The 66,287-nt window shown below is 33.2% G+C and overlaps 2 protein-coding genes across 2 annotated transcripts; one reads left to right on the plus strand and one right to left on the minus strand.

The window, feature by feature from the left end:
* Window positions 1–14,430: 14,430 nt before the first annotated feature.
* Window positions 14,431–39,136, minus strand: LOC127737234 (ubiquitin-associated domain-containing protein 2-like). The gene is made up of 10 exons (XM_052247772.1): window positions 38,995–39,136; window positions 38,251–38,378; window positions 37,000–37,119; window positions 35,820–35,923; window positions 31,225–31,345; window positions 28,726–28,773; window positions 23,499–23,756; window positions 18,492–18,588; window positions 17,454–17,497; window positions 14,431–14,588 (listed from the first exon to the last, which is right to left on the minus strand). The coding sequence occupies exons 1-10, from the start codon at window positions 39,023–39,025 to the stop codon at window positions 14,478–14,480; spliced, it is 1,062 nt and encodes a 353-aa protein (XP_052103732.1). The 5' UTR covers window positions 39,026–39,136; the 3' UTR covers window positions 14,431–14,477.
* An 18,984-nt stretch (window positions 39,137–58,120) lies between these two features.
* LOC127737236 (uncharacterized) lies at window positions 58,121–60,501 on the plus strand. The gene is made up of 2 exons (XM_052247782.1): window positions 58,121–58,904; window positions 59,474–60,501. Exons 1-2 carry the CDS (start codon window positions 58,820–58,822, stop codon window positions 59,986–59,988), a joined length of 600 nt encoding a protein of 199 aa, XP_052103742.1. The 5' UTR covers window positions 58,121–58,819; the 3' UTR covers window positions 59,989–60,501.
* The last annotated feature ends 5,786 nt before the right edge of the window (window positions 60,502–66,287 follow it).

Below are 66,287 nucleotides of genomic sequence, written 5' to 3' on the forward strand. Positions count from 1 at the left end.
ATGTTATCATTTATCATCATCAGATACATATAATTATATGTCTCTGTCATCATGTTAATATAAATACTTTTATTTTTTTTATATTATCAATACAATTAACACGTAAAGATAAAAGAGATACTTACTGCATGAGCATGGATTATTTTGTTTAAGTTGTGTGTGGTGTTTTTTTTTTTAGTTTTTTTGTTGTTGCTTTTTTTGTAGAATCATAAAAAAAAAATTTGAATTGTTGTCACTGTGTCTTCATCTTTCTACCTTTAAAAATGCTATACGCCCCAACCCCCAACCCCCATAAAAAATTTAAACTGCTGTAGGCAAATAGTTTTTAAACCTTTGACTGCTTTGGATTTCTCGCTTCTTTTTGGATCGTAATGACGAAATAATATAGATTTCATTTCTCGCCAAAATATTTAAAGAATTAGATCGTCATAAAAGTTTAAATGGAAATTGTGAACCATTAATTTTCTAGATGGAAACTTGCATATCAAATAATTAATATTAATGTGACAGTGTCACGAAATAGAAGTTCCTTCATAATATTAGTTCCAAATGAAAAAAAAATATTCTGGAATATTATTTCCACTGGAATAAATATTACAGTTTATGTTCCTAACGGAATAAATGGTATAGAATATTTGTTCCAACAGGAACAGATTTATTGCTGATATCATGATATTGTTTATAACAAAGTTTCCAGTGGAACTTCTGTTAGGCGGAACATATATACGTTGACACAGGAATATGGTTTCATTTCTTATTGCATTATTGTCAAATTTTAACGCACTAAGCAAATAAGAGAATGAGTTTTAAAAATATGTGTTACTTTTTTTTATTTTAAATAAAAGTTAGTAAATATACAATTATTGTAATGGTCGAAGAGTGCCATTATAATATTGATGGTCAGATTCTCTTAATTACTACTACTGCATTGACCCATAGAGCATTGCAAGCCACTGATTTCTCAAACAGTTTTCAACAAAGTGATCTGAAGTTATTTTTTTCTTGTAGAATATATATAGTTGTTTAAAGTGCAAAATTTCACATAATAAGCAGAGATATATGTATTATATGTCTCTGTAATAAGTAACAAGAAATAATATTTCATGTCAACATTATGGTTTGAATCAAAATATGACATTAAAACTGCTCATGCTTTACGTTTTTAATCCATTATAAAATTGGTTAACTTTACCTTTCCTGTACCCCTTTTAGCCCATGCTTCTTTTTATCTTTCAAGTTCTTAACTGGAAACAATTTTGATTTTCATTGACCAATCAAATCTTTGTATAAAGTAAAAAGACTGTTATACTCCGCCTACCCATTGAATTTAGGTGTCCATCTTAATTACAATGTCTGAGCAAACAACTAAACAAAGTTTGCAAGCAAGACATTTTTAAAAACTCTTGATCTGCATGCTATATTATCTTAACTGTAACAGTTGATTCACGATGTTAATCGATAACGTTTGAATTACATATGCTAAATCTGCATTTCATATGAAATGAAAAATACTTTTCAATGAATTCGTGACAATATAAATATTTCCCGCCATGTGTCACGAAATGACGCTATCCCACGATGCATCGTTCTAACATCCAATTGACGTAAGCATGTCGTTGTATTCCGCCTGGCTCTATTCTTGAGCAGTGAGCCAGGATCCAAGGCTATGTTTTTTTCCTACTTTTTGTCGCACCAACTTTGTGATTAAGTTTTACGAAAAAAAGAGGCGAAAGACACCCAATTTTCATTTGCTCATTTGGTAGATTAATGTCAATAGTTTCAGAAAAGGTATCGCATTGAAAGGGATTAAAATTCTAGTTTGAACCAAATTTTGGGGGAATATGTGCCATTTTCATCCCCCTTTTTGCAATATTTTATGGTAAATAAATGCAGAATGTTGCCATTGATACACAACAAATTAATTACATTTCACCATTTTAACTTTTGAAAATCAAATCTATGGAAGATACTGATCACATACAAATGCACATGTATGACACAAACAGTTGGCCTAATGTATTAGAAAGCCAGGAATAGAAGATGATTAAGGTTCATGTGGACCCTTTGGCTAAAATGAATGCATTTTCATCTCAAAATTTACTCTGAGTACAGACAAACCTGTGTATCTGGAAAAGTTTTAAGGCATAGCATGCCCTAGATAAATAAAATTCAAATACATTCTGTGTTTTAGAAAATTAAAAAATTAACAGGATTTTGCAGTGCACTTTTTTTCATTTCTCCAGAAGGTGCCAAAATAAACTTAGTTGGGAAAGAGGTTTGAGAACTTCCCCTCAGGTAATAATTGAAGTGAACTGTATTGATTGCCATGGGCAATAGATGGACAATACATACGTGACAATAATTGGTGATTTAAACTGTGTACCTGAGTGGACCATATCAAGTGAAACTCCACTGTTTGTTATTTTTATCATCTTCTGCAAGGACGAAAAAAAGTGCACTGCAAAATCCAGTTAAGTTTTAAATTTTCTAACACATACAATGCATTTGAATTTTATTAATCTAGGGCATGCTATGCCTTAAAACTTTCCCAGATGCACAGGTTTGTCTGTAGTCAGAGTAAATTTTGAGGAGAAAACGAAGCCATTTTAGCCAATGGGTCCACATGAACCTTAAACATTTTGTGGTTCAATTTTAATTTTATTTTCTAACCGTGGAGTGCTACCTTACACATGCCAGTGAAATTACGTCCGATTTCTCCGGTAATTTATTCATTTGAGTTTGTGGATTCACAGGTGTGCCATTAAGTGACCTACCTAATTAGACTTATAACCGGGTTTGTACTAACATGAGCAACACGACGGGTGCCACATGTGAAGCAGGATCTACTTACCCTGCCGGAGCACTTGAGATTACCCCTAGTTTTTGGTGGGGTTCGTGTTGCCCAGTCTTTAGCTTTCTATGCTGTGTTTTGTGCATGTACTGTTGTTTGTTTGTCTTTTTCTTTTTTTTTTGCCATGGCGTTGTCAGTTTATTTTCTACTTTTGAGTTTGAATGTTCCTTTGGTATTTTTCGCCTCTCTTTTATTGCCCTCCGATCACCAGGTAAAGTTCATCAAAGTGAGTAGTACACCTCATGTAAGATTTCTATCCCTTCAATACACAACCAACAAAGTAAGCGGTATCCTCTATATAAGATTTCTATCCCTTCAATACACAATCAACAAAGTAAGCTGTATACCTCATGTAAGATTTCTATCCTTTCAATACACAATAATCAAAGTAAGCAGTATACCGTATGTAAGATTTCTATCCCTTCAATACACAACCAACAAAGTAAGCTGTATCCTCTATATAAGATTTCTATCCCTTCAATACACAATCATCAAAGTAAGTAGTATACCTCATGTAAGATTTCTATCCTTTCAATACACAATCATCAAAGTAAGCAGTATACCGTATGTAAGATTTCTATCCCTTCAATACACAATCAACAAAGTAAGTAGTATACCTCATGTAAGATTTCTATCCCTTCAAAACACAATCATCACAGTAAGCAGTATACCGTATGTAAGATTTCTATCCCTTCAATACACAATCAACAAAGTAAGTAGTATACCTCATGTAAGATTTCTATCCCTTCAATACACAATCATCAATTGAAAGTAAGTTGTATCCTCTATGTAAGATTCCTATCATGATACGGGTTATGTTCTTCTCGTATATTTTATGATGGTATGCTACTAAGCGCCTAACGGAAGGGATTGTGCTTGATTTCATATGACGAAGACATAATCTTTCTATCATTTTAATTGAGGTCTGGAGCTGGCATGTCAGTAACTGCCAGTAGTCCTTTGTTATTTTATGTTTATCATTGTCATTTTGCTTAGTTTCTTCTATTACCTATTCTAACATCGGACTCGGACTTCTTTCAAACTGAGTTTTACTGTGCGTATTGCTGTGTGTTTGTTTATTCTACATTGGCTAGAGGTATAGGGGGAGGGTTGAGATCTCACAAAACATGATTAACTCCGCCGCAATTTTGCGCCTGTCCCAAGTCAGGAACCTCTGGACTTTGTTAGTCTTCTATCCCTTCAATACACAATCATCAAAGTAAGTAGTATACCCCATGTAAGATTTCTATCCCTTCAATACACAATCAACAAAGTAAGCAGTATCCTCTATGTAAGATTTCTATCCCTTCAATACACAATCATCAAAGTAAGCAGTATCCGCCATATAAGATTTCTATCCCTTCAATACACAATCAACAAAGTAAGCAGTATACCCTAATTAAGATTTCTATCCCTTCAATACACAATCAACAAAAATAGTCATAGACTTTTCAAACCAGTTCGCATTGGAAAAGATGAAAAGGAGAAAAGATCCTTTCTTAAACTTTCCTTTGCCAACAAAGGTCTCGATGCCATCAACTTGGGCAATATCCTTCATCATAAATCAGTTCAATCGAAAATACTTCCCTATTTTAAAGATCAGTCTGTACCTATCATTTCTTATACCTATACCAAACCAATTGCAACTGAAATTTTCAATTACAAACACGTGTTGCAGGATCTCAATATTGACGACTTCAAGTCTAAACCTCCTGATTGCACCTGTGCTAGTTCCCCATTCATATATAATCCGGCTGGCCACGTTATTACCGGTGACCTAAACATTGTCAATAACACTCTGCGAAATGTGTTACCCAAAGGCACGAAATATTTCGAGCCTAAATCCATCAATTGGAAACACAAATTCAAAATTCTGATGTATTCAGTCGAGGATTATGCCAGGCAATGGGTTAAACTCGAGAAAGAAGACGTAGATACTCTTTACAAATGGATTAAGGCTGTTAGGTCGTTGATACAAATCAGAATTAAGAAACAGTGGGTCTATTAATACCCATGCTACATCAATCTTTAAAGACCCAAATGTTGCAAAACACTTGTCCTACCTCCATGACAAATATGTTTTTGTCTCCGCAGATAAAGCCCCAAACAACATCGTTTTTGTGTGTAAATCACATTACATAAACTGCTTGATAAATAAATTAGGTATTGACATTTCACTTGAAAATTCAACATATACCCCCACGACACTTACTAAAGAGGAAATTCTGGATAATCATAGGTCTGTTCTATGTTCCTTTGGAATTTCAAGCAAAGATGAATAACTGGATCTTCCATCAATATATTGGATACCTAAACTACATAAGTGTCCTTACAAACAACATTATATTGCTGGATCTTCTAAGTGCTCCACGAAACCTCTTTTTAAATTATTAACATCAATTTTATCAGCAATCAAAGCCGGGCTTCAAACTTATTGTGAAACTACCTATTCTAGAGGTGGCGTGAATCAGATGTGGATACCAAAAAATTCCACAGATCTTTTAGAGTACATACAATCTAAGACTCTTTCATCTTGCAATAGTATTAAAGCATTTGACTTTTCTACACTTTACACAAGTATTCCCTATTCCAAACTAAAAGACATTGAAATAGTTGGCCCTGCTTATTTTCATAAAAAAGAATGGCCACCGTAGATATACAAGTATCTTGTCTTAGGGAGGGATAAATCCTACTTTGTTTGTCTGAGGGAGGGATAAATCCTACTTTCTAAAAAAATCACTCCGATTCCAACAAAAAATTCTCTGAAACTGACATTATCAAGATGCTTGATTTCTTGATTGACAACATATTTATTACGTTTGAAGGACGTATTTTTCAACAAATAATCGGCATTCCCGTGGGAACAAACTGTGCCCCTCTTCTTGCCGACTTGTTCCTTTATTCATATGAGGCTGACTCCATACAGGAACTTCTTAGGTAGAAAGAAAAGAAGATATCAGTATCCTTTAACTTTACTTTCCGCTATATAGATGATGTTCTCTCACTAAATAATTCAAAATTTGGTGACTATTTTGAACGCATCTTTCCCATCGAACTTGAGATAAAGGATACAACAGATACAGTTAATTCTGCCTCATATCTTGACTTACATCTAGAAATTGACAATGAGGGTCGGTTAAAAACAAAACTTTACGACAAAAGAGATGATTTTAGCTTCCCAATCGTGAACTTTCCATTTCTATGTAGCAACATTATAGCAGCACCTGCATACGGAGTATATATCTCCCAGTTGCTACGTTATTCCAGGGCTTGTATTTCCTATCATGATTTCCTTGATAGAGAGTTGCTGCTCACAAGGAAGCTATTAAACCAAGAGTTCCAAGTGGTTAAGTTGAAATCATCACTTCGTAAATTTTACGTACGCCATCACGGATTGGTTGACCGTTATGGAATATAAGTTTCACAGATGATTGCGGATATGTTCCTAATGTCGTAACTACAATCCCGTTCCTCTTTTCCCGAATTACCCGGTTTGTACTAACATAAGCAACACGACGGGTGCCACATTTTTCTTTTTTAGCCATGGCGTTGTCAGTTTATTTTCGACTTATGAGTTTGAACGTTCATTTGGTATCTTTCGCCTCTCTTGTATTGCCCTCCGATCACCTGGTAAAGTTCATCAAAGTAAGTAGGATTCCTCATGTAAGATTTCTATTTTTCAATACACAATCATCAAAGTAAGCAGTATACCTCATGTAAGATTTCTATCCCTTCAATACACAATCATCAAAGTAAATAGTATACCTCATGTAAGATTTCTATCCCTTCAATACACAATCATCAAAGTAAGCAGTATTATCTATGTAAAATTTCTATCCCTTCAATATACAGTCATCAAAGTAAGAAGTAATCTTTATGTAAGATTTCAATCCCTTCAATACACAATCATCAAAGTAAGCAGTATACCTCATGTAAGATTTCTATCCCTTCAGTACACAATCATCAAAGTAAGCAGTATACCTCATGTAAGATTTCTATCCCTTCAATACACAATCCTCAAAGTAAGCAGTATACCCTAATTAAGATTTCTATACCTTCAATACACAATCATCAAAGTAAGTAGAAGATTTCTATCCCTTCAGTACACAATCATCAAAGTAAGCAGTATACCTCATGTAAGATTTCTATCCCTTCAATACACAATCATCAAAGTAAGTAGTATACCTCATGCAAAATTTCTATCCCTTCAGTACACAATCTTCAAAGTAAGCAGTATACCTCCTGTAAGATTTCTATCCGTTCAATACACAATCAAAAAATTAAGCAGTATACCTCATGTAAGATTTCTATCCCTTCAATACACAATCATCAAAGTAAGTGGTATACCTCCTGTAAGATTTCTATCCCTTCAATACACAATCATCAAAGTAAGCAGTATACCTCATGTAAGATTTCTATCCCTTCAATACACAATCAACAAATTAAGCAGTATCATCTATGTAGGATTTCTATCCCTTCAATACACAATCATCAAAGTAAGTAGTATACCTCATGTAAGATTTCTATCCCTTCAATACACAATCATCAATGTAAGTAGTGTCCTCTATGTAAGATTTCTATCCCTTCAAAACACAATCAACAAAGTAAGTAGTATACCTCATGTAAGATTTCTATCCCTTCAAAACACAATCAACAAAGTAAGTAGTATACCCCATGTAAGATTTCTATCCCTTCAATACACAATCAACGAAGTAAGTAGTATACCTCAAGTAAGATTTCTATCCCTTCAAAACACAATCATCAAAGTAAGCAGTATACCTCATGTAAGATTTCTATCCCATCAATACGCAATCATCAAAGTAAGTAGTATACCCCATGCAAGATTTCTATCCCTTCAATACACCGTCAACAAAGTAAGCAGTATTCTCTATGTAAAATTCTATCCCTTCAATACACAATCATCAATATAAGCAGTATACCCTATGTAAGATTTCTATCCCTTCAATACACAATCAAAAAATTAACCACTATCTTCTATGTAAGATTTCTATCCCTTCGATACACAATCATCAATGTAAGTAGTGTCCTCTATGTAAAATTCTATCCCTTCAGTACATAATCATCAAAGTAAGCAGTATACATCATGTAAAATTTCTATTCCTTTAATACACAATCATCAAAGTAAGCAGTATACCTCCTGTAAGATATCTATCCCTTCAATACACAATCATCAAAGTAAGCAGTATACCTCATGTAAGATTTCTATCCCTTCAATACACAATCATCAAAGTAAGCAGTATACCTCATGTAAGATTTCTATCCCTTCAAAACACAATCATCAAAGTAAGCAGTATACCCCATGTAAGATTTCTATCCCTTCAAAACACAATCAACAAATTAAGCAGTATACCCCATGTAAGATTTCTATCCCTTCAAAACACAATCAACAAATTAAGCAGTATACCCCATGTAAGATTTCTATCCCTTCAATACACAATCAACAAATTAAGCAGTATACCTCGTGTAAGATTTCTATCCTTTTAATACACAATCATCAAAGTAAGCAGTATACCTCATGTAAGATTTCTATCCTTTTAATACACAATCATCAAAGTAAGCAGTATACCTCATGTAAGATTTCTATCCCTTCAAAACACAATCAACAAATTAAGCAGTATACCTCATGTAAGATTTCTATCCGTTCAATACACAATCAACAAAGTAAGCAGTATACCTCGTGTAAGATTTCTATCCCGTCAAAACACAATCAACAAATTAAGCAGTATCATCTATGTGAGATTTCTATCCCTTCAATACACAATCATAAAAGAAAGTACTATACCTCATGTAAGATTTCTATACCTTCAAAACACAATCAACAAAGTAAGTAGTATACCCCATGTAAGATTTCTATCCCTTCAATACACAATCAACAAAGTAAGCAGTATACCCTATGTAAGATTCTATCCCTTCAATACACAATCATCAAAGTAAGCAGTATACCTCATGTAAGATTTCTATCCCTTCAATACACAATCATCAAAGTAAGCAGTATACCTCATGTAAGATTTCTATCCCTTCAATACACAATCATCAAAGTAAGCAGTATACCTCATGTAAGATTTCTATCCCTTCAAAACACAATCATCACAGTAAGCAGTATACCCCATGTAAGATTTCTATCCCTTCAAAACACAATCAACAAAGTAAGCAGTATCATCTATGTAAGATTTCTATCCCTTCAATACACAATCATAAAAGAAAGTACTATACCTCATGTAAGATTTCTATCCCTTCAAAACACAATCAACAAAGTAAGTAGTATACCCCATGTAAGATTTCTATCCCTTCAATACACAATCAACAAAGTAAGCAGTATACCCTATGTAAGATTCTATCCCTTAAAAACACAATCATCAAAGTAAGTAGTATACCTCATGTAAGATTTCTATCCCTTCAAAACACAATCAACAAATTAAGCAGTATACCTCATGTAAGATTTCTATCCTTTTAATACACAATCATCAAAGTAAGCAGTAGACCTCATGTAAGATTTCTATCCCTTCAAAACACAATCAACAAAGTAAGCGGTATACCCCATGTAAGATTTCTATCCCTTCAAAACACAATCATCAAAGTAAGCAGTATACCTCATGTAAGATTTCTATCCCTTCAATGCACAATCATCAAAGTAAGCAGTATACCTCATGTAAGATTTCTATCCGTTCAATACACAATCAACAAAGTAAGCAGTATACCTCATGTAAGATGTCTATCCCTTCAATACACAATCATCAAAGTAAGTAGTATACCTCATGTAAGATTTCTATCCCTTCAATACACAATCAACAAAGTAAGCAGTATACCTCGTGTAAGATTTCTATCCCTTCAATACACAATCATCAAAGTAAGTAGTATACCTCATGTAAAATTTCTATTCCAAATGATTTTCTGGTAAGATATTAACTAAGCTGTATAAATTATAAACCCACAGTCAATTAACCACAAAATATTGTATATTATAATATCCATTTAAGTTAGTTTGGTAAGGGCCATAAAAGGCCAAAAATAGAGATTTTTGAGATATATTGACATAATTGTTCTGATTTCAAGCAAATTAAGGCCTAGGTAACATAGAGCTCAGGCATCTACAAACTTAATATTTAAGTCAGATGTGTAAAATGTCATATAACAAACATTATGTTAAAAGATCCTTTTTTTGTCGACAGATGCATTCTATGTTTGCTGATTAAAAAAACAAAATTTACCTGTTTTCATTGAATTTTCTTGGAAAATCAAAATGAGTGCTATTAGTGACTTCATGAATAGAATTCAAGTACGTAAATTTTCATCAAAAAGACATATTTCCTATCTAGTTATTGTATCAGCTTTGGTTTGTTGTGATATTGGTCAATAAATCCTAATTTGAAAGTGTAGCTAGAAAAAGGGCCACTTTAGGGCCTTATCAAACTTCTCCTTTGCAGTTTAGTCTATCTAATTATCTGAATAACCAGCACAGTAGTATATCATGCATAATCAAATCAGTAACTAGCAAAGCATTTGACTAATGGGAGAAACAAGCATACTGTTGATATTAACTAAGCTGTATAAATTATAAACCCACAGTCAATTAACAACAAAATATTATATATTATAATATCCATTTAAGTAAGTTTGGTAAGGGCCATAAAAGGCCAAAAATAGAGATTTTTGAGATATATTGACATAATTGTTCTGATTTCAAGCAAATTAAGGCTTTAAGAAGTTTAAAAAAGGGCCACTTTGCAGTTTAGTCTATCTAATCATCTGAATAACCAGCACAGTAGTATATCATGCATAATCAAATCAGTAACTAGCAAAGCATTTGACTAATGGGAGAAACAAGCAAACTGTTGACCTATCAAACATACTGTTGACCTATCAAGCATACTGTTGACCTATCAAGCATACTGTTGACCTATAGTTGCTTACATCCACATCATTTGATGGACAGTTGTCTCAACATCTCCTTATTTTTATATAGCTTCCCATATATTACTCATTGGCAATCATACCACATCTCCTTATCTTTATATAGCTTCCCATATATTACTCATTGGCAATCATACCACATCTCCTTATCTTTATATAGCTTCCCATATATTACTCATTGGCAATCATACCACATCTCCTTATTTTTATATAGCTTCCCATATATTACTCATTGGCAATCATACCACATCTCCTTATTTTTATATAGCTTCCCATATATTACTCATTGGCAATCATACCACATCTCCTTATTTTTATATAGCTTCCCATATATTACTCATTGGCAATCATACCACATCTCCTTATTTTTATATAGCTTCCCATATATTACTTATTGGCAATCATACCACATCTCCTTATCTTTATATAGCTTCCCATATATTACTCATTGGCAATCATACCACATCTCCTTATTTTTATATAGCTTCCCATATATTACTCATTGGCAATCATACCACATCTCCTTATTTTTATATAGCTTCCCATATATTACTCATTGGCAATCATACCACATCTCCTTATTTTTATATAGCTTCCCATATATTACTCATTGGCAATCATACCACATCTCCTTATTTTTATATAGCTTCCCATATATTACTCATTGGCAATCATACCACATCTCCTTATTTTTATATAGCTTCCCATATATTACTCATTGGCAATCATACCACATCTCCTTATCTTTATATAGCTTCCCATATATTACTCATTGGCAATCATACCACATCTCCTTATTTTTATATAGCTTCCCATATATTACTCATTGGCAATCATACCACATCTCCTTATTTTTATATAGCTTCCCATATATTACTCATCGGCAATCATACCACATCTCCTTATTTTTATATAGCTTCCCATATATTACTCATCGGCAATCATACCACATCTCCTTATTTTTATATAGCTTCCCATATATTACTCATCGGCAATCATACCACATCTCCTTATTTTTATATAGCTTCCCATATATTACTCATTGGCAATCATACCACATCTCCTTATCTTTACATAGCTTCCCATATATTACTCATTGGCAATCATACCACATCTCCTTATCTTTATATAGCTTCCCATATATTACTCATTGGCAATCATACCACATCTCCTTATTTTTATATAGCTTCCCATATATTACTCATTGGCAATCATACCACATCTCCTTATCTTTATATAGCTTCCCATATATTACTCATTGGCAATCATACCACATCTCCTTATCTTTATATAGCTTCCCATATATTACTCATTGGCAATCATACCACATCTCCTTATTTTTATATAGCTTCCCATATATTACTCATTGGCAATCATACCACATCTCCTTATTTTTATATAGCTTCCCATATATTACTCATTGGCAATCATACCACATCTCCTTATTTTTATATAGCTTCCCATATATTACTCATTGGCAATCATACCACATCTCCTTATTTTTATATAGCTTCCCATATATTACTCATTGGCAATCATACCACATCTCCTTATTTTTATATAGCTTCCCATATATTACTCATTGGCAATCATACCACATCTCCTTATTTTTATATAGCTTCCCATATATTACTCATTGGCAATCATACCACATCTCCTTATCTTTACATAGCTTCCCATATATTACTCATTGGCAATCATACCACATCTCCTTATCTTTACATAGCTTCCCATATATTACTCATTGGCAATCATACCACATCTCCTTATCTTTACATAGCTTCCCATATATTACTCATTGGCAATCATACCACATCTCCTTATCTTTACATAGCTTCCCATATATTACTCATTGGCAATCATACCACATCTCCTTATCTTTACATAGCTTCCCATATATTACTCATTGGCAATCATACCACATCTCCTTATTTTTATATAGCTTCCCATATATTACTCATTGGCAATATTACTCATTGGCAATCATACCACATCTCCTTATTTTTATATAGCTTCCCATATATTACTCATTGGCAATCATACCACATCTCCTTATTTTTATATAGCTTCCCATATATTACTCATTGGCAATCATACCACATCTCCTTATCTTTACATAGCTTCCCATATATTACTCATTGGCAATCATACCACATCTCCTTATTTTTATATAGCTTCCCATATATTACTCATTGGCAATCATACCACATCTCCTTATCTTTACATAGCTTCCCATATATTACTCATTGGCAATCAAACCACATCTCCTTATCTTTATATAGCTTCCCATATATTACTCATTGGCAATCATACCACATCTCCTTATCTTTACATAGCTTCCCATATATTACTCATTGGCAATCATACCACATCTCCTTATCTTTACATAGCTTCCCATATATTACTCATTGGCAATCATACCACATCTCCTTATCTTTATATAGCTTCCCATATATTACTCATTGACAATCATACCACATCTCCTTATCTTTATATAGCTTCCCATATATTACTCATTGGCAATCATACCACATCTCCTTATCTTTATATAGCTTCCCATATATTACTGGTTAGTCATGATAACTGTTTGGGAACTGACCCAATACTGAAAGTATCACATAAACTGAACAGGTTTAAAGATCCATGAAAATGAGGTCATGGTCAAATGAAACATGCCAGACTGACATGTACCCCTTGTAATCATTCCATACACCAAATATAGTTGACCTACTGCTTATAGTATCAGAGAAAAGGACCTAATCATGTAACTTTAACCTTGATTACTGATCCATTAAATGAGGTCGAGGTCAGGTGAACCTGTCTGAGGAACATTTAGACATTGCAAGGAACACATACACTAAATATTGTTATCCTAATACTCATAAAAGAGAAATGAAATGGCTTTTCCTTGGGATTTCCTTCAAATGTTTATATTCCATAAATATAGACAAACAACGTCAAGGACTTCAATCATTTATAGGTCTTTTAAATCTTTGAAAAAAGGTAAGACAAGTAACTATCTAATTATGAACGATCAATCATTGCCATAAATAAAATCTATTTCAATGAAGTTACAAATGTCATTCAGAACTTGCTGAATCAGACTATTGCACTCAACCTACTCTATTCTTTATATGCAACAAGGCATTTCTTTAGAACTAACATATGCTGAATCATACTATTGCACTCAACCTACTCTATTCTTTATATGTAACAAGGCATTTCTTTAGAACTAACAACCTAATCTATTCTTTATATGTAACAAGGCATTTCTTTAGAACTAACAACCTACTCTATTCTTTATATGTAACAAGGCATTTCTTTAGAACTAACAACCTACTCTATTCTTTATATGCAACAAGGCATTTTCTAGAACTAACATATGCTAAGTGAACAGGTTATAGTTGAAAGTTCGGAGTAAAATCAACAAAATGTGACGAAACATGATCAGACATCAAGTTTTGTCACTCAGAGATTCCTGAAATTTGTTATACCATGTTATAACATTTCCACTATTAAAAATTTAAGGAATGTGTGATCACTAAATATAAACAGTTAGCTGACTCTCAACATATAGGCGATGATGTCTCCATTTTGGAAACAGTTAAAATTCAAATAAATTTTTTGGGACAAATCATAACACAACCTTCAAAATATTATTTTATATAAAATGTGTTAAAATAAGTTTATTATGTCAAGATTCTTGTAAAAGCACTGAAGTTGCTGTAGAAATGTCATTATTTGAAATCTGGAGTGCATTTCTCACACGGTCCTCATTGAAGCCCATGTCTAATAAGTGCTGTACCTACAAAATAATTAAAGAAATCATTATACTATTGATCAAGTAGGATACAAATTACAAAACATACTATAAACAAGATATAAAAAGTTCAGTAGTCTACCTATTATGTGGATATCTTGTACAGTTTATCTGCATTATTTTGAGGTCTATTACAACAAAATCAGTGTCATAGTTATTTTAAACATGAAAATGGAAAAAGAGGTATGTTAAACAGGACACCACATGAAAATGGCTTAAACAACATTGGAGAGTAACAGTTCTCCTTTCTTTCTTTTATATGGCTTAAACAACACTGGAGAATAACAGTTCCCCTCTCTTTCTTTTAAATGGCTTAGACAACATTGGAGAATAACGGTTCTCTTTCTTTCTTTCTTTTAAATGGCTTAAACAACAATGGAGAATAACAGTTCCCCTTTCTTTCTTTTAAATGGCTTAAAGAACATTGGAGAATAACGGTTCCCCTTTCTTTCTTTCTTTTAAATAGCTTAAACAACATTGGAGAATAACAGTTCCCCTTTCTTTCTTTCTTTCTTTTAAATGGCTTAAACAACATTGGAGAATAACAGTTCCCCTTTCTTTCTTTCTTTTAAATGGCTTAAACAACATTGGAGAATAACAGTTCCCCTTTCTTTCTTTCTTTTAAATGGCTTACACAACATTGGAGAATAACAGTTCCCCTTTCTTTCTTTTAAATGGATTAAACAACATTGAAGAGTAACAATTCTCCTTTCTTTCTTTTAAATGGCTTAAACAACATTGAAGAGTAACAATTCTCCTTTCTTTCTTTTAAATGGCTTAAACAACATTGAAGAGTAACAATTCTCCTTTCTTTCTTTTAAATGGCTAAAACAACATTAGAGAGCAATGTGTAAGCAGATCCTGCTCAACATGTGGCACCTGTTGTTTTGCTCATGTAACTACAAACCCAGTGATTAGACTAATTTGGTAGGTCACAATGGGGAAAAGGGGACAAAATTGTGGTTACAACAATTGGAACATATCCGTCCTCATCAGTGAAATATAAAACAGATAATCCATAACGGTCAACCAACTGGTGATGGCCTCCGTAAAATTTAGGAAGGGGTGATTTTAACTTCATTACTTGGAAACTTTTGGTTTAGTAGCTTCCTTGTGACCAGCAACACTTTATCAAGGAAATCATGATAGGAAATGCAAGCCATGAAATATTTTATCAACTGGGAGATATATACTCCATATGCAGGCGCTGCTGGAATGTTGCTATCTAGAAATGGAAAGTTCCAGATTGGGAAGCTGAAATCATCTCTTTTGTCATAAAGTTTTGTTTTCAACCGACCCTCATTGTCAATGATTCTAGATGTAAGTCAAGATATGAGGCAGACTGTAGCTGTTTTAATTTGCTTTTTATGTGTTTTTTGCTGTGCATGTAATGATTTTGACTTATTGGATGGATACCCATATCCTTTGTTTTCCCATTAACTGTAGCTGTTGTTTCCTTTATCTCAAGTTTGATAGGATAGATGCATTCAACATAGTTACCAAACCTTGAATTATTAGTGAGAGGACATCATCTATATAGCAGAAAGTGAAGTTAAAGGATTATGCTAACTCCTTTTCTTTCTTCCTAAGGGATCAATTGACGAATTCGGTCCCTAAACTTATTGGTAGATCTTACTTTGCTGAACATTTTTGCTGTTTAAAATTTCAGTTTATCTATAATAGTATTCAAGATTTTAACCAAAAACTGAGAAATTTCATAAAAATAATTATTTCAGGGGCAATAACTCCAAAATTGGTTTTCCGCCTGCTGATCATTTTTACCTCTTCAGTTTTGCTCTAACTGCTTAAGTTTTTGAGATATAAGCCAAAAACTGCTTTTGTTCCCTATGTTCTTAGCCCTGGTTGCCTTGTTTGTTGGCATACTGGGGAAAAAAACACAAACATTATACTAGATACCATTAAGATCATTCACCACAAGTTGGTTGAAATTGGTACAGTGGTTTCAGAGGATAAGATTGAAAAAGTTTACGACGACAACCAAGTTATGAAAAAGAAAAGAATGTCAACATTGAAAAGTGAAACAAGGCAAACGAGCCAAAAGAAAGAATCATCTTCTAACCTAAAACTGCCCACAAAAATTCATTCTTATACAGGTATAACAAGTGAAACTGCGAGCTACTGCTCACTTATGATACCCCCAGCCCAAATATGCATTTGTTGTTGAGCGATGAATCTGAAAACGCATCACACAGTATAGCTGACTGATATATATGAATTTTTCGTTTCCGTTCTCTAACTTAAGTTAGCCTCAACCAAATGTTATGAAACTTATACACTATGCTTATTACAACAAAATACAGATCAAGTTTGAATTTTGGTGGTGTCACTTTTACTGTTCTAGAGTTATGCCCCTTTACAAATGGAAAAATTGCTGAATTTTTCGTTTCCATTCTCTAACTTAAGTTTGCCTCAACCAAATGCTATGAAACTTATACACAATACTTATTACCACCAAACTTAGATCAAGTACAAATTTGGGTAGCGTCCCTTTACCGTTCTTCAGTTATGTCCCTTTATAATGTTATATGATGTGCAAGTGGGGGCATCACCTGTGTCCCATGGACACATTCCCCATTTATTTGTTCTACAATGTGAAATTAAACAGACCTAGAAAAATCGTCATTATACCATTGCACATGCTTGTCTGTCTATTTATATTTATGTTTAAAATATGACCAAAGGTCATTGATAATTATGTCCAATCTTAGTAAATTTTCATTTAAAAAAAATTCTTGACCTAAATCCTAATTACATCTTGGTTAAGGACCTTTTAAAATCGGTCATGACTGGAAAATATGACTGTTTCTGGACCCTTGTACTGGTACATACCTGATCTTCTGAAACTTCTACTGGATTATCATCATGGTTGTTTCCTGTGAAAATAACAATACATACATAGAATTTGTGTTATATCTCGTCTCACTATTTTTAATAAATACCATATTTCCATACTCCATGTACTCCTTACAACAAAATTATTTTTATTTACCTGTGTAAGTTATTTTATTAAACGGCATTTTGTCCAAGGTTATAGTTGTCTTTCTAATATTGTTTTACACCTCAGCCCCCTTTTTTATTAATTTTGTATTTACATTGTGTCATAGATCAAATTTATTCGTTCAGTGTATGTTCACTTGTTTTTGTTAATTATCTTTTGATTGAGTTAAGCCATTTCAATTGATATTTTATAGTGTGTCTTTCTATGTTGTGATGTTACACTATTATTTCAGGTTAGGGTGAGGTTGGCGCCTGTTAAAACGTTTAAGCCCCCTGCATTTGTTTGCACCTGTCCTAAGTCAGGAACCTGTTGTTCAGTGGTTGTCGTTTGATGATGTGGTTCATAAGTGTTTCTCGTCTCTTGTTTTTTATATAGATTAGACCGTTAGTTTTCCTGTTTGAATGGTTTTACACAAGTCATTTTTGGGGCCCTTTATACCTTGCTGTTTGGTGTGAGCCAAGGCTCCGTGTTGAAGGCCGTACTTTGACCTATAATGGTTTACTTTTACAAATTGTGACTTGGATGAAGAGTTGTCTCATTGGCACTCATACCACATCTTCTTATATCTATAGAATAAATGTTTACATGTATGCCTTTCATGTCCCAAGTCTTAAATGTGCTGTACTTTACTTTTTGTTCATATACAAAAGTTATTGGATTATTTACCTAGATTTTATATCCTACGTTAGTTAAATCAATTAATTTATGTTATTAGATACCACAGACAGTTACTCTATATCTGTAAATTTATGTTATTAGATACCACAGACAATTACTCAATATACTCTTTTTTTTGTTGTTCATTAGAACATTTTGTACTGTTTTTTCTAAAATATAAGTGCACAAAAATAAAGAAACAATTGACTTACTTCTGTGCCTTACTCCAAACAGTTCTTGACCTTCATCAGGTTCATTATCAAATAAATCATTATTTAAACCATTGCCAAATATTCCTGGACCATTATTCTGGAAACAAAATGTATTACTATTATCAACATACTATTATCAACCAGAAACATTTTTTTTTATAGCAAAACATAATTAAAAATCAATTTCCTGTATAAAATGTGATTTTCCAAAAATATCTATAAACTAGAGGCTTTAAAGAGCCTGTGTCGCTCACCTAGGTCTATGTGCATCTTAAACAATGGACACTCTACAACATTGTAGACTAGAATAGAATTAATGACAAAAAACTCTTTTTTGTTGATCTTGTATTGCTTAGTATTTTTTCTGTTTACAGTTCTCTCTATCTTCATTAGTTTTGCCCAAAACAAACTAATAAGGGTAAAAAAGTCATCATTTAAGGGCAATCACTACTATAAATAGTCTACTAACTATTTTGGCAAAATTTGACTTGTTTGTAGATCTTGTCTCGCTGATTGTTAAAGTTTTTATCTATCTCTTATAGTTTTCAAGATAATGGGCAAAAAAGCCAAAATTTGTAAAAATTCGTAAGGGTTCCGCGGAACCCAGTGTCTCGCCTACTTTTTCTGTTAACCGCAGGCTCTACAAAAATGAGGAAGTAAATCAATAAAAAATATTCCACTTGATACTATCTTTTGATTGTAAGAAGCTTCAGTCCAAGTTTGGTAAAAATCCAGGATAGTTTATGAATCTAATAAATGTTTAAAAACTTTAACTGCAGACTGAATGTAATTTTATCTGGAAGAAAACAAAATTTCCTTCTAGATACTAGCATTTGATCTTAAACAAGCTTCTGTCCAAGTTTGATACAAATCCAAAATAGTATTTAAAAACTTTAACCACAGAGTGAATGTGTTGTTTCCTGGCAGAAAATCTAAGTCCATTTAAAAGTAAAATACGGAAAAAATAGATTTATTTTTTTACAAAATTTCCTTCTAGATACTAGCTTTTGATCATAAACAAGCTTCTGTCCAAGTTTGGTTCAAATCCAAAATAGTATAAGAAAGTTATTAAAATTTAAAAAACTTTAACCACAGAGTGAATGTGTTGTTTCCTGGCAGAAAATCTAAGTCCATTTAAAAGTAAAATAAGGAAAAAATGGATTTATTTTTTTACAAAATTTATTTCTGAATAATATCTTATGATCATAAACAAGCTTCTGTCCAAGTTTGGTACAAACCCAGGATAGTTTAAGAAAGTTATTAAAATTTTAAAAACTTTAACCACAGAGTGAATGTAATATTTCCCGTCAGAAAAACTAAGTCCATTTATAAGTAAAATACGGAAAAAATGGAATTTTATTTTTACAATATTTACTTCTGGATACTATCTTATGATCATAAACAAGCTTCTGTCCAAGTTTGGTAGAAATCCAGGATAGTTTAAGAAAGTTATTAAAATTTCAAAAACCTTAACCACAGAGTGAATATTTGTGGACGCCGCCGACGACAACGACGACGACGCCGACGGAATGTAGGATCGCTATGTCTCGCTTTTTCGACTAAAGTCGAAGGCTCGACAAAAATCATCATTAAAGAGCAAGACCTCCAAGACTCAATAATCAGTCGACTAACAATTTTAACCATGTTTGACCTAGTAGTAGTTCTTATCTTGCTGATCATTTTTGCTATTTATTACTTTCGAAGTGTCTATCAATCTATTATAGTTTTCAAGATAATAGGCAAAAACACTCAAAATTTGGATAATTTTGTCCTGGGGAAAACATGATAGCCTAACAAATATTGAGCGACAGATGCAAAGTGATGACTTGAGGCCTCGTAAGACATGTAAGCACATTGTAGACGACAAATGACAAGTGACGCCCTAACATATTCCGTATGATTTTGGGTACGACTGGTGCTTGTGATGACCTCTAGACCTTTAATTAACTTTGGAGGTCCTTTTATGTGATAGTGTCTATCATAGCTAGTGTTGTCTCCTCAATCATGGAACGACTGGTGCCAAATGATAGCTCAAAATATACACAATCATGTGCTTATTTCAAGCTATTGAACCTCCAACACTACAAGTCTCTCAGTTGTGTCTATAAGATGAAGAACCACAATTATTGACCTTATGAAAAACCAGAATCAGATAAACTGACTCGACCTGACTTCAAATTAATATCCTTAACAATTTGATAAGGCTGTTGATAACAAATAGATATAAGAAGATGTGGAATGAGTGCTAATGAGACAACTCTCCATCCAAGTCACAATTTGTACAAGTAAACCATTATAGGTCAAAGTACGGACTTCAACACGGATCCTTAGCTCACACCGAACAGCAAGCTATAAAGGGCCCCAAAAATGACTAGTGTTAAACCATTCAAACAGGAAAACCAACGGTCTAATCTATATAGAAAACAAGAAATCCCATTTGTTGAAAAACTGAAGCTTTAAAAAATCATACGATTTAAAGTCAACAGATGTGAGCATAGAGCTTAAAACAAACCAAGAATCTTTATCAGGTTTTTTTCATCATAGTTAAAAAAAACAAATTGCACACATTTTGACGGCAAAAGGCTAACAATTCTGAAAGTTGAGCACTTATGAATCACATCAACAAACGACAACCACTGAACATAAGGTTCCTGACTTAGGACAGGTGCAAACAAATGCAGCGGGTTTAAACGTTTTAATAGGCGCCAACCTTCACCCTACCTGAAACGATAGTCTAACATCACAACATAGAAAGACTACTATAAAATATCAATTGAAATGGCTTAACTCAATCAAAAGACATATTAACAAAAACAAGTGAACATACACTGAACGAATAAATTTGATCTATGACACAATGTAAAAGGCTGGATAAAATTTAACTTTTATTATATTATATAAGTTTGCCCTTTGGGAGTCAGAATCTCAGCTGGGAAAATCTTGCTCCAGGCCCTGTCGACGACATTTGGTACAGTGGGTAGCCAAGCCCCGTGGACATGGACATGCCGCCAAACAATTGGAATGCAGAGGGTTCCAAAAGGGGATGAAGCGATGCTTCATCTCATAGCAGGGTGCTACGAAAAGGGGTTGAATTGACGGTGGAGAGATGAAAAGTAGTTAATTACTTGGGGATAAGAAGAGAAATTAACCAGTGGTGAATTTCGTAATGGTCATCAATTTAAACAACACTGGGTTGCTGAGAACTGCTCCCACATTCAATGAAATATTGAAGGTGGTAGATTGGGATGGAAGGTGGGTGAAATTGAAAACTTATTCCTGTAGAGTAAACATCCTTTGTATTCAACAGCCAAATCAAAACTGAGAAGCCGGCAGCTTGCACTTGTAATCTGAGAACCTAATCCCTGATCACTAGGCTGACCAAATTAAGCTTGACCTTTGACCTTATAATGGAATTGACTGTCCCATCTCATGGAAGAAACCATTCCTCCTGTATAAACAACACTTATACTCTGTATAAGTAACAAATTAAGAACAAGAAGTCCAATAATGAGTCTACTGACAATTTCAGCCCTGTTAACTTATTTGTAGATCTTGTCTTACTGATAATATTTGCTATTTAAAATGTTTATCTATCTATTATAGTTATAAAGATAATAGGCAAAAACACTAAAACTTGGTAATAATCAGCATTAAAGAGCTATAACTCTAATAACAAATAGACTGAAGAACTCGGCCATTACAAATATATGTAGATCTTGTCTTACTGATCATTTCTTATCATTAAAGTTTCTCTCTATCTATTATAGATTTCAAGATAATATGCAAAATTGGTAAAATTCCTCATTTAAGGGCAATAACTGCTATAAAAAACAGTTTTGACATAAATAGACAATAGGAAGTGCGTCGTTTTAAAAATAATAGACAAAACTCTTTGGTCGGGTTGTTGTCTCTTTGACATATTCCCCATTTCCATTCTCAATTTTATGCATTTTACTCTTATGTTCTAATTTTTTGCCAAATAAGCCATCTTGGTTGGCAGGAGGGGTCAGCGCACACATTTTTTAAACTACATACCCCAATGATGATTTAAAGTTTCGTTAAATTTGGCCCAGTAGTTGCAGAGGAGAAGATTTTTGTAAAAGTTAATGGGCGACGACGGACGACGGAAAACCGACAACAGACGCTGGATGCCAAGTGATGAGAAAAGCTCACTTGGCCCTTTGGTAAAAAAAACTAATACATGGAATCCTCTTTAAGTCAAATATGTGCTAACCATAGAATAATCTATCAAAATATGAAGAAGTATACTACATACTGCTGTTATCTTCAGACATCATCTTTTTACTTCATTTGTAAAAAACTCCATTTCATTTGATGAGATTAAGATAGGGATAAGCTGAATTTTCTGTACATTAAATGCATCATTGAAGGTGAACTTAAATTATCTAACCTTGCTCTGGAATAAACAACTTCTTTCAAAAGAAATAAAAAATATTTTCAAATATTTTAAAATTAACGTCTCTTACAGTCGTGACAGTGTATGTTGTTGATTTCAAGTGACATTAAGTTCACATTCAGAGCAGGTAGAACTTCAAAATCAAAGGTCAGAATGGCGAAGCATTTGGTTCAATTGAGGTACCTTCTTCTATTCAAGCACAAAAGCAAAATATAACATTAATGTCCTATATTATATATCCTCCTAAAACAAAAGACTTTTAATTCAAATATTTCCTTTAGTCTGAAAAGTTTCATCATCTGTAAGGGTAGTTAGTTGTTGGATTGTCATTATCATCAGATATGTATAATCATAATTCTAATAATACTAACCTACAATAATAATTATTGATTAGAGATGGTTTTTCAAACGAGAGGGTGTTTCTCAGTTACAATCTCATCAAAGGGCGACCATTGATAATTTGTCAAGATCAATAGGGCAGACAGCTGTGGTGCTTAAAATATCTGTCAAAACTCACCAGGCTTCCTTTTAAATCATACCAGCCATGCAATTATTTCATATCTACCAAAAGACAAACTTATCAAACTGACCTGGTCTCTGTTTAAATTAAACCATCCATTTTGTTGAGGTTGTTGCTGAAATGTCTGCCATAATAATTGTTGTTCCATCTGTTCCATATGTTCTTGTCTCTGTATTTCCCTGGTGGCACCAATGGGTTTCTGTAGATCTTTTGGTGGATTACTTTCAAACAACTTTTGTATAGTGCATCCAAATAGTTTGGCAATAAATGTTGGTATCCTAAAACTCTGTGCTTTAAAGAAATTGGCTTTCCACAGTAATCCTGAGAGCTGAAAAAGGGTATTAAACAATGACTTCTTCATTAATGAAAATTTGACACTAACTCTAAACACCAATGCACATCATGTTAACCCTATAAATCACAACAAAATAATATTGTGTTAGAAGTTTGAAGTTAACAGTAAAAGTGGCATGTTTTCCTGTTATCTATTCTCAATATGAAGAATGGTAACTCCAAAATAAAATAAATAAATTGCTTCGCCAAGCGCAGCTGGATACGACTGCAGAGGTCCAACCTTGTACAGTTGGGGCAAAAATGGACACAATATTCGCGCTTGATATAGGTCTGAATTTGGATTGTAATTAAATATTTGACACATAATAGGTTTCTGACACAGAATAACTGTAGTCAAAGAACTTAGAATTGGTTATATGATTTGAATTTATATTCGATTTTTTGCTTTTGTGCAATACACTATGCTGTTGCGAATTGACCCCCCACCCCCCCAAAAAGAAATGTGGATAGTGTCCACACGTGGACACAGATTATGACCCCGCTTGCATAGCATATAGTTATAAAGGGACATAACTGAAGAACAGTAAAAGTGACGCTACCCAAATTTGAACTTGATATGAGTTTTGTGGTAATAAGCATTGTGTGTAAGTCTCATAACATTTGGTTGAGGCTAACTTAAGTAGAGAACAGAAACTAAAAATTCAGCATTTTTTCTATTTGTAAACACGCATAACTCTAGAATGGTTGTGTATAAGTTTTATAACATTTGGTTGAGACAAACTAAAGTTAGAGAACGGAAACAAAAAATTCAGCAATGTTTATGTTTATAAAGGGACATAACTCAAGAATGGTAAAAGTGTTCTCACCAAATTTCGTAATTAATCTGTATTATGTATAGTGTAGTAATAAGCATTGTGTATAAGTTTCATAACATTTGGTTGAGGCAAACTAAAGTTAGAAAACTGAAAAAAAAAAATTGTATTTGATCTTAGTTTTGTGGTAATGAATATTGTGTATAGGTTTCATAATGTTTGGTTGGGGCAAACTTAAGTTACAGAATGGAAACTAAAAATTTTGCAATCTTTCGATTTATAAAGGGGCATAACTCAATAATGGTTAAAGTGACACTACCCAAATTCAACTTGATCTGTGTTTTATCAGTGGAAGTCAAAATTAAACATTGCATTGTATAAAGCATTGATTGTAGTTGATTCAACTATTATTATGGACAAAGGAAGATAACTCCAATTTTAAAAATTACTTGATATTTAGAAGAAACTAAAAATTTTGCAGTTTTTCCATTTATAAAGGGGCATAACTCTAGAATGATTTAAGTGATGCCACCAAAATTCAAACTTGATCTGTGTTTTGTGGTAATTAGCATTGTGTATAAGTTTCATAACATTTGGTTGAGGCAAACTTTAGTTAGAGAAAGGAAACTAAACATTTTGCAATTTTTCCATTTATAAAGGGGCATAACTCTAGAACAGTTAAAGTGACGCCACCCAAATTCAAACTTGATCTGTGTTTTGTGGTAATAAGCATTGTGAATAAGTTTCATAACATTTGGTTGAGGCAAACTCAAGTTAGAGAACGGAAACCAATTTTGGGAAGTATGTATGTACAGACGGACAAGGGTAAAACTTTATGCCCCCACCGCTACGGCGGGGGCATAAAAAAAAAAAAAAATACCCCCCTTTTTTTTGCTTTTTTATTCAATACACTATGCTGTTGCAAATTTACCCCCCCCCCCCTGTTTGGCAAAAAAAAAAATTGAAGAAATTTTCTTTTTAATTTCTGAAATCTGAAATGAGAAAAAATTGTACCCCCGCCCCAATTTTTTTTTCACCTCCCCCCCCTTTTTCCAAAAAAAAAAATTCTTTCCCTCAAGATATGGTCATAATCTCAATTCAAATTTCCAATGGAGTTTGCAACCATAATTACCCATTTAAATACATCATAAAAGTCTTAAAATAGTTAACTGTTAACACAGAGATATGTCTCGCCTATTTGTTATTTTGATAATGCAAATGTTGAAATTAAAATAGCAATACTTTAACATGTAAGTTATGCAAATATTCAAAGTCAATGAACCATGACTGAAGGTACAGGGCTAAACAATCTCCATGGAAATGAGATGTGCCAATGCTAATACAACTGCAAACCAAATACCATTGACTTTTCATAAGTCATTCCCTTTAAACAAACCTAAACACAAACATTAACTTGTAAACTATGTAAAAGATTCAAAGTCAATGAACCATAATTAAGGGGTGGGGTTATATAATCTACATGGAAATGAAACTTGCAAATGCCAATACATTTGCATACCGAATATCATTGACTTAACATTAGTGGTTCATCTTAAACTGACCTAATCACAAACTAATACATATAAACTAAGCAAAAGTTTCAAAGTCAATAGACCATGAATGAGGGGTAAAGACCAAATATTCTCCATGGAAATGAGATGTGCCAATGCTTATACAACTGCATACCAATTATCATTGACCTACCACTAACAGTTCCCCTTAAACTGACCTAATCACAAACTAATACATGAAAACTAAGCAAAAGTTTCTAAGTCAATAGACCATGAATGAGGGAGCGGGGCCAAATAATCTCCCTGGAAATGAGATATGCCAATGCCTATACAACTGCATATCAAATATCTACCCAACAGTGTACACCACATCACATTAATGCCTCTACACAGCAGTATACACCACATCACAGTAATGCCTCTACCCAACAGTATACACCACATCACATCACTGCCTCTACCAAGCAGTATACACTACATCATATTAATGCCTCTACCAAACAGTATACACCACATCACATTAATGCCTCTACCCAACAGTATACCGTACACTACATCACATTAATGCCTCTACCAAGCAGTATACACCACATCACATTAATGCCTCTACCCAGCAGTATACACCACATCACAGTAATGCCTCTACCCAGCAGTATACACCACATTACATTAATGCCTCTACCAAGCAGTATACACTACATCATATTAATGCCTCTACCAAACAGTATACACTACATCACGTTAATGCCTCTACCCAACAGTATACACCACATCACATAAATGCCTCTACCTTGCAGTATACACTACATCACATTAATGCCTCTACCAAGCAGTATACACCATAAAATTGAGAATGTAAATGGGGAATGTGTCAAAGAGACAACAACCCGACCATAGAACAGACAACAGCAGAAGGTCACCAACAGGTCTTCAATGCAGCGAGAAATTCCCGCACCCGGAGGCGTCCTTCAGCTGGCCCCTAAACAAATATTTATACTAGTTCAGTGATAATGAACGCCATACTAAACTCCAAATTGTACACAAGAAACTAAAATTAAAAATAATACAAGACTAACAAAGGCTAGAGGCTCCTGACTTGGGACAGGCGCAAAAATGCGGCGGGGTTAAACAGGTTTATGAGATCTCAACCCTCCCCCTATACCTCTAGCCAATGTAGAAAAGTAAACGCATAATAATACCACATTACATTAATGCCTCTACCAAGCAGTATACACTACATCACATTAATGCCTCTACCAAACAGTATACACCACATCACAGTAATGCCTCTACCCAGCAGTATACACTACATCACATTAATGCCTCTACCCAGCAGTATACACCACATCACATTAATGCCTCTACCCAACAGTATACACTACATCACATTAATGCCTCTACCCAACAGTATACACCACATCACAGTAATGCCTCTACCCAGCAGTATACCGTACACTACATCACAGTAATGCCTCTACCCAGCAGTATACACCACATCACATTAATGCCTCTACCAAACAGTATACACCACATCACATTAATGCCTCTACCCAGCAGTATACACCACATCACATTAATGCCTCTACCCAACAGTATACACCACATCACATTAATGCCTCTACCAAACAGTATACACCACATCACATTAATGCCTCTACCCAGCAGTATACACCACATCACATTAATGCCTCTACCCAACAGTATACACTACATCACATTAATGCCTCTACCCAACAGTATACACCACATCACAGTAATGCCTCTACCCAGCAGTATACACCACATCACATTAATGCCTCTACCCAACAGTATACACTACATCACATTAATGCCTCTACCCAACAGTATACACTACATCACATTAATGCCTCTACCCAGCAGTATACACCACATCACATTAATGCCTCTACCAAGCAGTATACACCACATCACATTAATGCTTTTACCAAGCAGTATGTATACACTACATCACATTAATGCTTCTACCAAGCAGTATACACCACATCACATTAATGCCTCTACCCAGCAGTATACACCACATCACAGTAATGCCTCTACCCAGCAGTATACACCACATTACATTAATGCCTCTACCAAGCAGTATACACTACATCATATAAATACCTCTACCAAACAGTATACACTACATCACGTTAATGCCTCTACCCAGCAGTATACACATCACATTCATGCCTCTACCCAGCAGTATACACCACATCACATTAATGCCTCTACCCAACAGTATACACCACATCTCATTAATGCCTCTACCCAGCAGTATACACTACATCACATTAATGCCTCTACCAAGCAGTATATACACCACATCACATTAATGCTTCTACCAAGCAGTATACACCACATCACATTCATGCCTCTACCCAGCAGTATACACCACATCACATTCATGCCTCTACCAAGCAGTATACACCACATCACATTCATGCCTCTACCAAGCAGTATACACCACATCACATTAATGCCTCTACCCAGCAGTATACACTACATCACATTAATGCCTCTACCAAGCAGTATATACACCACATCACATTAATGCTTCTACCAAACAGTATACACCACATTACATTAATGCTTCTACCAAGCAGTATACACCACATCACATTCATGCTTCTACCAAGCAGTATACACCACATGACTTTAATGCCATAACAATACATACCAACCCACATATGGCAACAAGAATTGATTCTTTAGATGTACTGGCAATCTGAAAAATAGATATACATTTACTGAAACAAAAGAAAATAACATTTTTTTGTTGTAAAGATGAAAATTGTCTCTATTACATAACTTTGGAAAAGAATTAACATTACAAGAAAAGAGCAGACATATCTCCATTATCCCCAGCAGTTGAAAGTCTTTATATAGGCTGTATGGTAACCTGTACTTTACTTAGGCTGTATGATAACCTGTCCTTTATATAGGCTGTATATGGTAACCTGTACTTTATATAGGCTGTATGGTTAATTGTACTTTATATAGGCTGTATGGTAAATTGTACTTTATATAGGCTGTATATGGTAACCTGTACTTTATACAGGCTGTACGGTAATCTGTACTTTATATAGGCTGTATGGTAACCTGTACTTTATATAGGCTGTATATGGTAACCTGTACTTTATATAGGTTGCATTTCTGTAAATTTAGACAATGCAATTTCCCATAGGAACTCCCTTTGCAGCTAAAACTGTGACACTTTTACTATGAAGTTTCGTAAAAAATTATATCCTAGAATGGAAAGCTGATATGCACTACTATTTTATTCAAAGGTAAAAACATAGGGCTGTGCGGCATATTTTCAACATTTATATGCCCTGAACTTGTTCGAGTTTTAAACTTATACTAAAATTCTGTACTACCCCTACCTCCACTTATTGCCTACTTCAGAATTCAATTTTCACCGCAACAATATGTTTTTATACTGGTAACAGTACCAAGTTATGTCTCTATGAGATGAAACATAGAGATCTAATTATCTGGGAACCAGTACGTAAACAAATCAAGTTATCTATGAATATTATATATCTCCCCAAAAGAGGCGTGGTTTGAGAAACAGCTGTTTTTACAAAGTGTAACCTATATGCTGTCATTAACGTGTACTTTATATAGGCTGTATATGGTAACCTGTACTTTATATAGGCTGTACGGTAGCCTGTACTTTATATAGGTTAAACGATAATCTGTACTTTATATAGGCTGTACTGTAACCTGTACTTTATATAGGCTGTACTGTAACCTGTACTTTATATAGGCTGTACAGTTACAAGTACTTTATAAAGGCTGTACAGTAACCTGTACTTTTTCATATCCTGGTCCTTTGGTCTTTGGTGGATAGTTGGCAATCATACCAAAATTCTTTATCTTTAGAAATTAAGTTTTTATAATTCTATCTTGATTTTTTCAGAATTTGATATAACACAGTGAGTTGTATGTCTAATGAATGGTATCATTTTTGTAATGATTTAAGTATTTCAAGATAAAACCTTATAACAAACAGGATCATTTTTTGTGCTGATGTTGTTTATCAAAAAATTTCAGAGAACATAAAAAAACACATATATATATATTAAATGGTTTATAGATGACTTTCCAAATATATTCATGTTTTTACATAAGCAACTAATCAGGGTAGATATTGTTTGACTTTCTTTTGTGAACATATCTAATAGGGACAGAACAAAAAAATTGTCCAAAACTAACAAATCATGAAATAATATGTCTGAATACTGTGTAAATAGAAGTTTAAAGAGACTATATATCATGGCTGGAAAGAATAATATCATTAAAATCTAAATATAAATATATTCACTTAAAATACTTCTCATTAACAGACTATGAATATAAATATCTCCATTTAAAATACATCTCATCAACAGACTATGAATAAAAAATGTCCAAAACTAACAAATCATGAAATAATATGTCTGAATACTGTGTAAATAGAAGTTTAAAGAGACTATATATCATGGCTGGAAAGAATAATATCATTAAAATCTAAATATAAATATATTCACTTAAAATACTTCTCATTAACAGACTATGAATATAAATATCTCCATTTAAAATACATCTCATCAACAGACTATGAATATAAATATCTTCTCTTAAAATACTTCTCACTAACAGACTATGATATAAATATCTCCACTTAAAATACTTCTCATTAACAGACTATGAATGTAAATATCTCCACTTAAAATACTTCTCATTAACAGACTATGAATATAAATATCTCCACTTAAAATACTTCTCATCAACAAACTTTGAATATAAACATCTCCACTTAAGATACCTCTCATTGACAGACTATGAATATAAACATCTCCACTTAAAATAATTCTCATCAACAGACTATGAATATAAATATCTCCACTTTAAATACTTCTCATTAACAGACTATGAATATAAGTATCTCCACCTTAAGTACTTCTAAATTAACAGACTATAAATTTAAACATCTCCACTTCAATTACTTGTCATCAACAGACTATGAATATAAATATCTCCACTTAACATGCTTAAAATATTTCTCATTAACTCATCAACAGACTATGAATATAAATATCTCATTAAAAATATTTATCTTCAATAGACATGATAGACTAAGTGCAATTATTCAAAATCTCTTGTAAATCTATAAAGAAAAGTTAAATCTAACCTGAAGTCCTAGTATATAATGAAATGACTTCCCAGTCATTGGTATACCAAAGATATGTCCAAATACCACTCGAGGTACTTCACAATAGTATGGGACAAACAGTGGATAGAGCATACATAGCCTGTAAACAATCAGATACATTCTATAATAACATAACATATAGCCGGAGTTATTTTTTACATTTTAACGACAAATTCCTTATATGGTTTGTGATAAAGTTTGAATATAGGAGAAGGCTTGATTTTTATATGCTTTCTTTCATTCTTCACTTCTCACCTAACTTACTTTGTATATACTTTTCTCTCTATATTTCATTTCACAGATCATGTTGAAAGTAATACATGTATTCATAACTTTCAATGTCCTTACAATGTTGCTTGAATCTGGATTGTAATTGTTTATACAGTTTGAATATTAATTGAAAAAATTTTGAACTTGATCTGTAATTTGTCATGGTAAAACTATATACCAAATAGAAAATCAATATCTCCAAGCATGACGAAAAAAACTGCTGAAAAACTGATTACTAAGGACCATAATTCTGCAAAAAAAATCATCAAAATTCAAACTTGATCTGGTCATGATAAAACTACATACAAGGAAAGAAAATACGCTAGATCTCATTCTAACAAACGCACAAGGTCTAGTTCAGAGGGTAAATGTCCTCCTCGGAATATCAGATCATGATATGGTTTTTACAGAGTTTGACATGAATACCATCAAATTTAAGGAACAAGAAAGACTCATACCACAATATAAGAGAGTAAAGGTTTCAAAGATGACCTTACAGCACTACATAAACAGCTGAGTCAAATGTATAGATCTAAAATCTCAAATGCAAATAATAACTTGGTAAGAATAAAGGACTAAAACATCCAGTCTGATTAAAATCAAACCTCTCACTTGCTATCGTTTATTATGTCGTGCGACAAATAAATAAATGATAGCAAGTGAGAGGTTTGATTTTAATCAGACTGTAAAACATTATATACCAAACAAAAATTCAAGAATAAAAATAAATACCCATGGATAAAAGGAAATCTAAACAAGAGGTTCTTAAGAGCCTGAATCGCTCACCTGAATTTTTTGGCTCAATTCCTTCATCAATCATAATTTATATTTTTGCTTTTTCATGTATATCGGTGTTTGCTTAAAAATTCCACTTAAAATTCTTTGCTTTGGTCATATTTGCTTCAAAATAAAACAAGAGGCTCTCAAGAGCCTGAAATGCTCACCTGTAATGTTTTGCTTAAATCTTTCATCAATGATTATTTTTGCTTTTCAATATATATCAATGAGTGGCTTAAAAATGCCATTTAAATGTTCTTTGTATCTGTCATATTTTCTTCAATAGCAAAAAAAATCCTTTTTTGTAGATCTTACTTTGCAAAATTTCCTTAAAATTACCAAACAATGGGTTGTTGGCTTCGTCTGAAAATTTCAGGGCTGATAGATCTTGAACTATTGAACATTTTTACACTACATCAATTTTCTCTAAATGCTTTAGTTTTTGAGATATAAGCCAAAAACTGCATTTCACCCCTATGTTCTATTTTTAGCCATGGCGGCCATGTTTGTTGATGGATCAAAACTTTGGATACAATTTATAAACTAGATACCCTAAGGGACATTTAGTTAAAGTTTGAAGGTATTTGGCCCAGTAGTTTCAGAGGAGAAGATTCTTGAAATAGTTTGCAACTACGACGACGGACGCCAAGTGATGGCATAAGCTCACATGGGGCCCTTCAGGGCCGGATGAGCTAAAAAGCTCACAAAAAAACAACAACGATTCTACAAAAAGAATGAAGAAAACCCAGGATCCTAAAGTAAAGAAAGAATATAAAGCCTTAAAGAAAGAGGTGCAAAGAAAACAATGAAATGCAAGAATCCTTAAAGAATTATCACCAGGGCTGGTTGATATATCAACAAGAATCCTCAAAGAATTATGACTCAGGCTGGATGGTTTATCACCAAGAATCCTCAAAGAATTATCACTCAGGCCGGATGGTTTATCACCAAAAATCCTCAAAGAATAATCGCTCAAGCCGGATGGTTTATCACCAAGAATCCTCAAAGAATTATGACTCAGGCCGGATGGTTTATCACCAAAAATCCTCAAAGAATTATCACTCAGGCCGGATGGTTTATCATCAAAAATCCTCAAAGAATTATGACTCAGGCCGGATGCTTTATCACCAAGAATCCTCAAAGAATTATGACTCAGGCCGGATGGTTTATCACCAAAAATCCTCAAAGAATTATCACTCAGGCCGGATGGTTTATCATCAAAAATCCTCAAAGAATTATGACTCAGGCCGGATGGTTTATCACCAAGAATCCTCAAAGAATTATGACTCAGGCCGGATGGTTTATCACCAAGAATCCTCAAAGAATTATCACTCAGGACGGATGGTTTATCACCAAGAATCCTCAAAGAATTATCACTTAGGCCGGATGGTTTATCACCAAGAATCCTCAAAGAATTACACAGTTAGCAGGTTAGACAGCCCCTCTTCTACAGTTACTGTTTGCAAAATCCGTAGAAACCGGAGTGGTTCCAAACAACTGGTGTTCAGCAAATGTATCTCTGGTCTTCAAGAAGGGTCAAAAGTATACTGCAGCAAACTACAGGCCCATCTCCCTGACGTCAATATGCTGTAAAGTCATTGAATATATAATTGTATCATCAATTATGACCCATGGTGAAAACAAAATTCTTTACAAGTTACAACATGGCTTCAGGAAAGGCAGATCCTGTGAAACTCAACTCATGGAATTCATTGACGATCTAGCTAACAACATAAACATGGGACAACAAACAGATGCACTGATAATGGACTTTGCTAAGGCCTTTGATAAGGTAAACCACAGCTTACTAGTGAACAAATTACAAGCCTACGGAATTACAGGCAACACAAATACTTGGATAAAGAACTGGCTGAGTGAATGAACACAAACTGTTGTATTAGAAGGATGCAATTCAACATCAGTCCCTGTAGATTCAGGAGTACCACAGGGCTCAGAACTTGGGCCAAGCCTCTTTCTTTATTACATCAATGACTTATAAGAAGACTTAAATGCTACAGTTTGCCTGTTTGCAGATGACAACATCGCCTACCTGACAATAAAATCCCAAAACTGTGGAAAAATATTACAAGAAGAACTAAATAAACTAGCAAGATGGAAACAACTATGATGTATGCAATTCCACCCTGACAAATGTAACATCTTGAGGGTAACAAACAAGAAGACACCAATTCAAACATCATATCATCTCCATGGTCACAACTTGGAAGAAGTACAGGCAGCCAAATACTTAGGTCTCACCATTCTAAACATCCTGAAATGGGATCAACACATACAGCAGATAACGGACAAAGCAAATAAAACACTGAGATTTTTGCAGAGAAACATTAGAATTTCATCAACAAAAGTAAAGAGCCAAGCTTATATTGGACCTAGAATATGCCTCAACTGTTTGGGACCCAACCACAAAATAATCTTTCTACAAAATAGAACAGATACAAATAAGAGCTGCCAGATATGTGACAAATAAGTACAAACAAACTGCTAGTGTCACAGAAATGATAGATGACCTACAATGCAAATCACTAAAACAACGAAGAAAGAAAATCAGACTAGTGATGTTCTATAAAGTAGAGAATAATATGGTAGTGATATCTGAAGAAGGGCGACTCACACCACCAGTGTCAAAGGAGAAATATACATTTTAAAGCATACCAAGTACCACACTCAGGTATTGATGCACATAAGATGTCATACTTACCACAGACTATAAGGGACTGGAACGCCTTACCACCAGACATCCCACAGGCAGAAACACTAGGTGCCTTCAAGGCCCTAGTGTCAAACCTCTAGAGCCTTGGAGGCTCCTACTGTTTTTAGCCAGTTTTATTAAAATTTAAAATTCATTTGTATATAGTTATCTCCATTGGATCACAGCACAAAGGTTACTTACATGAGGTATTCTCCTGCAAAATCGGATCTTGTCAGAAAACAAAATATTCTTATATAGCAGAATCTTCAATTTTTTGAAGGAGGCTATTAGCCGACAGAAACAGAAACATACCAATTATCAAATCAATATCTTCTAGCACGAAGAAAAAAGAGTTGAAAACTGGTTTGCAAGAATGACGGATGGACAGACAGACAGAGTGCAAACCTAAAGTCCCCTTCGGCTTTGCTGGTAGGGGACTCATAAGCTCTTATAGCCTTATCATGCTTATTGTTGGTTAATTGCAACTGATTTCTCTCCTTTAAAATAAGATATTTCAATTTTTCAAATCTGGGAATTATTTTGTTATAAACAAACAATGAGTTCACAATACTGTCATTAACTTGTCAACTTTTAACACTAAAATTACTTATTATCAAGTAATGGAAAAGGTTAGAGAAATTTTTATAATTTTTCCTCAAAGGAAGAGATTTGACATCCTAAACATCTAAAGACTAGTCTTCAGGAGATCTCCAAATTATTAAAAAATATAATGATTGACACCTATGTTTAGCTTTCTTCTTACATCTATATTTGCTATAGGTTAGACATACAGATTCACCAATAAAACATGACTTACGGTCCTGAAGGCAATGGCTGTAATTTTATCTGTAAATGTTGGAGTAAATACATCACAGATAATTCTAAGGCTGTTGATATAATAGCTGTTGACAACAAATAGGACTGAAAATTACAATAAAATATAATCAAAGTAATGCAAATTTAAAATGTAAGCCACAAAAAACTGCTGTTTCTAAGATTAGATTAAAAAAAACAGTTTTCAGAGCTAAAATTCCTTCCTCTCATTCAATTTTTCAATCTATAGGTATAAAATTTTAATTGAAAAAATATAAGATATAAATTATAATGATTGTTTACATTATTTATCCTACCTACACATGACCTACATGGGTTAATGTAAGAGAATGTAGATATTCATTACATAAATAACATCAATAAAAACAGCTGATGGATATAAGTCAATGCCGCTGGTTTTCTTACTTAAAGCTCACAATATATAGGGTTTCTGCTGTATATATATATATATATATTTCCATTTTTAGATACTTCTTCATGTTCTTGTAATTTTAAAAATAAAAAAACCCAATATATTCTTTAATAAACTGATGATGATTAAGAGGTTAATGCATAGACACCTGTCTATTGAAGACTGTATGTAGCCCTCAAGATGGCTTTTGTTGTTATTTTCATGGTTGAGTTTCTGTTTCATTGGTTTTTACTTCATATCTCTTTTTACTCATATATTTAATTAAATAACATTAAAAAATAAAATGTAAAAGATAAACATGATAATAGGTATTCAAGTGGGTGGTAAACATAATTTACTATATAATACCTTTAATAGTAATAATGAAAGTTATTGGGTTTCTGCTGTACACTTCTTAGAATTTTAACATTTTCTATTCTAAATGGAAATCAGAAATGAGAGCATTTTATACATAAGTAAAGGAACCAGTAAGGCTCCACTTATCTCAAAGTGATGTACATAATTAAATTGTTTTAAATGTAAAAATTAAATATAATTCTATCCATCTACTATTAGAAAGGGATATAAATATGCTTTAACCAATCTCATTGTTTAAATATACATGATCTAACAATTAAATCCTACAATACAATAGCTACCGGTCCCTATTTGTATTTGGGCATATAGTTAAATGGTTAAAGGAGACTCAACACAATTACTTTTGACATACCGCTACACACAATGTATATGAGAAGTAACAATGTCTACCTACCACAAATTTTCTTGAACCATATCGCCTCTCAAATATTCTAAAGTAGTACACTAAAATAGAACAGCAACACATGTCTTTGAGATCCAAGTAAGCTACCTTTGATGAAAATATTCTCCATAACTGAAAAATAAAGAAAAATATAAAGAAAAGTGTCTACAAAAGTAGATGAATTTAAATTTGATATTGAACAAGGTTTAAACATTAAGTAAGTGTCTTAGGAATCCTGTATATTCATAACATAATGGGGATCGTCAGTATAAAAAAACAATCTAAATAATGTAAGTCATTAAAGTTTGACATAAGTAAACAATTGACTTTACAGGACAGATTTTCATGAACCCACAAAATTTTAATACTTAAAAATCTCATTTAAACTAGGATGAAACAAGTATTTCATTCAAATAAAATTCAAAAAATTGTAAGGATCAAAATTTAGATTGTGTCTGTTGCTGTCACTATAACTTACATGTATATTTTACTCTATACATACACTGATGTAAAAATGGTCAAACTTAATGACAATCTGTAGGTACCCATATTTTACTCTATACATACACTGATGTAAAAATGGTCAAACTTCATCACAATCTGTAGGTACCCATATTTTTGCATCGCACATATGTTTTTTCTCTAACTGTTAAAGATGTCTTTACACTAAATCCATTGGATGTTGGATGTGCACTGATTGATATTTAGTCTTAGATACATGATATTTTTATTAGTTGTCATTGGCTTTGAACTAGCTTTCAGTAACTGCCAGTACTCTCAGATCTGTAATTTGCATCTTCTGTGTTTTTGGTAGCATTTTTTTTGTGCTTTGTATTGAGCCCTTTACAACTGATGTTTATAGTTTGTTGTACTGTTATACTACTGTCCCAGGTTAGGGGGAGGGTTTGGTGCCAGCAAATATGTTTACCCTGCCACATTGTGTATGTGATTATCCAAAGTCAGGAACCTGTTATTCAGTGGTTGCTGTTTGTTGCTGTATATCATATCTGTTTTTTGTTTGTTTTGTAAATAAATCAGGCCATTAGTTTTCTCGTTTCATTTGTTTTACATTTGTCATTTCCGGGCCTTTTATAGCTTACCATGTGGTAAGGGTTTTGTTCATTGTTGAAGGCCGTACAGTGATCTATAGTTGTTCACTTCAACGCCATTTGGTCTCTGCAGCTGGTGGAGAGTTGTCTCAATGGCAATCATACCACATCTTCATATCATTGTATGTTCAAAATTAGTTTGAAAAATAAATACCTGTTGTTTTTCTACAATTAGTTGTGGGTTATACCAGAAATAATGTCTGTATTGTTGAAATGGAAAGTTCAAGGCAAATGATGATAATAATGTAGCAGTTAGTAATCCTTTACTGGATGGCGATTTGTCTAAAAAATACAATCAAAATCACTTTCTATCTTTACATGTATCATAATAAATATATGTTTTATAACATAACTATCTTCATTAGCCATTTAATGATAATGTATTTATCATTCGCTTATCAATCTTTCTTTTAGGAAAACAGAGTTCAGATTTAATCAAGCGTATTTTTCTACTTTGACTTTTATTGATCCATTATTCAGTTATTATTCATGTTATTCGGGAAGACATCAAAGAAAAAACTAAAACAGACTTCAATGACTTCATACACTGTATATATTTTTCTGAGACGCCTTCCTACAAAATTAAAATAGACTTTCAAGACATCATAATTATTTGAGCTATGACGGATCGACATGAAAGCAATAATTTATAACAAAATCCTAAGTGAAACTTAAACGAACTTTCAAAAACCTAAAACAGAAACAATTTTGCTCTGAAATATAATTAAACTAGCAAAGAGTTTTTTCTGTTCCCTATTTTTAAATAGTGCAATCCCTGGTAACAAGCTGACAATGTCATGATGTACTATTTCCTAAATGCAACACTAATAAACAATGTGGAAAGACGCTTATGGCAACACTACATGCTCGTTTCCTTGTGACGATTCATAAAACTTACAAAATCCAGTGGTTCCGTGTAACGGTCCCATAACACAGAAATTTTTAATTAACCGTCAAACATGCAAGGAAGCTTTCTAGTTTCTTTAGTGTTTTCTCAGTATTTACGGAAATTCTCTGCATTTCCGAAAAGAAAGTTAAGAAATTTTACGTCTTAATCAATCACACGTTTGTAAGAAAGCATATTTGGTGCTACAAGTAAGAGCTTTTCTAAAAAGCTAGCCGTCTTTAGCTGATGAAAGTTGGAAAAATTCTGAAAGAACGAAAAGTTCCTGGCAATCTCAAATCTGGAATTCTTACACCAGTATTGAAAAATGGAAAAGAAGCATCTATTATGGACAATTACAGAGGCATTACAGTGACGCCTATTATCTCCAAGCTCTTTGAAAGTTCCATCCTCCCAGATCTTTCCAAAATCTTCTTGCTTTCTACTCTCCAATTTGGCTTTACAGAGGGACTTTGCATGCTAATGACCGCTTTTATCATCAATGAAGCGCGAGCTGAATCCAAACATACAACATTAGATTCATTATTTCTCATGACAGTAGATAGTAAAAACGCGTTTGATGTAGTAGACCACATTATAATGATGGACAAATTCTATGAAAATATTCCAAATAGCTCATTATGGACAGTTATCAAGGATTTCTATTCGGGTCTTACATCAAAAGTCAAATGGAAAGGTATCCTCAGCCACTCTTTTGGCATCAAACAAGGAATAAGACAAGGAGGAGTACTGTCACCCTTTCTATCTAAAATGTATGTGAATGACCTCCTTGAGGACCTAAAAACACATAATATCGGATTAAAAATTGGAACAACCTACGTAGGCTGCCCAACATGTGCAGACGATATTGCTTTCTTGAGTAGCGACCCGTCAGAACTTCAAACAATGGTATCTACCGCTATCTGGCATTCTAAACAGGACCGGGTAACGTTGCACCCTGAAAAAACTAAAGCTGTCATTCTCAATAAATCCGCAAAAATGGATAGATCAACACTAAGTTGGACATTGGACAACACCACCATATATCCTTCCAAAGAAACAACCCATCTGGGAATCATAAGATCAGAACTAAAAGAAAACGACCTTAATATTGATGCTAGAATGAGCATAGCCAGGAGAACACTTTATTCTCTTATTAAAACCGGAGTACATGGAACTAATGAATTAAACCCGGCAACATCTTATAAAATCTACCAGTGCTATGTTTTACCAAGACTGATTTATGGATTGGAAATTTTACCACTAAACAATTCCCAGATGGACAAATTAAATATATTTCATTTAAAGAACTTGAAAAGCTTCCAATCTCTACCTATCAGGACAGCAAACTGTGCAGTATTATTACTTATCGGAGCATTGCCCCTTGAGGCAGAAATACACAAAAGGCAACTGACATTCCTCCATAATATACTTTCATGCGAAAACAGTACAATTAGGGATCTCTCTGAGCGTCAAATCCTCATGAATATGCAAAATCCAATAAGCTTCTTTAACAGGATCCAACCGCTTCTATCAATATATCAACTACCAGAGATAACTTCTCTCCAACAACGCTTGCCCACTAAACTATCGTGGAAATCTACAGTCAAATCATCTATCCGAGAGTTCTGGACACAAAAATTAAAATCTGATATATCACAAAAATCTACCTTAAAACATTTAAGTCAAAACTGCCTAACCTTTGGATCCACTCACCCATCCTGGAGCAGTCTAAATTCAACTATCTCAGATATAAAAAAAGGCACTGTAAAAGCACGACTAATTACTGGAACATATCTCTTACAAAGTCTAAAATATAAATATTCTGGAGGAAAGGAAGCACCTACTTGTAAATGCTGTGGATTGAGCGATGAAGATGAGATTCATTTCTTGCTAGACTGTCCGGCTCTATTTAAGCAAAGAAAAGAAGCTTTTCAAGAACTGAAAATGTATACAATAAACATCATTGGGCCACAAACTTGGAAAAACACTTTCTCAAAGAAACAAGATATTGTACAGCTTGTAATCGACTGTAGCCACTTCTGTGCATTATTCAAGAAGGAGGACATTATCAATATCCATAATCTTTCGACAAGTCTATGCTATAAACTTCATACACATAGAATCAGACTTTTAAAGTAATAACTCAGATATATAGGATACAAGGAGATGATCATAAACTGACATCGTATATAATGTGGCTACTGAACAGTGCTTTGCCAAATTTTTGTATGTATGTATATAGACAGATAAACAGGGAGAGACAGGGTATTCTTCCCGCTTAACTTATACTGTATAAAGTATCCTTGTAGATTTTAAGTTTATTCCCGCTTAACTTTTACTGTACAAAAGTATCCTCTTAGATTTTAAATTTAGTCGTATATATAAATTTTAAAATTAATTCCCCCTATTTATACTGTTTAAAAGTGTCCTTTTAGATTTTAAATTTATTAGTATAAATAAATTTTAAAATTGTGTGACACATTTCAATACACATACAGAGCTGTATGTGGTGTTCCATGAATGGAAGGATATCCATGCAATAGAAGAAGAAGAAGAAAGTGGAAAATGTTTTCGCTTTGTAGTTTAATTCATTCAGAATAGCCTTCTATATAAATTGTAGTGGATTACAAAACTTATAAAAGGCTTATACAATTTTTTAGATTTACCAATATCTTTTTTGGGGGAATGTATAAATACTGGAAACGGAGGAGTAATGTCTTAATCATCTGCGTACTTTGTAGCAAACTTTTGAAAATATCTTTTTGGCACTGGCTACGGTTACATGGAAATGTAACAATAATATAAAAATTATTGTTACATTGGAGACTAATTGCCGGAATGCAGGGTTGGGTAAGGAACCGATTAATTACGAATGTAACAATAATATTTGGGTCTACGGTTACATTGCGTTATTGTTACTTTAAGGTGGCTGGAGTGTCTTCCTCCATCTTGGATTTTGAAAAGCAGATAACAATCGGTCTAGATCTTTAATGAAATGTGCAAATTTCGAGAGTAGTATGTAATTCATGTGTAAGACTGTTCGTGTTAGTATAGAAAATTATGTGTTTTATCATATTTTACGGCTGTATTTTACAAACAGTAGAATATATTTTTTTATTCAATTTTTTTCAACTGTGCCACATAAGGGGAGATAACTCAGATAAAGTACTTTTATAATAGAATGTGTTATGAATTTACCTATTCTATAATGTAGCAAGAAAACGAGTTCGGTGACCCCACTTTTTCTTTTTCTTATCTGAAAGCATATTATTAGAGCTATCTTCTCATATTTTATCTTAAAATTCTATGGTTTAGTTTTCTTTTTATCACAAAAAAATGGGTTTTGCATGCATAATCTATACAAAATATGACAATTTTGCACAACCTGTAGCTCGAAAAAAAGCCCGGTGACCCATACTTTTTATTGTATTTTTGAAAAAAGCCGGACATAAACTACTTTTTGACAAATTATTAAAAAATTCTATGGATTTTAATTTACACCCCCCATCTACCTTAAAGACTGCAATGTATGAAAGATTTATTAAACTTAAACCTTCTATAGTTATGTTGCTTAATTCTTCGATATGTACTAGATAATATTAATAATAATAATATTATTCAGCGAATAAGTATTGATTGTTTTGGTGTTGTTAAAAATCATGACTTCTACAGTTTAGTTCAATATCACTATTGATGAATTATACTTAATGAACTGTTCAATAGAGCATGTACTGTCACGACTGATAAGATCACAAAATATCTGGACTCTGAAAATGAAAACACTGTTTCCACCAATTTCAATCTGTCGGCAAATGTCAACATCAATTGCTTTCACAATTGACTTGTATTTAAACAACCTAACATGCTTCCAAAAAAAAATTTGGACGAAAATGTAAACATCGCAAGAGTAACAAATATTTTTCACCTGAAGCATGGCATTCAGACATTGAAAGTTTCTTAAACTTCATAAAGGAAAAATGCAGAATGGAATTGTACGGTATGCAATATAGAGCGTGCATATTGTCGTATCACTGGTTTGTGATGGCTGCTTAGAGTGGTTTCACCGAAAATGCGTCGGACTAAAACATGCTCCAAAAACAACATACTGGATTTGTAGAAACTGTCATTGTAAATTAAAAATCAAAATATTGTATGCAATATTGTAAATATCAAATAAAAGTTTTCAAGTTTTATTTTAATACATATTTATTACTATTCCCATCGTACATTTCAGTGCGTTAATGTAACAATAACGCAATGTAACCGTAGACCCAAATATTATTGTTACATTCGTAATTAATCGGTTCCTTACCCAACCCTGCATTCCGGCAATTAGTCTCCAATGTAACAATAATTTTTATATTATTGTTACATTTCCATGTAACCGTAGCCAGTGCCTATTTTTTTTTTATTTCCAGTTTTTTCTGATAGATGGACTTAGTTTTTACACTTAACATTAACAGACGGTCTGGTATTAAACTTTTGACATTTGACATTTTTAAACCTTCATGGATTGTTATGAAATTTGGACATAAGCCTATCTTCAAGACCAGGAAAAAGCATCTAAAGAAAAGTTTGAAATTTTTTTAAATTCTTTATACTCATAAATGGACTCACTTTTTAAGTCAACATTACACCTTTACACTGATAGCAGCAATCGCAGGCGAGACACAGAGTTCCGCAGAACCCCTTTAGCCCTTATGATTTTTTTGTTATTAAGATATTTTTGTACATGTATTCACAACTATGCTATATATTGACATATATAAATGTTCTACAAGCAGGTTCAACATGCAAGCTAATAAAGCTACTTAAATCACTAGTTTGAGTGCTGGCACAGAATTTCACAAGGTAGTATGGGTTAATTATCACATTGATTAAGTTTATATCCAAACTAATGTTAAATAGTTCTAACATTCTAAGACACTGCTCACGTACTAATTTAAAACGATTTTCTCTTTCCGGTTCTAGATGAGTACATGAGATAAGGAAATGCTCTATATATAATCTTGTCCTCTTTATTAAAAATTTTACAGGTGGCAGATACCTCACATTTGTTGAATTCGGTTCTATTAGATTGTAGTATGTAATTTCCTGTTGCAATTTTTGTTCTAATAGGTATTCTGTTGATGTCTCTTGTAGTTTGAGGTGTTTGCCGTGAGGATTGGATGGATTGCTTTGATCTTATAGGCACCTGCTATGTGTTGTAAACTTGAATAACCCTCAGAATAACTCTTCAATCTTTTAACTCTCTCTGGCAAATTTCAAACAAAAGAAAAGTATGTTAAAACATTTATTAGGCTTTGATCAGGATCTCAATAACTTACAGGTCTACACAACATAAACTATACACACAATACAAAAAACAAATGACAGTCACATTAGATTTTTCCATTGGAATTTTCCAAGAGGATATGTTAAGAATTTCTGACAGTCTGGCAAATCATACTTTAGGCATATTTTCTTTATTTCTATAAACCAGCTTTTACCTGTATGTGATTTTAGTTGTAGCTGTCTTTCTGCCAATCTCCATTCGACTGATGTTTTGTTAGCTCTAGTAATGTTTCCGAAAAGTGTTAAAGCTTCAAGGTGTATTTCAGCTTCAATTGGTAGCATTCCACTTAATATGTATATGGCGGGTCAGCTGTTTGTTAAAACAATGAGAGTTTTTGTTTTATAATTTTCTTATGGAATTGGTGGATAGTATCGAAAATGATGACTGCCGGGAGTAGTATTTCCAAACCATAAGTCAGTATAGGCATTATATATGTATTTAAAAGAGTTATTACTGTTTCAGGATCTAATCCATTCCTCCCATGTAAGCCTGCACCCATTAGGCTGTATAATGAACGTCTTGCTTTCTTAATGTTTTCGTCTACGGTTAATTTTACAGAATTTTTCTGACACTTTTGAATACCAATATGTGAGGAGTGTTCTACCACTGTCATAGGGTAACTGTTTATATGCCAAAAATTGTCTCCTATTTCAATCGATCTGGATGAGGTGTTTATGGGTAATATTACGCTTTTTGTTGGTTGTAAAGTGTATCCCTCTCTCTTGCTAAAGTTGACAGCAATGTTTGCTAGCATCTGAAGCTCTATTGGATTGTTTGCTATGATAGCAACATCATCAGCACATGTCGGAGCGCAGCAGCTAATATTGCCTACGTGTCCGCCTATTCTTCTGTCACATAAGAGGTTTAACATGTTTAGTAGAGGGTTTACGTACAACTTCTATAAGTCAGCACTTATGGCATCGCCTTGGCGTACACCCTGTTCTATTTCAATTCTTAAGTTTTATTTCTCTTTTTTATACAAGATGTTTCATTTTTGTAAAGGCTATCTATCAATATTATAGATTGATCAGAGATTCCTGTTTGATATAACCTCCTTATTAGATGCGAATGTACGACCACATCAAATACCGATTTACCATCTAGTAAAGTTATGTATGTTGGTAGTTTTAGATCTTTACTCTCACGCTCAAACTCTTCAAGAATTAATTCACATAACAGAGGGGTGGTGTTCTCAGTAAATCCTCTTTGTAATAGATTTTGTCTCTCCAGGATGATAGGTTTTTCCCGTATTTTTATTATCTTTTCAATTATTTTGGATTATATAGGTGTGACTATTATTCCTCTATAGTTTTTAGCATATCTAGCATCACCCTTATTCTTGTATACAGGAAATAGAATGTCAAATACTAGTATACAGACTAGTTCAAAAGATTTGTTGATAAGTAGTTGTAAATATTGTTGTAATTGTTTACCACCATATATGATATTTTCAGCATTTATACCAAAATAGTCAGCAGCTTTTTTTCCTATTCACACTTTGATATTGCTTTTAAAATCTCTTCTTCTGTTACAGGGTTGTGTTTGAAACGATTTTTACATATGTCAATTATTATTTTAGCTTCTTTTTCAATTAGATCTAGATATTGAGTGTCGTAATTTTGATTTGATTCCTTTTTTGCAAGTTTGTGAAAGTGTGAACGCCAACCTTCTATGATGTCGTCATTGTGATATGTATTGCCATCTACGTTTAATTGATCTATAAATCTAGATAATTTTCCTCTTTGGTTTTTTATAATTTTATAGAACATAGTTCTGTCTGATGTTCTGGCATTAATATCAGTTTCTGACGTTCATTTACTCTTCGTTTAGCTACCTTTAATCTGCATTCTTTAAGTAGAATATGTTTTTTTCTTTTTCAGGTATTATACTGTCTTGATTCTTTCGGTTGTCCATTTATCTTCCAATCATAGAAAGCAAGTTTCTTCTTTTTGATGGCCTCTTTAATTGCGTCATTCATTACTTGTAGCTTAGGTCTTTTTTCCCCATTTTAATGGCAGGAGCTGCAGCTTTAATTGATTTTACAATAATTTCGTTGAGATTTTTGAATGCCTTTGTTACATCTTCTATTGTCTCTATTGCTGGTTTACCGTCTGAAATTTATATAGCAATAATACTTTCGTATAGCTGTGTATCAACTTTGTCGTCCCATTTGAGGTTTGATTATGCTATAATTTGGTTTTGCTTGTTTCACTGGATGATGATATTGAAGGACCAGTTTAATCGGGTAATGATCTGATACATTAGATACAATGTTCAGTTTCGAGATTTTTTCAAGGACTGTATGTTTATATAAATCTTGAAATATAAAATAGTCGATGGCAGTAGTATCACAGCTATTTGAATGGATAAAGGTGCTACCAGTATATTTTGTATCAAAATTATGTTCTTTCATGAAGTCTTTGACACAGGTCTTTCTTTGTGATGTTGGACCATTTACAATATCCTCATTAAAGTCTCCTCCAATAATTATTTGGTGGGTATGTTTATACGTACTGACTATTTCATGTAACTGAGCAATACAGTCTTGAAAATCATTTAGGTGTTCAGATGATCCTTTACAAGACATGTATACAGAGAGAATAAATAAATTAGGCTCACTAGTGACTTCTATTACTTGAATTCTTTCGTTACCTATTGTTAATGGTGAAATTATAGAGTCCAAATCTTTTTTCCATAATATAGCTGTACCTCCATAACCTCTAGGCATCTGTATTGCAGGGATGGGATATAATGAGTCAACTGCGCTTTTCGCTTATTTCATTTAGCAGTGATAGCTGACAGTCATAAAGCCAATGTTCTTATAGAAGAAAAATATCAATAGTGTTCTCTAGTTCCTTAAAAATTCGACCACATGTTAAAACATTTTTACAATTAAAATCTAAAATTTCAATTGTAAAAATGTAAAAATTGTAAAATTTTAATTTTATCTTGATAGGAACAGCTAGGGCGAGCTAGACAATGTCCAACCCAACCCACACCCGGATCCCCTAAAGATCTTGGGGTATGTGGAAAATTAAGGGTGGGGCACTTATTATAATGAGTGGAAGGGATGAGCCGCTGGTCGATAAATTTAGGTGAAATATATAACAAGGTTGATGATTGTGAATCTGAAACTAATTAGATGTCGATATTTTTTTACAGATGCAATTAAAATTACTGTCGTAAATGCTTAAGACACTTGCAAAAAATATTCATCTCCCGTTGAAATAGCGTAACAATGATAGCTATATGTAGGTATAATTATTGTAAAAAAAATATAATAGCTAGGGTATGTTCTTTTGTTATTTAAGATATAAGAAAAGTGTGGGGTATTGGATATCCCAGCTAGTCACCCCTACCATAAAAAGGTCGACGTGCCGCCGCCCCCTGAGATGAGATATAAAGATTCCATTGTAAACTAATATTAATTGAAAATAAATGATTTGGATATATCCGTTTTCAATGTTTTTTCTGCCTTTTAATTATCTTACTAAGAATTAATATCTATAACCTAAGAAACAAGTTGCTTTAAAAAAAAAAAGACAATACGTGAACCTTAGAACTTTTTTATTCTAATTATTAATTCAACTGAATAAGAAATTATATATCAGTGTTTGCATGGTCATGTGTGTGGAAGATAATATTTTCTTTTTATTGTAAATCATTACTATTTTGGCATGTTGAGAGAAGTGTTAAATATAAAGCAACGAGGGGAAAAAATAGATTCCCAGACGTATAATTTCTTAAAGAATAATAATGATTCAAAACATGGTGGACACATGTACCTTCTTCCAAAAATTCATAAAATTAATCTAGAAATAAGTAATGAGGCATTGCGAACTGGTCAGCTAGAAGGACACATTATTGTTCGTTTCCGACTAATCATCAATAAATGCATCTCTCCCGCGAGAGATTCTTACTTGATCTAATTATAAAACCATTATTGAAGAGGCATAACTTTTACATTCAAGATAAAAAGATTCCATTAATAAAATAGAGTCACACGAGGTCAAAAAAGAATGCATTCTTATTGCCTATGATGTACGTCAAGGTACACAAATATGATCATTGATAATTAAGAAGAAACTGTATTCAATGCATTAGAATTAATTGACACACAGGAGAATATACTTTAAAGATTCCCAACAAAATAGATTTAACTGCATTTGTTAAATTAATTCTTAGAAACAATGAATTTGAGTTTAATGGACTATTATACAAACACGTTATAGGAGCGCTCATGGCGGGTGGTATATTTTCACCAACATGCACAGATCTGCATCTGTCTTTCCTATTCATTAAAATCTTAGATAAGTTCCAATGGAGAGAAAACATCAAATTACACTGTCAATAGGGATGACGGTTTTGTGGTCTTCACAGGCAAATTAGAGCAAATTGAAGATTTCTTTAACCTAGCAAACGAAATTGACCATCTACTTTAGTTCTAATATGAGGTGTCGACATCAAGTATGACCTATTTAGATGATGGTGAAGGGTTATTTTCGTGCAACGTTTACGCCCTTTTTATTTTACGTGATTTCGTGTTTCGACGTTTTATTTCTCGTTTTCTCGTGTTTGGTTCGACGTGTGTGCTTCGTGTTTTCCCTTAATTATTTTCCGTGTTTCGTGTCGGTACTCTTATTTTCTCGTGCTTGTCCCGCATTTGATTAAAAAGTAAACCGGGACTAATTCAAAGTCAGCCCAGATATAGATTCACACAAAAAAGCAACTGCTTGAACCTATGTCAGTGCAGCCTACGAAGAAAATGCCTGTGATTAAGAAAGAAGAAAAGGTACACATTTTATTTATTTCAAACATTTCTGCCCAATTGATAACGCAAAGCATTACATATTTATTAATTAAAGTATGTTAATCTTTTGGTTCAGAGTTCTTGTTGAATGCTATTCTTGGTATATTATTATATTTCCACTTTCACTATAGCCATTGTAGTATGAAACATTTTTGTGTTCAGAGATGTGTGTTAATATTTCCATTTTCACTGAAGCCATCGTAGTATGAAACTTTTTTGTGTGTCAGAGATATGTGATATATATATGCAATAGTTGATTATTTAATTAAATTCATGGTGATAATTGTTGCAGAGCACCTTTAATTGTCCTGTTTGTCCAGTGATGTGCTGAAAAGAAGACTTTTTGATAGATCATGTTATTTTGGACATACTGAATAAATAAAAAAAGGTTTGATTGATTTCATTCAAACACTGGGCATCTTCCCAAAACAAAAATGAAAACATTTGATAGGTTAACGATTCAAAGACCTCAAGGTCGTTGAACCGAAAAACAACTTATAACCAATAACTATAACATAAGATGTGTACATGACATGTGAAAAAATAAAGCGTGTATTACAAAATTGAATAGGTAACTATGGATACATGTACTTCTTATCAAATAACCAATTGGAATGTTACACCATCATTTCCCAGTCAATCATATTCATGTAATTTTTTATTCACTCCTTGCAAGAAATATCTCTTAGTGTAAGAAATAGACAACAGGCTACAAACATGAGAAAATAGATTTGATTTTCTAAGGCTTGTCGCATTCATAAAATGATTGACATAAAATAAAGAATGGAAATGGGTAATGTGTCAAAGACATAACAACCCAACCAAAGAGTAGAAAACAGCCTAAGACCACCAATAGGATCTTCAAAGTACACTATTATATGATTGTTATAAGCAAAAAATAAATAATTATGTTCTTATGCCTTCATTTTTTTTTTGTAGGCAATATCAGACAGACAGAGATTCTCCATTTCAGGTTAGTTATATACCGGTATATACATTCATAATTCATCACACCATTTGACAATATGGTAAATTACTTAAAGGATGTTTGCTACTCAGTTTCAAAATATCAAGTTTTTCATAACACTGGTAAATATTGATAGGTGATTGATAAAGGAACTAAAAGAGCTAAAAATAATTAAAGGACTTATAACGCAAATTGAGGTATTCAGTTCTCTTTTTGTTTTTGTATATGAAATATGTAAATTTAAGTGTTTAAACTAGGGATGGCAACGAGTACTCGAGTACTCGGGTACTCGCTCGGAAGGCCGAGTAATCGAGTACAATTTTAGTACTCGGATACTCGTTAGCCTGTTATAAATCTTGAGATATTACTCATCACATTTCCGCTCACTTTAGTTCCGTTGAAATATCCCTTTCGTAATACTATTTAAAATTCATTAACAATGTAAATACGTTTATCCTGAGACTTTTATGTTGTACTAGTAAATAGAAGTCCATTCCTTCTGAGGAGATGTTTTCATGTGCACTACTTGTAACAAAAAAATAGAAAGTCAAACAGTCTTTCATCTGAAGTTGTTGACCAGATCATATTTCTAAACTGTTAGAACAAAATCAAAGTGCCCTGTGGTGAACCCTAATGATTAGAGACATTTTTAACTGTGTTTGTACACGGATCAACACTTTCATGGATTTATAACTCATCACAAGCCATAAACTTACCTTTGTTTGTTAATCAAGACTTCTATGTAAACGTTCTTGGTATGAGATACGTTTAAATTAATTTAATTACTCTTTATTTGAAACTTAATTATTGTTTAATTTACAGTTTAAAGAGAGGCGACAGATACGAGAGCTACATTCAAACTTATCAGTTGAAAATAAACTGAATACGCCAAGTCTAAAAAATAAGAAAAACACAAACAGACAAACGATAGTGCCAAAATAAAACCACAGAAAACTTAAGACTGAGCAATAAGAACAGGCACAAGTAATTTGGAGTCCAATAGTGTTGTTGACAAATTAATGGACAAGTCATAATATAAAAAATACCAACTCAACAACAACAGATCTATGATACATGTTGTTTTCTTTGTTGGACTTTTATATGCAAATATTTATGGTTTTATTGGCATGTTTTTAATTTGGTTCATGAACACATAGATAAACATTAATTGCAAATATGATAGGTTATTTGTATAGACGGCGGTCGGTAACACAAAAACGGAGGACCGAAACACATTACAGAGGATCAAGTTATTTTTGTAGTACGTTTGTCTTTCGTTAATATGTTTTTGAAAGGTAACAACAAAAACACCGCATCCCACCTAAAATCTTAACTTTTCAATAGATGTTTAAGATTCATCCGAGTACTCGAGTACTCGCGAGTATCATGACCGAGTATCCAAGTAGTAAATTTCAGATCTTTTGACATCCCTAGTTTAAACTTGTAAGTGTTGTTTGTGCTTGTTTTTAGGATATAAGCTATTGAAAATTTGTGGGAAAAATTCTCTCCTGAATTTTGATATCTTTATCATTGACATTAGTCTAACTTCGCAAAGACTATTACAAAATGCTAGGATGCTATAATTACAAGAATTTGATAAGATTTTTACAAATGGTTTCTTTCCAGCATGTTAAAGATTGATGAAAAGAAAAATGTGTGTTAGTGGCAAAAATATTTTTTGGTCTTCAAATGGATAGAACTAAAGGAATTCTAAAATCTGACAAAAATTTAAAAACCTGACTTACACGAACATTTATATGGATTTTATTCTGCTGAATGGTGTTATTTATATTTGAACTTGAGGAAGATGTATATACATTAGAATACAGGGGTTCTATACATTAGAATACAGGGGTTCAAATTGGTGTTGGTCAGAGGACCATGACCTTCCATTTATGGGTTTGGACCTTCCCACCGGTAGTAAGTTACACCCGATGTACTTTCATATATTTACAGTTTAAAAAAGTTACAAAAACATTTTGAACAAAAATATGAAAATTTAGTATTAAAATAATCTTAATATATGCAACTATACTGAAAGGGAACTTATTTGATTACTTACATTCTTCACTCATGTGACGGGTCGTCATACAAGATACCGGGAAACTGGATAATATAATATTAGAACATAACTAGTAAACAGAATGAGTCTGTTTGTTTTTTTATGAATTGAATTATCAATAAAAATTGGATCTTCAAAAAATAATGGAGGACCTTTAAGTATGTATTGGTCATTAAAGGTCCTGCACCTTCTTTTGCCTAAAGTGAAATTTAACCTGTGGAATTAGAGGACATACAGGTATCAACAAGCATTTAATTTTTTTGTTTTTAAATACATCATATATGTAGTATGAGTGGTCAATTTCAATATAATTTTCTTTTTCTTTTTATTAGAAACAAGATAAAGAAAATGCTGTTGAGGAACAGGGGAGTTTCTGTGATGAGAATGATACACATAGAGCATTTGGTAAAGTATAACAGCTAATATTTATTTAATTGGATACGGTAAATAACAAATATTTTGGTATACAAATTGTCACCATTTTCAATCTGACAACAGACTTGTATTTTAAATTAAGTTTAAGGAGGCATTATTTACATGTGCACAAAAAAATTAAGTTGATAGGTTTGTTTTCTTTCAAGAAAAATGCTATTTCTGCATATACTGCCTCTTTAAAAGTCTTACTTTTGAATATGATTACTATACTATATAATAAAATATTAATTTTCGCGAACCATTTAGGTCACAGAAATTCCAAAAAATGGCATCAGTAAGGAGAGTTGTACAAATGATGTGAATACACAGAACCCGGATCCAAATTATCTTTTACTAAAAGTATTCATCATTTTCTGTTTTGTATGTACTAACAACATTTCATTTTTCTACAATTTCGATTAAAATATTATAAAACCTGCAGTTCAATAGGTCACTTGCCCCAAATAAACATTCCCCGATTGGTCGAACTACTGTGGCCTCGGTGTAAAGCAACGCAAGCCTCGATGTAAAGATCACGCTTCCAAAAATAGAGGTATGTCCCAACTTAACATTCCCCGATTGGTTGAATTGCTGCTCGATGTAAAGCAACGGAAGCTTTGATGCAATGAAGAAAAGGGGTTGACAGGATAAACGTAATCGTTATAAATTTTAACTTCATGGTTCTTATGCAAGCAAATTTAATAAACAATGATTTTATACAGTTGTGTTATTGTTTTCACCTTACATAGGGCTTTATTTCTGATCTTATTTCTGTGTACACAATTCTGAATCTACATATTTCACCTATATCATAATTAGGTAATCCGTTTGGACGATTCCATATACTATTATGTTTTAGGGTTTTTTAGCTTCAGTGTCGAGTTGGTGTATAGTATTGAGGGCTGTCTGCGAGAAATAAATCCTTTTTTCTGATAGATTAACTAAATTCAAAACCAATAAAAAAATAGTTAACACATATATCTTATTTAACTGAGTAAATTGATCGGAATGTGAATGATACATAAACCTAAAATTCGTTTTGGTCTATCCCAGTGATGACATTTGCGCGGGAATTTAGTCCATTGACATCGTAATATAATTTACTTTGGATTATAATTATCTTTAGATGTAATGTTACAGGATTTAATGTGAAATTATTTGTCTCTTCTTTTATAGTACACGAGATTGACGTCAGGTTTGTACACATGAAGTCTCTAGTCTAAAAAAAAGCCAGTGACCGAACGATAAACAGATAAGCAACTGTCTAGCTGTCTAGGCCTAGGGCCAAGTAAGGGAGGTGAAAAAGCCAGTATTACGCAGAACGATAAACAGTTACATAGACGGATCCAGGGGGTGGGGAAAATTTGGTTGATTTTATAGGGAAGCAGGGGCGGATCCAGCCATTTTATAAAAGGGGGGGGGGGGCGTGTGTTCGAACTATGTGTCACCATTCAAATGCATTGATCGTCCAAAAAAAGGGGGGTTCCAACCTTTGGAACCCTCCCCCCGGATCCGCCACTGGGGAAGCATGACGGGAGTGGGCAACCGTTAGGTCAGTCAGCGGCCACCCCCCTTTTATTAAAAGTTCTGGATCCGCCACTGAGATTTATATAAGCAGGTTTTCTTTGTGTAGATACCTTAAAATATCACCAACTGTGACTGAGTACACAATTTGATTCATTTTAGCTCATTAGCTGGGCTCGCTCGCTAAAAAGGTTCATTGCGGGCCTGCTCACTGGCTAACATTTTACGATATTCATGACTCATGTAGAAAAGCTGATAATCTATACATGTGTGTGAGGAGTAGTTATCAAGCTTGCTTTCCTCTGTAAAAACTGTCTTAGGCCAAGTTGGGAAGGTGAAAAAGCCAGTAACAGAACGATAAACAGATGATCATGTTTTTTTATATAGCTCCCTTAAAATATCCCCCACTGAGGACACAATTTGATTAATTTTAGCTCATTAGCTGCGCTCACTCGCCATAATAAGCTCGTTGCGGCTTACTGGCTAATCTGTGTAGAAAAGCTGATAACCTATACATACATGTACATGTATATGGTCAGATCATATGTTTTCGTACGTCATATGAATTTGTACTATGCATGCCTTTTCAATGGAAATTGTGACGACAGTATGCATTCTTAATAGCACGAAAAACGATGAGACGAGGATACATATGTCAACCAAAATTTTTCAGCAACGTCAAAATATGTGAGGACACCCTATCAAGATCTATCAAGCTTGCGTTCATGTTGCGTTAAAACTGTTTTAGGAAGGTGAAAAATACCAACAATATAACAATAAATAGATAATTGATATTGTAAAATATCAATGTGTTGAAAAGCCAATGATCTACATATATACTTAAATATGTCAACCATAAAATAAAACTGATTTAATTTACACCACAACTGTTGAAAAAACCTTTATGTTTATATAACTTATCTCATTCTAGTCCATTCAACTGACAGAATCGGTATACATTTCATGAACTCTTTAATAACAAGAATCATCATGGACTATTCTTTATAGCAATATCTATTAGCCATTTAGGGGTCTTTTGCATTTAAAGTTTAGTTTAGTGGGTTTATTTTGCGAAAAAGAACTCAATTTCCAGATCAAAGTTAACATTTTCTATATATTTTGCTGTGTCAAAATGACCTAATAAATATAAAGGACAGTACCCATATAGACCCAAAAATGGTATATCACATTCTACACATGACATTTTAGCAGGAAAGACTGCCATTGGAGTATATAACTTTTAACCTGTGTTTATATAAATAAAATACGATAATAAAATTCATCCGACATGTCTTTTTCAGGACTTCTGATCCAACCATGTAGTATGGCATGTTTGTGAGATATGGTTTTGGTGGATAGGATGTTCATGAAGGCCCTGTAGTACAAAGTATATCACTGGATTGAGCTCTTTGTCTAAGTGTATTATTAAAGTGCTTTGCTTTGAGCTCAGTTCATTGTTATGCAATTCATTCTATGTGAAATAAAGATTTGACAGACAACTCTCATGTACAAGGATTTGTCAGGGTAGTATCCATTCTATGTACAATGTACGTAATAAGGAGATAAAACCATTTTATTATGATTTTAACCAAACATTTTTTGTCCATTAACCAAATTTAAAAAAAAAAAGAACAAATTTACCTGACAATGCTACACTTTCTACTAGCAATATGATGCTAGGTTGTTTTAATACATCTGTACTGCCTACTGATGACTCGGTCCTGAGTGTAAATGGTCATTCAGTATGTTAAAAAAAAAGACCCAAATTTATAAGGCCTATCTGGCCTAATTGATTTCTGAAACTATATTTAACATTTTTCATTCATTTGTTTATTTCTTAATTTGTGTGAATTAACATTGTTACGTTAATGTTAATTACTACACTTTCATACCACCACAAATACTGTATTGGTATCACTTATATTTGTATCCATATAACAAAAAAAATTGAAAAGAGAATAATTTTGCAATACCTTTTTCATATTGAATACTATAACTTTTTTGATATTTAGACATATTAAGTAGATTTTCATAATACCCATTTGACATGCTTGAAATTCTATCAGATTACTTTTGGAGCAGTTATGAGTCTTTGAATCATGCTCACAAAGGTTTTTTGTTGATATCATTTTCATATTGGTCAAAACTTTTTTTTGCTTCGGCCAGCTTTGGAGGAGATGTTATCAAAGAATTGATAAAAAACAACACAGAAGTTTACTTTCTAGCTCATCTAGCCCCAAGCATCTTGTCAGGCATTGTCATTACTAAAAACCAATAAATGTCTTCTAATCTGAGAAACAATTTCGACATTTTAACAAAATATTTTACTTACGATACTGACAATCCACCACAAAGTAATAAATAGAACCATACAAATAGTGAGCAAATACATATAAAAAAGATGTGGTATGATTGCCAATGAGAGAATTCTCCACAACAGACCAAAATGACATAGAAATTAACAACTACGGGTCACCGTACAGCCTTCAACAATGAGCAAAGCCCATAACGCATAGTCATTTATGTTATTTATGTACACAAAATAAACGAAAAACAAATATTATGTAACACATAGACAAACTACAACCACTGAATTACAGCCTCCTGATGTCATGTTCTCAGATATCATCTCCCATTTAAAAAAAAAATCACATGAAAAAATGAACCTATTATGTGTTGCTCTCCTAGCTACAAAATGTATCCAAAATCAAAGATGTGGAAAATATTCTATCATAATCATTTGGTTATTAATGCAATTAGTGTCTTTTCGATGCCCGTCTTGAACATAAAATTTAAATATTAAATAAACAACACTCCTCATATGCTCAGATTGGTTGTCATCGTGCAACACAGTTAATAACACCATATAGGAAAAACATAGAACTCCTTTTGTCATATAAAACACTGTCAAACATCCAAACATACTATCCACATTCATCTGTGTCCACACTTGTTTATGTATAAATATATTTAAAAAAATCTTAAACATGGTGATTTAATTGTGTTTGTAAAAAGTTCTTGTTAATTTTATGTTTTATTTACCAAAGGAAAATCTGGTGTGTACTCTGGTGAAGTAAGGCCAACTTGACATGCTGCTACAAACAGTTTCCATGGGATAAATTAAACATTTGATCAATTCAGAAATAGAATGACATGAACAAACAATCAACTTTTACTGTCTTCTCATATTTCTTTTTTTTTAGTTGTTTTTCCTTTAATTTCAAAATAAGAAGATACCTTACTTGTACAGTTTTAATTTTCCAGATCCAAATTCAATAAAATTAATGAAATATTTTTGATATAATTGTTACACTGTACTGTACGCTAAATCTATTGAAGATTATTGTTTAAAACCTCCTGCCATGATATATTCTTGTACTTTATCCGAAGATATTGAACACATATTTTGGACATGCCATAAAATAGCAGATCTGTGGATAAGACTCGGTGACTGGATTTATAACCAAACACAAATAATTATTCCGATTAACATGGATATAATTTTATTCGGAAATTTAGGAAAAATAGAAAATAATAAAATAAAAAATTTAAAAATACTATTATCAAAATTCTTTATTTATAGAACAAAAATGTGTGAAAATCAAGTCAGTTTTGCAGGACTGAAAAATTATCTAAAAGAAAATCTAATACTAGAAAAGAATATATTTTTTAAAACAAAGCCTCTTCACATTGCCAACCTCTACTGGGACCCCTGGCTTCCATTACTGAATAATTTACACTTAACAAATTAGCATTACCCTATGTAATGTTACTGTGTATATTGTTTTAGCCTTCTCCACACCACCATATATGTTTTATTTTTAAATATATTGTTATATGTTTGTTTATTGTTTTTTGTTCTTGTTTTGTGCCTAAAACCACATGTACATTTTTTAATATCCATTTTGTGTTTGTATGAATTTTTTACAATGGAAAACCAACTTTTCCAAATTTATTTAATGTTATATCTTAAGACACATGCTAGTTTTGACCAAAATACTGCTGCCAAAAATCCAAATTTCAGTGATTTTTAAAGGCAGTGCTTTAATGCCTTTCTAGTTGCCGGGTTAATCCTTCCTTCCGCGATATCCAACTTATCTACGTGGGGGGTCATTAGACTCCAAGTAGATCCGGAAAAGTTGAATTCTCTCCTCTTCTTATTGCGATATAAAATGTTTTTTGTTTCATTTCATTTACATTGGGAAATAGAGAAACGATCATTGTGTTTTGTTAGTTTTAAAAACTTTTGATATATTAGTATTTTGCATTATAAGCAGTCAACCGATTGACAAACTAGAATTATTTGAATTCCGTGTGGAAAGAGCTCGGGTTAATTTCGAGTGTTATCTGCAATCTAGATGTTTATAAATCATTTCAGTCGTTGATATAATAATTAAAGGTCGACTGAACATGAATTATATAATACAATTTAAAGCGCATTTCTGTTTATGCACGTGAACCCGTCTAACGTTATTTTCGCAGTTATATAAAGTAGCAAATTATCGTTCCTGAATAGGTGGCGCCGTGGTAGCGGATCCTGTTCCTCTTCTTCCGGTTTCTGCACTGTGCAACTATTTCAGTTATATTTTTAATTAACGATGCCAAGTACTTGTTGTTGTGTACCTGGATGTCATTTAAGAGGAGGACATGCATTTCCAAATGACTTAAAAAGAAGGAAAAGTTGGATCAACGCCATGGCCCATACGCAGATTGGACGAGAACACGATGATATCGTGGAGTCCATCTCAATCAGCTGTTGTTTGCAAGGCACGTTTTACTGAAAAAGACTACGTGCAGGAAACTATTCATGGTAAAACTCTATTTTCTTTGTGAAATATATAGTTATATATGTAATCGCCATGCGAATAAACCAAAGTCTGTTTACAACCGCAATTATCGTTTTAGAATAAAAGGGGGTGGGTAATTCAAGACGTCATAATTTTTTGGATTACGATTCAATGTGATCTGTTTGAGATTTTTTGGTGATTGCTACAATTATAATGATTTCTTACAAGAGGTATATCATACTGAGAATTATTTTAGCAGTAATTATGCTAATGTAGTAATGACAGGAATGCATAAGCTATGCCTCATAGACTTTCTTGAAAAATATCAATGACAATGTTAACAGGAACAAAACAATGACATGCTCTCATCTATATTATAGTTATTTAGGTACAAACAATTCAGTTTGTTGCATAAGTCTCTCATTGTTTGTCCTTTGGATTTACATAACATACATTGAATCAGGCAAACATAGTTTTATCCAGATTGTAATGAATAAATCTAGTTAATATTTCGCCAGGTAGTACAAAGTATACATTGCTAATGGAAGTTCATTTAATTATTAAAAAACTAATGTTTTATAACCTTTTTCAGGGCGCAAACCCACCATACAGAGACTTAAGTCTACTGCAATTCCCAGCCTATTTTCCTGGACCAAGCAAGAGACTGAATCGTCCGCAAATAGAAAAATCAGGGCAGTTTCCTGTGAAAACAAAAGAACTAAACTTGATGAATATTGTAGTAGAAATCTAGAGGAAAGTTTTGATTGTAAAGTTGGTTTTCCTGAAGAAGTCATTCATACTGCAGAAAGGATTTATGACTGTCCACCACCAACTGCCGAGCTAATGTTGAGCTTCACAGATGGAATTACGCAAACACCATCAATGTCTATGTTTTTAACAGAGAATTTTGAAATGAAGACACGTGACACAGCCATGCATTTTTATACCGGTTTAGAGTTGTATACTAAATTTTTATTTGTTTTGACCACACTTGGTCCAGCAGCACATTGTTTGAGATGCATATATTTTCAAATTGATAGGGTGTCAGTTGAAAATCAGTTTTTTTATGACTTTGATGAAATTGAGGCATCATACAACCAACTTTGAACTGTCTAAATTCTAGATTGAATCTAGTGTTAAGAATATTGTGTATACATGGATTGTTTTTATGTCTAAACAGTGGTGTGAGGCTAACACTTGGCCATCTAGTGGTTTAGTCAGGTATTTTTCACCATCCAACTTCAAATTAAAGTTTCCTACGACTTGGATTATTATTGACAGCACAGAATATCCCGTGATAAAACCTAAAGCTCCTAGAGCTCAGGCAACCTTTTCATCAAATAAAATCAGAAACACTGAAAATTCTTGAATGTTCGACACCTGGTGGTTTAGTCAACTATGTCTCTATTTCACATAGAGAGAATTATTGGACTTGGCAAAACATACAAAATCTAATAAATCCTATGAATGGAACTGAAACAAAACTTTCATCTGAAATAACAATTAGTTGTTTTATGTTGTGTAATTTTAGAACTTGTATTGTGCCAAAGGATGCATAAATAAAAGTGACGCAATGAATTTTGTTCTGATATATATATATTTACAATTACATGCACATGTAAATTGTAATGCATATAAAAATGAGAAGATGTGGTATGATATTCAGTGAGTTTATCAAACTAAAGTGCATAAGAAATGGGTTTAAGCAGTTACAGGTGTTACTGTCACCGTACAATCACCATCAATGAGAAAAACTCGTACCCTGTAAAAAATTTCAGAGATCTTACAACTAAGTTTTGTTGTCTCACCTTGACTTTGGTGAATTTTTTATATCTGTTGATGTAAATATAAAAAAGAAGATGTGGTATGATTGCCAATGAGACAACTCTCCACACATGCACAAGAGACCAAATGACACAGAAATTAACAGCTATAGGTCACAGTACGGCCTTCAACAATGAGCAAAGCCCATACCGCACAGTCAGCTATAAAAGGCCCAGAAATGACAATGTAAAACAATTCAAACAAGAAAACTAACGGCCTATTTTATGTAAAAAAATGAACAAATATAACAAATATGCAACACATAAACAAACGACAACCACTGAATTACACTTTTATAGGCTCCTGACTTGGGACAGGCACATACATGTACATACAGAATGTGGCGGGCTTAAACATGTTAGCGGGATCCCAACCCTCCCCCTAACCTGGGACAGTGGTGTAACAGTACAATATAAGAAAGAACTATAAAAATCAGTTGAAAGAGGCTAAACTCATCAGATGGATAAATACAAATACAAGTGGACGTGGTCGGGTAGTTGTACATTGTACATCCAAACAACAAAAAGACACTAAGTACAAATCTGAGAGTACTCGCAGTTACTGACAGCTAGTTCAAAGCCACTAACAACTGATAAAAAAATCTTGCATCTAAGACTAAATTATCAATCCGTAAGCTCCCTTTAGAATTTTATAAATTTTAGATTTTACATTTCTGAGTTATGGGGTTTTATTCATTAAAAAAGGGGGGATTTTCCAGTTTTTGGACAACAACTCAAAAAATGCTTTAAGCAGTTCACATGAAACTTTGGTGAATTATTTATAGCTATTGATGTAATCTCCCTATTGATTTTCATAAATTTCAAATATGACATTGAGAAGAAATTGAACTTTATTTGTTTATAGTCTGGCAACAGATTTATTAAGTATTGCACAACAGCAAGAAATCTTTAATTGAATATAAATTCAATTCATATAACCGATTTCAAGTTCATTGACTACATTTATTCAGAAACTATAATATGTCAAATATTTAATTACAATCCAAATTCAGACCTGTATCAAGCTTGAATATTGTGTCCATTTTTGCCCCAGCTGTTCAGGGTAGTACCTCTGCGGGTGTATCCAGCTGCGCTCAGCGAATCAGTTTATTTCTTAATTAAGAACTCCTTTTTAAACGACCACAAAAAAAATTTTGTGGTCGTATATTGGTATGACGTTGGCGTCGTCGTCGTCCGGCGTCGTCGTCCGAAGACACATTAGTTTTCGCACTCTAACTTTAGTTTAAGTGAATGGATCTCAATGAAATTTTAAAATAAGGTTCAATACCACAAAAGGAAAGTGGGGATTGATTTTGGGGGTTATGGTACCAACAGTTAAGGAATTAGGGGCCAAAAATAAGCATTTTTGTAACTTCCAGACATAACTTGTGTGTAAGTGTATGGATCTCTCTGACATTGTACCACAAGGTTCCATATCACAAAGGGAATGCTGGGATTGATTTTTGGGGTTAATTGACTCCAAATTTTAGGAATTAGGGGCCAAAAAGGGGCAAAAAACAAGCATTTTTCTAGTTTCATGACAATAACTTGTGTGCAAGTCTATGGATAACTCTGACATTGTATCACAAGGTTCCATATCACAAATGGAATGCTGGGATTGAATTTGGGGGTAATTGTTTCCAAATTTTAGGAATTAGGGGCAAAAAAGGGGCAAAAAACAAGCATTTTTCTAGTTTCATGGCAATAACTTGTGTGTAAGTGTATGGATCTTTATGAAATTGTACTACAAGGTTCCATATCACAAAGGGAAAGCTGGAATTGAGTTTGGGGGTAATTGCCCAAAAAGTTTAGGAATAAGGGGCCAAAAATAAGCATTTTTCTAGTTTCCAGACAATAACTTGTGTTCAAGTGTATGGATCTCTCTGAAATTGTACTGCAAGGTACATTGTACCATATCACAAAGGGAATGCTGGGATTGATTTTGGGGGTAATTGCCTCCAAATTTTAGGAATTAGGGGCCAAAAAGGGGCAAAAAACAAGCATTTTTCTAGTTTCATGACAATACCTTGTGTGTAAGTCTATGGATCTCTCTGACATTGTATCACATGGTTCCATATCACAAAGGGAATGCTGGGATTGATTTTGGGGGGTAATTGCCTCCAAATTTTAGGAATTTGGGGCCAAAAAGGGGAAAAAACAAGCATTTTTCTAGTTTCATGGCAATAACTTGTGTGTAAGTGTATGGATCTTTATGAAATTGTACTATAAGGTTCCATATCACAAAGGGAAAGCTGGGTTTGAGTTTGGGGGTAATTGCCCTAAACGTTTAGGAATTTGGGACCAAAAAGGGGCCAAAAAACAAGCATTTTTCTAGTTTCCAGACAATAACATGTGTTCAAGTGTATGGATCTCTCTGAAATTGTACTGCAAGGTACCATACCACAAAGGGAAGGCTGGGATTGAGTTTTGGGGTGATGAATCATAAGGGGGTTCAAAAAATTTGGGGGGGGGGATTCTTTTTCCTTTTTTTTCTTTAAAATTTTCCATTTTAAATTGGTTATTTCTGATTTATATATAAAAGCAAATAATAATGATATGGTTTGAATAGGTAAATTAAATTTTTTTAAGTATCTTAGACCACTTTCATTCTGTGTCAGAAACCTATGCTGTGTCAAATATTTAATTACAATCCAAATTCAGTGCTGAATCAAGCTTGAATATTGTGTTCATACTTGCCCCAACTGTTCAGGGTTCGACCTCTGCGGTCGTATCAAGCTGCGCCCCAGCGGAGCATTTTATTTCATTCATAAATTACTTTATGCTTGGAAATATAATTTTGCTTGGAGTTGAAAGAGTTGACATGTTGCAATGTACATTTACTCTACATAGTTCTATGGTACCAAATCAAAAGTTTATATAAAGAAAGAAGTCAAAGGTTACCCATCATAGTTTAGTTACATACATTTTTTTTTGTACCTAAGGTCGTTGAATATAGATCATTATATAAATAAGGAGATGTGTTATGATTGCCAATGAAAAAACTAAGGATTTTCTTATCCAAGGAATAGATTACCTTAGCCGTATTTGGCACAACTTTTTGGAATTTTGGGTCCTCAATGCTCTTCAACTTTGTACTTGTTTGGCTTTGTTACTATTTTGATCTGAACGTCACTGATGAGTCTTATGTAGACGAAACACACGTCTGGCGTATTAAATTATAATCCTGGTACCTTTGATAACTAATTTGACAAAAAATTAGATAAAAAAGGTACAAACTGGACATAATGCACTAGTTCATAAACAAGTGAGAACAATCACCTTCATATAGTGCTCAGAATATGACATTCATAAAACTTATTCAATATCATTAGAGAACTCTAAATCTTAAATACTGAAAGCCACCTCTGATAAGTACACTGTACTATGCAAGATAATGATATAACTGGACTTAAAATACACACAACCTGTAATTAACTGCCTTTACAGCGCTTTCGTGCTTTGATTTGTTTTTGTTTTTGTTTTTTTCTTCTTTGTTTTTTTATTTATTTATTACTTTCTCTTCTCTTTTTTCTTTCTTTAGGAAATAAAATTCTCTCTTTATTGAACAATATGGAAATAATGGATACATAATAATATAGTGTATATATTTTATAATTTAGAATACTAACAATTACTAACTATTTTCTATCTAAATATACAATCTAATGTTTAACGAGGCGGGATAAGGTACCGGTACTTTCTGTATCCAACTAAAAAATGTGAAAGTTTTTCAATAAAGTATGTAAAGTCTGAAAAAAAAAAAAAAAAATAAAATAAATATCAACTAGGGGTCAACAATCTTTAACAAGAGTCGGTGACATATGTCAAGCAATAAATCCAAATAAGAGGTCAACAATGGTCAGTTCTGTATTTCAAACAATAAATCCAAACTAGAGGTCAACAATAGTCAGTTCTGTATGTCAAACCATAAATCCAAACTAGAGGTCAACAATAGTCAGTTCTGTATTTCAAACCATAAATCCAAACTAAAGCTCGATAGACTTCAACAAGAGTCATTGACATATGTCAACCAATAAACCTCAACTCGAGGTCAACAATCTTCAGCAAGAGTCGGTGACATATGTCAAACAATAAATCCCAACTAGGGGTCCAAAATCTTCAACAAGCGTCAGTGACATATGTCAAAAATACATCACAACTAGAGGTCAACAAGAGTCGTGTCATATGTCAAGCAATAAATCCAAACTAGAGGTCAACAATAGTCAGTTCTGTATGTCAAACCATAAATCCAAAATAGAGCTCAACAGTCTTCAACAAGAGTGGATGACATATGTCAACCAATAAATCTCTACTAGAGCTCGACAATCTTCAACAAGAGTCAGCGACTAATGTCTAGCAATAAATCCCAACATAAGCTCAACAATCTTCAACAGGAATCGGTACCATGTGTCAAATATTAGATCAAAACTAGAGGTCAACAGTCTTCAACAAGTGTCAGTGACATAATGTCAAACAATAAATCCAAACAAGAGGTCAGCCCTCTTCAACAAGAGTCTATGCCATATGTCAAGCATTAAATCATACTAGAGGTCAACAGTCTTCAACAAGGGTCTATGTCATATGTCAAGCAATACATTCAAACTAGAGATCAACAGCCTCAACAGGAGTCAGGGGCATAGCCAAAAATTAATCCTAACTTTAGGTTAACAGTCTTCAACAAAGGTTTGTATCATAAGTCAAGCAATACACTCAAAGTAAAGCTCAACAATCTTCAACAAAAGTCATTGTCATGTGTCCAAAAAACAAATCCTAACTTGAGGTAAAAAATATTCAACAAGAGTATATGCCATATGTATACCTCTCAGACCTGAATTGTGCCTGTACCTCATCTGTACATGAATATACTAATCTCCCAGACCTGAACTGTATATGTACATACTTATCTCCCAGACCTGAACTCTGCATGTAGATACTCATCTGCCAGACTAGGACTGGACATGTACATACTTATCTCCCAGACCTGAACTCTACATGTAGATACTCATCTGCCAGACTAGAACTGGACATGTGCATACTTATCTCCCAGACCTGAACTCTACATGTAGATACTCATCTGCCAGACTAGAACTGGACATGTACATACTTATCTCCCAGACCTGAACTCTACATGTAGATACTCATCTGCCAGACTAGAACTGGACATGTACATACTTATCACCCAGACTTGAACTGTACATGTGCGTAGTAATCTCTCAGACCTGAACTGTACATACTTATCTCTCAGATCTGAATTTTACATGTAGATACATTGTACTTATCTCCGAGACCTGAACTGCACATGTAGATACTAATCTCCCAGACCTGAACTGTACTTGTACATACTTATCTCCCAGACCTGAACTGTACATGTACTCTCTTATCTTCCCGTTCTAAACTGTACTTGTACATACTTATCTCCCAGACCTGAACTGTACATGTACTTTCTTATCTCCCCGGTCTGAACTGTACATGTACTCTCTTATCTTCCCGTTCTGAACTGTACTTGTACATACTTATCTCCCAGACCTGAACTGTACATGTACTTTCTTATCTTCCCGGTCTGAACTGTACATGCACATACTT

Source organism: Mytilus californianus, unplaced genomic scaffold, assembly GCF_021869535.1.
Source record: "Mytilus californianus isolate M0D057914Y unplaced genomic scaffold, xbMytCali1.0.p SCAF_4, whole genome shotgun sequence".
NCBI classification, from domain to species: Eukaryota; Metazoa; Mollusca; class Bivalvia; order Mytilida; family Mytilidae; genus Mytilus; species Mytilus californianus.

Excerpts from the sequence above, each read along its gene's own strand:
- LOC127737234 (XM_052247772.1), bottom strand. The coding sequence starts at position 39,025 with ATGGGACCGTTACACGGAACCACTGGATTTT. Across the intron at positions 38,379-38,994 it reads ACACGGAACCACTGGATTTT|ACAAATCGCCATCCAGTAAA; the intron begins GTAAGTTTTATG and ends TGTATTTTTTAG. Across the intron at positions 23,757-28,725 it reads TTGTTGCCATATGTGGGTTG|CTCTCAGGATTACTGTGGAA; the intron begins GTATGTATTGTT and ends ACCCTTTTTCAG.
- LOC127737236 (XM_052247782.1), top strand. The coding sequence starts at position 58,820 with ATGATATCGTGGAGTCCATCTCAATCAGCTGTTGTTTGCAAGGCACGT. Across the intron at positions 58,905-59,473 it reads CGTGCAGGAAACTATTCATG|GGCGCAAACCCACCATACAG; the intron begins GTAAAACTCTAT and ends AACCTTTTTCAG.